Raw genomic sequence first — 72,089 nt, forward strand, 5'->3', positions numbered from 1 at the left:
AAGAGGGTTCACAGACACACTGGGAGAGGACACAGGGGACGTGTGAATGGTAGTGGGGGTGTGATTGCATGTGAGCAGTGTGTAGTGATGGGCATGCTGGTGATGGAGGTAGTGGCTGAGGATGTAGTGCATGCAGGTGTGAGTGGAGACAAGACTGGGAGGGAGGGGAAGGACGTGGAGGAGGGGGCACAGTGGAGGCAGTGGATGTTGGTGTGTCTGCATGGGTATGGTACTTGTTTGAGTGCTTGTGAGATGTGTGGTGCTTATGTTTTCCTGAGCCACTTTTGTGTGTTGATGTGTGTGCATGCTGGTCTGATGGTGTGTTTGGGATAGGCTGAGGAAGAGGAGATTGGGTCTGGGTAGTGGAAGTTGGAGGGGGGAGGCTGGACACAGGGACAATGGCTGCCATCAGTGCTGAGGCCCGAGTCTGAAATGATCTCTGTTGGGCCGCCACGCCAAAATGAATGCCCTCCAGGTATGCATTTGTTTTGGGACATGAATATCTCCACCTCTTGATTAATTTGTCAATTGGTTATCGAGGTAAGTTGCACTCTCATACAACTATATATGGAGACCTCGCCTTTGGACACTCATGGCCAGATTTACAAGGCCCTAGCGCCTCCTTGCGCCATAGTAGACTCGTTTTTTTTATGGTATTGTGGCTCAAGGAGGCAAATTTCACCAAGCCATATTTACAAAGTGGCACATTGCATGCATTGCAACACATTGAGACCCCTTGTGCCACATCATGCCTATGTCAGACATAGGCCCTCATTTCAACCCGGCGGTCGGTGATAAAGCGGTGGTAATACCGCTAACAGCCTGGCGGTCAAAGAAATTGAATTTCGACCATGGCAGAAACCGCCAACACAGTCAGCCACTTTAACACTCCGACCGCCGCGGCGGTAGCAACAAACACCGTGGCGGACACCGCCAACAGACAGGCTGAAGACAATGTACCGCCCACACTATTACAAGGCACCAATCTGCCAGCTTTTCTGGGGCGGTACCAACGCCATCAAAAGCACGATGGAAACAGTCTTTGGAAGGGAAACCACTCACCTCTCGACACTCAACTGAGAACCAGGACACCATGGAGCCCGAACTTCAGGTTCTGCCCATGTTGCTGTATCTATTAATACACCACAAAGTGGAAAGAAGGTGGCGGCGGTGACGACCACAGTGACCTAGCACGGAGGGGAGGAGGGAAAACAGAGTGACACACGCAAAACGCAACCCCCCAACCCCCCACCCACAACAACACACATATCCAATAACATCACAGATACACACTGTCAACCCCTGGAAGAACGCAAGGACCAAACAAAATGAGTGCAACTAGTGTAATATTCAAAGAATCAGATAGCCCAAGAGAACAGCAAATAAGCAGTATACACAAATATTTACAGCAAGTACACAAGTCCGTACACTGTCCCATGAAATGTCCGTGGACAAGTGGTCCCAAAAAGCATGGGCGAAGCCCACACATGACACCTGCCTCAAAACGGAGAGAACACTGCAGGGGCATCAGGTCGATAAAAAAAACAGGCACCTCAGGGGGAAGGGAAAGGGGGCACCTCAGCCGGATGATGGTCCGATGTCACTGCTCCTCGAGGGGGCTCCATGCCCACTGCTTGCTCCTGGGGAGTGCAAAGCCACAGTCTCTCAAGTGGGTGGTTTGCTAACTGCTTGGTCCTGGGGAGTGCAAAGCCACAGTCTCTCAAGTCGGTGACATGATCCACGGGTTCTGGAGTGGATTTTGTGCCCAGAGTCCTTCATCCTGCCAAGGACTGTGTTAGTGGATGCATTTAATTTCTCCACTGGTTCTAGAGGGGGCTTTGTGCCCAGAGTGCTTCATCCTGCCAAGGATTGTGTTAGTGGATGCTTTTCTCCATTGGTTCTGGAGGGGGCTTTGTGCCCAGAGTGCTTCATCCTGCCAAGGACTGTCTTAGTGGATGCATTCCTCGACTGGTTCTGGAAAGGGCTTTGTGCCCAGAGTGCTTCATCCTGCCAAGGACTGGGTTAGTGGATGCTTTTCTCCACTGGTTCTGGAGGGGGCTTTGTGCCCAGAGTGCTTCATCCTGCCAAGGACTGTGTTAGTGGATGCATTTCTCCACTGGTTCTGGATGGGGCTTTGTGCCCAGTGATGCTGCACCTGGGGTGTGGCATGTTGACTTCGTCTCACCTGGGTGTCACAGCCACGCAATGTACCCGGAACAGGTAGGATGATACTCCATGGAGAGCAGACCCACACTCCATCCTGCAGCAATTTAGGCTGCCAATTGCTGGTTCATGTCAGTGTTGGAGGTGGTGTCTCAAGTGGTGTGTCCAGGATGTCACCTGCAGACTCTGAGGGCTGCAGACTGGGGATGAGGCTGACGTCCGACAGAGTGGCATCAGCTGTGCACGTGGCGGTGCTGATGGTGGTGCAGGTGGCAGTGGCTGCTGCGGAGATGCTGCCAGTGCTGGCCGTGGTGCAAGTGACTGTTGGGGTGGATGAAGACACCATACCATCTCCGGCAGCCTCGGATGGCTGATCCTTGGGGAGGGTGCTGCAGACTGACATTGTGGCAGCGGAGGTGCAGGTGGCGGTGCAGGTGGTTGTTGAATCAGCGGTGGTGACTGTGGTGCATGTGGCTGCCATCCCTGATGATTTGGTGGCCACCAGCCCCTCACCAGGTGACATCGTGCCCAGAGGTGATGTGCCCTTTGGCTTGTGGCCCTTCCCCATCTTGACAGTCGCTGCAGGGACCTTGGCACTGTCCACTCTGTGTTTGTGTGAGGCCTTGCTGGGTGGGTGGTGTGACTGTCCCCTGCTGGAAGCAGGTCCCTTTTGAAGCTTTGCAGGTGGTGGAACAGTGTGGTCCTTCTTTTCTGTCGGTGGCACACTGGCAGCTCTGACGGGTGCCCCCTTTGACCGTAGCAGGGACCACAGCAGATGCAGATTTGGTGGCTGAGGTCCTGGGATCTAGACATCCTAGCCCTAGGAGAAGGACGGGGGGAGGTGTAGGGAAGAGGTTCAGGTTAGCTAGGTAAAGTTTTTTTGACACACTGGGACGGGAAGATGGAGGGGGTTTGGGAGTGGAAGAAGAAGTAGTGGTTGTAGGAGGTGTACATCTGCTGAGTTTGGGTGAAGGTACATGGGTTGGAGGCTGTTGTGAGGTGGATGGGTGTTGAGTGGGTGTGTGCCTGCATTTGTGTACTTTGGGAAGAGGGCTCACAGACACACTGGTAGAGGACACAGGGGACGTGTGAATGGTAGTGGGGGTGTGATTGCATGTGAGCAGTGTGTAGTGATGGGCATGCTGGTGATGGAGGTAGTGGCTGAGGATGTAGTGCATGCAGGTGTGAGTGGAGACAAGACTGGGAGGGAGGTGAAGGACATGGAGGAGGGGGCACAGTGGAGGCAGTGGATGTTGGTGTGTCTGCATGGGTATGGTACTTGTTTGAGTGCTTGTGAGATGTGTGGTGCTTATGTTTTCCTGAGCCACTTTTGTGTGTTGATGTGTGTGCATGCTGGTCTGATGGTGTGTTTGGGATTCAGAATGGTTGACTGCCTAACAGTGAGGGATTTCAGGAGGTCAATAGCCTCCTCACTGAGGGCAGCGGGGCTGACTTGGGCATGGCCTGAGGTGCCTGGGGCGAAGGAGATGCCCTGCCTCCTGGGGGAGCGGGCACGGGAAACATGCTGAGGGGCTGCTGGGAGGGGAGTGCTGGTAGGGGGGGTGGCGGCTGTACCTGTCATTGCGGTGGGCACAGAGGTGCCCGCCACCGCAAGGGAGCTCCCATCAGAGGAGGAGTCGCTGTCGCTGGTGTCCCCTCCTGTCCCCGTCGTGGAGCTCCGTTCGCCCTCCGTCCCACTGGTGCCTTCACCCTCTGTGGATTCACCCTCCTGGGCCATGTGGGAAGCAGCTCCCTCTGTTTCCAGTGCCTCTGCTCCTCCACCAGATGATGCTAATGCAGACAAGGACAGGGTGACAAAACAAGAAGGGGGGAGACAGAGGAGACACATGGTCAATGCCAGCAACACCACTTCCATTGGTGGACACAACACACTGAGCAGCCCTATGCCCTAGGCCATGCACTAGCAGTTAGTAGGAAAATCACCTGCCCGTGGGGGACTATGCCTAACACCATTTGCTGCACACCTGGAACCCACAGGAGCCTGACTAGTTGTAGATGCCCACTAACACTATTGAGGTTGGAGTGCCTCAGAGCCAGCCTAACAAGGGACCTACCCTACCAAGTTCGCCCTTGCCTAGGGGAACCCACAGCCCACATCCCGCACCCAGACACCTCGTAAAGCATGCAGAGTCAGCTGAATGAGACTGTACTCACCCCCTTGTAGCTGCTGTGATGCCCTCAAGCACCCATCCAACTCCGGATATGCCACCCCCAGGATCCGGAACATCAGGGGGGTCATGGTGCGACGGGCACCCCTTCCACGTTGGGAGGCCATCCCCAGCTGGGCCTCCCTGTCTTTTTGCTCCTGTGACGTAGCTCCTCCCATCTCTTGTGGCAGTGGGTGCTCCGTCTATGATAGACCCCCAGGGTCCGAACTTCCTTGGCGATGGCACACCAAATACCCTTCTTCTGGTGGGTGCTGACCTAGAGGAAAGGTACAGGATGAAAGGAAAGTACTCTCCCGTCTGGACCGTCATACTCATTGCCCACCATTTCCCACCCATGTCCTGATGCACATACACTCACCATCCTCACATGCAGGCTTCAGCCCCCGCACATGTATCTTCCATCCACACCACTCCATACATTCATGGCCCACGCATCATGCTCACAGTGTATTCACCTGTTTGTCTGGAGGACCGTAGAGTAGCGTGTATTGGTGGAGGACCCCATCCACCAGTTTGTCCAACTCCTCCACCATGAAGGCAGGGGCCCTTTCCCCAGACACATGAGCCATTGTTGCTTCCAGACTGAGGTCACAGCAGCACTTTCAATGTAGGTCCTCTCCTGTTGAAGGTCAGGTATCAAGTGAGTGAACAGATAGAAAACGGCGGTCACGTCTGCAGCAGTGCGTTCCGTCACCGCCAGCGTACATCGTCATTGGCTCCTGGAACCCCTGGGGCCCAATGATAACAATGCTAAATTGCGCGGCGGTCTTTGACTGCCTACCGCGACGCTGCACAACACCAGCGCAGTTACCTCATTTCCCCTTGTCCCTCCTTACAGGTCAGGCAGCCGCCATTTCAGGGGGGCACATGGCATGGCACCTAACTGTGTCACAGCACATTTTGGCAGAAATACGGACAAAGTACGCCACACACGGATTTACTCACATTACTGCAAAAACACTTGTGCAAACTATGTGATACATGACCCTCTGCTCACCATTCTCCTCCATAGGGCACATCTGCTGGGGCAGATGATGAGATGGTATCATCCTCTGGTGTACAGACCCCTGGTGGACCTGTCGACAATGGAAGACAGACACATCATTATCACCTACAGACTTGATCATGCCACAGTCCAAGAACTGTGTGCCCAGTTGGAGCCAGACCTGATGTCAGCTATCTGCCATCCCACAGGAATCCCCCCTCAAGTGCAGGTCCTGTCAGTGCTCCATTTCCTGGCAAGTGGCTCCTTTCAAACTACAGTGGCCATGGCATTAGGGATGTCTCAGCCAATGTTTTCTGACTTGTTGACCAGAGTGTTGTCAGCCCTGCTGAAACACATGCGCACCTACATCGTTTTCCCCCAGGTGGAGGATTTGCCCACAGTGAAAGCTGACTTCTATGCCCTGGGACATATCCCCAACATAATTGATGCCATTTATGGTTACACATGTGGCATTTGTCCCCCCGCAGAAATAAACAGGTGTACAGAAATCGAAAAAGCTACAATTCTATGAATGTGCAGATGGTGTGTTTGGCAGACCAGTACATCTCTCATGTGAGTGCTAAGTATCCTGGCTCTGTGCATGAAGCTTACATTTTGAGGAATAGCAGCATCCCTTATGTGATGGGCCAACTCCAGAGGCACCAGGTGTGGCTAATAGGTGAGCCCAAGGATCCACACAGTATGAATAGGTGTCTGGGTATGGGGTAGTCACTAAGGGTTAGTGTGTGTCTAACAAATTTCCCTCAACATTTGCAGGTGACTCTGGTTACCCCAGCCTCTCATGGCTACTGACCCCAGTGAGGAATCCCAGGACAAGGGCAGAGGAACGCTGCAATGAGGCACATGGGTGAACTAGGCGTATTATTGAGAGGACTTTCGGCCTCCTGAAGGAGAGATTCCGGTGCCTCCATCTAACAGGTGGCTCCTTATACTACTCACCGAAGAAGGTGTGCCAGATAATCGTGGCATGCTGCATGTTGCACAACCTGGCTTTGCGATGCCATGTGCCTTTTTTGCAGGAGGATGGGCCTGATGATGGTATTGTGATAGCTGTGGAGCCTGTGGACAGTGAGGAAGAGGAGGCTGAAGAAGAAGATATTGACAACCGAAACAACATCATCATGCAGTACTTCCAGTGACACACAGGTAAGAGACTGGCACTGCTCATCTCATATCTGACTACTGTAGGACATTGTATAAGTCACCCTCTTAACCTCTGTGTATGGACACTGACAGTTCACTTTGGCTTCCCATTTCACAGATCTGGTGTCAACACCAGAGCAGTACGCGCTCTATTGGCAACAAAAATGCAAAAACCCAGCACTCTCAAAACAAAGTCATTTATGCATTGTGCTGATATGTTATGGTTTAACCTTTTGCATTGCAGAGTCCAATCCTGAAAACTTATTTTTAATATGCATACAAATACTATTCCTTTGCAAAGGGTGTGGCCCCTTTCCAGGGCCTTCCAGAGACTTTCCCTGCAACAAGCCTGGGCGTAGTTCTGGGCTGGGCCAAGACTCTATAAAAGAGAGCCAGCCCAACTCCCAGTGCTCACTATTCAGAGGTCCCGGTGCAGAGCAGCAGCTTCTTCCTGAGCTCCTGTTCTGGCGGCCTATTTGGATTTTCCAGTCTTCTGCCCTTCATCCTTCATTGGTGATCATTGTTCCAGGCAGTAAGACGGTGGTTGGACTGTCCCGACACCGTTACTGAGAATTTTCATATTCTTGGTTTAATTCTTAAATGAGTAACAGATTACTTGCGCGCTACCATTTCTTGACATTCATATGGTAGTTTACAAATAGGCAAGACGCGCGATTGGTTTCATAAAGGTTTGACTTTGTTATTCATTGCGTGCTACCATTTCTTGACATTGGCATGGTGGCTTAAGAATCGGCAAGACGCGCGATTCGTTTTATGGTGTTTAAACATTGTTGTCCATTGCGCGCTACTATTTCTTGACATTTACATGATGTTTTACGAATTGACAAGACGCGCAACTCGTTTCATGAGGATTTAACTTTGTTGTTCATTGCGCGCTACCATTTCTTGACATTTACATGGTGGCTTAAGAATCGTCAAAAGAAGCGCGATTCGTTTCATTGTACTTTGATGTTGTTATTTATTGTGAGCTGTTATTTCTTGACATTTATATCGTGTTTTACGAATCGGCAAGACACGCGATTCGATTAATTATGATTTGACCTTGATATTCATTGCGTGTTACCATTTCTTTGTATTTTACATGGTGACACTCGAATCGGCAAGACGCACAATTCTCTCCTCGAGTTTATTTCATGTTGTTTATTGTATGCCACTATTCTAAGATATTTATTATGTAATATTCGAGTTGACAAGGTATGTGATTTGTTTCCTGAATCCATATTGTGTTATTCATGGTGCACAATCCTTTTATGGTGTTTACTATATATATATATATATATATATATATATATATATATATATATATATATCTACAATATGCGCAATTTGTGTTGAAACATTTTAAGAGTACACAGAAGACCAGAGTTTCTAGATGCAATATTGTATGGTCCTAGTATGCATTCTCAAAACAGGATTTATATGACTGGTTTAAAATTTTGTCAGAATGTTTTTCTGATTCTCATGTAAAGGAAAGTACTTGAATAAGAAAGTTTTCATTTAATTCATCTTGATTCCCCTACAGGTATCCGGCCATCTTGAAACTTAATCATTTTAAACTTAACTCTTAGATTGTTCATGTTTTCAGAGTAACTAGGCTTAGAATCATAGTCTAGTATTGATTTCAGGAGATATAATTTTCATATTGTGTGTTCTAACCTTTTTCTTACTACAGGTCTCCTTCCCAGCTGTTCCCTTCCTAATCCCCTCTTCCCCTCTTGAACTCTCTCAGTCTCTGTGATTTATCTATCAGAGTCTTGGAGCTGTTCAGTGGTGGACGTGTTGGGAACGTGCACAGACCCCAAGGATCTGGTGACTCTGACATCTGGGTACCTCATTCTGCCTTCTGCTATATTTACTGTTGCCCAACAACTGTCATACATTGGTATGTGCAAATGAACATTTACATTGATATTTGTGGATGAAGTTGTAATTATACATTTGTGAAAGTACAGACTGACTCCAGATTGGTTTGTGATTCAAGGGTGTTTATTTATGGGCTAATGTGTATAGGGGTATGTGGAAGGGGCTGGGGTGATGGTGGAGGAAGGTCCATTGTAGAGTCTAGTCTCTCGGTATCACAGGTGCCTTGTCCAATGGGGCATAGGAAAAGGAGCAATGTCAGTTCAAGGTGGACAAGGTGACAGAGTGGGACACAAGGGTGACAATCAGGAGAGTCTTATTTCCTGGCAGGAGTCTTGGCAATGTTCTCTGTCTTCTGCCTGGATCGCAGGGACCGTTTGCAGGGTGGTTCTCCTTCTGCAGGGGGTGGGGTGCTGGTGGCCTGTCGGTCCTGTGGCGGGACCTCCTGTCCACTAGCGCCAGCGGATGTGGAAGGCTGTTCATCGTTTGGGCTGGTGTCAGGGGCCCAGTGGTATACCACTGTCTCCCTCATGGTGTTGGACATGTCTGCCAGCACCCCTGCAATGGTGACCAGGGTGGTGTTAGTGGACTTCAAGTCCTCCCTGATCCCCAGGTACTGTCCCTCCTGCAGCCGTTGGGTTCTCCTGAAACTTGGCCAGTACGGTGCCATGGTCTCCTGGGAACGGTGGTATGCTCCATGATGTTTGATAGTGCCTCGTGGAGGGTCGGTTCCCTGTGCCTGTCCTCCCCCTGTCGCACAGCAGTCCTCCCAGCTTCCCTGTTATCCTGTGCCTCTGTCCCCTGAACCGTGTGCCCACTGCCACTGACCCCGGGTCCCTGATTTGCTTGGGTTAGTGGGTTTGCCTGGGATCCCTGTAGTGGTGGACACACTGCTGATTGACGTGTCCTGGGGACTGTGGCATGGGCCCGCTGGGTGGGTGCTGTGGTGGTGTTTCCTGAGGGGGGAGGTTCTGTGGTGGTTGGGACTGTGGCAGGGGAACCGACTGTCCAGAGGTCCCTGATGGGCCGGGCTGGTCATCTTGATCCAGGCGTGCAGAGCTGCTGTAGTCACTGTGGGCCTCTTCTATGGGGGGACTGGATATGGCTGGCACCTCCTGTCTGGTGACGTTGTGTAGGGGTCCTGTTGGGGTGTAAATGAATTGTTATTGTATCTGTGTGTGCCATCTTGTGCAATGGGTGTGTTTCCCTCTATTACTGTGCTTGCAATATCACCTTGGCCTTTGTGTGAGTGGTGATTGTGTGCTCTGAGTGAGTCTCTCCCTTGGACATGCTTTGGTGATGGGTGTCCATGCAGGCCTATGATAGGTGTCCATGCATTGGTGTAATAAGCAGGGTTTGGTATTGGGATGGGTGGGTTGTGATAGTGGGGTATATGTGAGGTGGTGGAGTGATGGGTGTGAGGGTAGGGGTAGGAGTTTGTGTGGCATGCAGGCAGGGTGGGGGATATAGTAGTAAAGATTTTTCCTTATCAGAGTCCAGTCCTCCTGCTACTCCTGCGAGGCCCTCAGGATGCATTATTGCCAAGACTTGCTCCTCCCATGTTGTTAGTTGTGGGGGAGGAGGTGGGGGTCCACCGCCAGTCCTCTGTACGGCTACCTGGTGTCTGGATACCACGGAACGTACCTTCCCCTGTAGGTCGTTCAACCTCTTCCTGATGTCATCCCATGTTCTTGGATGCTGTCCCACTGCGTTGACCCTGTTGACAATTCTCCACCATAGCTCCATCTTCCTAGCAATGGATGTCTGCTGCACATGTGATCCGAATAGCTGTGGCTCTACCTGGATGATTTCCTCCATCATGACCCTGAGCTCCTCCTCAGAAAACCTGGGGTGTCTTTGAGGTGCCATGATATGGTGTGAGTAATGTGTGAGGTGATGGGTGGGGTGATGTTTCAGGGTGTGTGGTGTTTTGTGTCTGGATGGTGTATGAGTGATGGTGTTATGTGCCTCTGGATGCTAGTGTGGTCTTTGCTTTTCTGTCTCTCAGATTCTTCAAAAAAAATTGTTGTAAGGGGTTGTGGGTAATGTGGGTGTGTGTTTTATATTGGATTGTGTGTGTGGGTGTGGTGTGTTTATGTGTGTCAGGTGTGTGTATTTTGAATTGTCCAATGTGGTTGTGTTTTGTGTGTGTGTATTTTGAGAGCGGCGGTGTGTACTGCCAATAGTTTACCGCGGTTGAATGACCGCCGCATTGATTCGTGGGTCGTGACAGTGTGGGCGTATTCCTGTTGGCGTAACGGTGTGGGTTTTGGTACTGCCAATTTATCATTGACCTTTGGTGTGGCGGACTTGTGTGGGTGTCTGTATTGTGGAGGATTTCTCAGTGCGGGCCATAATAACCGTACCGGATTTCCGCCGCTTACACAGTATGTTGGGAGCCATGGGCACGCAGTTAGCGGACTTTAGCTCCAGGGTTGTAATGAGGGCCATAATGTATGCAAGGGGGGCATTCCAGCGATATGAGGCCCACAAAAATGGCTCAGTGAAATCTACAAGATTTCACTGCGCCATTTTTGCCATCATTTTTAATGCCTGCTCAAAGCAGGTGTTAAAGTGATGCACCCATTTTAATCAATGGGTCTCCTTGCACTTTGCGGCACTAGCATCAACATTTTTTATGCTAGAGAGGCAAAGCACCACTATAGCATACACATTTTTTATGTTATTGGCCTAACATGCACCATGGTGCACCTTATTGTAAATACAGCGTACCCATGGTGCCGTTAGGTGGGGCAGGGGTGACGCCAGAAAACTTGGGCATCAGCACTGATGTGCCAGTTTCATGTAAATATGCCCCTTAGTTTCTAGAGTTTGATAAGTATAAGGGTCATCCTAATTAGACCTATAAACATTTACAACTGTTATAATTTCCTTGTTTCTGAAGTGTGACCACTGTTTATCAACCGTGACTAGTAGATGTGCTACCTGGGAATGAGGCTGATTACCAAACCATGATTTCTGCTCTGCTGTTTGTAGATTCTTGCTAGGTAGCAGTTGCAAAAAAAGTCAAAGATATTTCTAACAAGTTCATCTGGCTATAAGATATGACCGTCTCCTGAAGCATGAGTGTATTTGGGGCATTACCTGAAAGGACGTGGCCATTGCCATCAAAGCTGATGTTGAAGATGTTTGCTGCTGTTCCTTTCTTCATTTCTCTGACACAAGACCTTTTGATTTTTACCTGCCCTGCTTTCTAACTCACGGTGCCTCCTCACCACATCTATCCCCATGAAACCCTATGGAACACCTCTACTTCCAATGTGCTTCTACCCCTTCTACCTCCAAAACGTGGATACCCATAGTAAAGTGAAAAATATTGGGCCTTATTTACAGAGGTAAACTTACACATTTGGTAAGTTTACTATTTTTATTCACAATTAGTAGGTGTAGTTTTACATACAGTAAATTTACCACTGCAGAGAGTGTCTTATCTACAGTCTCTGTATTTTTAAAAGATACTATACTCATAGTTAAGGAATAACAAAAAAAAACTAAACTCACCCCAAATGTGTTAGCTTACCCTTGTGCATAAGGGTCATAGAAAAATAATGATATCAAATTGTATATATCTCCCCTATTTATTCTTTTGCATTTACTTTACTTTTGTTCCTCTCTCTGACTGCCACTTTTTCTCTTTTCCCTTTGAGACATACTGGTAGTGTTCAGCTAACCAATACAGTGAAGATGAATTTTTGGTTCTCAACAGTGAAAAAAACTTTAATTTAGATTGTTGCAGAAGAAACACATTACTTTCAAATGATTTTAATCTATAAAAACATTGGTGGTGTTTCCATTTTCTTCGATAAGTTCTTTTTAGTAAGTCAGGTCTATCAAGCATTGACCGATTCTTATACTTAAGACATTAAGGCAGGTTGTTTCATGATTCATAGGATGGTTCTTGATTCACCAATTGTTTTTCCTTCCTCAGATCAGTAGATGAGTCTGATCCTTTTACATTTTCATTAAGGCATTACATAAAATATGATTTTAATGAGAGATTTATCGTAGAAGCACCAGAGACAGGTTCTTCCTGAGAAAAATAGTCCAATTACTTGCTTTTAACTTTGAGACTTTAATTTCTTTTCTGTTTGATGTAACCTCTAATGATTTCTTGTTTGCTGTCTCTTGTAAAGGGTCTACACTATCTTCAATCTCATTCAGAATTTGAATTTAAGAATTGTTTTCACATCCCAGTCTTATGATCCAAGAAACACTAGAACTCCATATGAAGACAAGAGTACAAAAGATAAGAAAGACATCCAGATTTACATACCACAGATTATCTAAATTTTACCATGGACATCACAACATGGGATTTCAACTTTGACCGCCTAACCCACATCTATCAGGCTCAATCTTTATGCAAACTATAGCAATAAGGAAAGTGACTTACTAATTTGCACCTAAATGAAAAACAATTTAAATAATTATAACACCAGATGAAAAGAGACGGAGTGTCTAATGAACAATGAAAAGAAGACACTGGGGAATTTGCACCAAGACAAATTGTTATAAAAGTAGAAAGCAACCTAAAGATGTAATTTTTTATGGATGGCTACTTTAAAGAATAAGATCAACAAACGGATGATCAAAAATAGTACACTAAAATGGAAACCCACGCAAAAAATTAAATAACGCCTTTTACCTCAGACAAATATGGGTTTATTGGAAAAGGAGGCTTCATACCTAAAAGTACCACACCCCATAACACCAACCTTCTTCGTACTGCCAAAGAGTCACAAATTCAGACATTCAATTCTTCTGACCCAGGAAGCATCTCTAATTGTTGAAAATTACTTGGTCATCGATAAGGTCTTCAAATATGTGGGCCTGTATATACAGACTTTTATACATTCACTATCTGTATAGAATATCAATTAGTTTTCTTTGTTAGTTTTCTTTAATATACATCTTAAGTAAGCATATTACTTGACAGCATTAAAATACATTTTAAAACTCACACAGCTCATGACACAGCGTCCAAACAAATCCTTATATTTTACCTTTGAGAGCAATGTCTTCAAAAGACCACTGGAGCCCTGATTGGTATAATTCTCACACATTCTTATGCAACTCAACCTACCTGGTATGGTTACGGTATCGGGAAGGATATTTCACAACACCTATGTCACACATGCAGTTATTAATACCAAAAGCTAGAGCAATATCACATTTCTCGACATAGAATTCTATATAAAAAACGGAATGGTCCAAAGTATGCCACAAAGGAACAGATGAACGGAGAAGTTAGCCCTCCCAATTGCTAGATAAACATCTTTCCATATGGTCAAATTCTCAGAATTTGTAGAAACTGCTCAGATGATTGTACATTTAACCTGAAAGCTAAGGAAGAACTCAACACACTTAAAGGGACAGGTTACAGAGAAACAACTCTTTGATATGCTCTTATGATCAGTGACAAAATTGAGAGAATTACACCATTAATAAAACATACCAGAGCCTCGGCAACTGCCATGAAAGAAAAAAATATATATTACCACTTTCACAAATGCTCACTTTAACCTTGAACATTTTCTGACATATTCTGAAAGCATACAACACCCTCAAGCACATCCTACCTGTGAAGACCATCAACAGTATGAAGAAACTTTCCTACATTAAAAGCATATGTTTACCTTTCATGTTTCAGATGGTAAAAGGAAACAAGAACATACGCTTTGTCTGCTTATCTACACTGTAAGTCAGGTAAGTGGAGATTATACTGTAAATATGATTATTGCTTCTCAAACTGTTGCAGCCATGTTTTCTTGCTCATGCTAACTATGCCTAAATGAAGTGCTTATTAAACCTCTATTTCCCATCTTGGGGCCTGAGCCCAGAGGATAAGTTTGCTCTGGCAAAAAGGTTTTCATTCTTGTCACAACTGAAAATACATGTTCTTCCTTTCTCAAGATCTTTGCCTCTGGCACCTGTTTATTCCCTTTGTTTAACAAAGTGATTTGATCTCCATAGCTTCAGTGCTTTACCTAAGCATATTGAGTTTGTTCCAATTGAAGGCTGCTGTCGACCAATGATTTGAATTCAAAGATAATTGATTTTTCATTTGTTGTTAAACACTTTTAGACTTTGCTTGATTGGTGTGCAAATTTTATTTGACTCTATAAAAGTAAACGTTTTAAAAGCACTACTTGTCTTAAATCTGAAATATAAAAAAAACTTTCTCTCAAGAACATTATAAAATATATGATTATTTGGATGGTTTAATCTGAATCAAAAACATTAACCTATGTGGTAATATCCAATTCTTTCAAGGCAAAAGCTGGTCAGTTTTTTTTACTACCACATGCTCTAGGGCTGCATGATCTGATGACACCTAGTTGCAGCACAGTAATGTACAGCGAGTACAGGACTGCAACCAGCTGAATTATGTCATGATTTTGTGTTGTAGATGCTGTGAATTAGACTGTGATTTGACACACGCCCCACTCTTGACCCCTACTACAGTATGATCATCTATAAGGCTTCCGTTAGATACAAGTTCCATCCCTCTCAGGCCTTACTTCATGATATGGTGGACATTAATAACCTGACTAATTACTGAAGTCGCCAGATGACTGGCACTGGTATTATCGTAGGTTTATTTTAGAGCCTTGCTTGGGCACACATATTTTAGCTTAGGCCTGCGGCCCATGCCCTTTTACCTAGTCATATGATTCATTTAATGTATTCATTTTAATTCAATTTAGCATAGCTGGCTTTTAGTGGGGATGTTTTTTTTAATCAACTGTTCTTTTGCAAAAGTGTTTTTATTGCCTTCATTGCACGACATTTCATTTTGTACCTCTGCCCAAACCTGCTCGAGGACTGTACATGACAATCTCTCTAGGATTGCTGCCACAAGAGAGTGTAGCCAGCCTTCACACTTAGACACATGATAACATCAGGTCTTTTTCTCAGAACACAAAATTTGTTATTGTAAAAGATCATACGGCCAAAGATTAGAGAGATCATGCCAGCCAGGAGATCCATCCTATGCAGTACGCCATTGCATTGCCACGTTGCTAACCTCAGCCCTGCTTCTACAGCCAACCCAGGATAATATGGACAGACTCCTGCTTTTCAGGTTTGGGGTCTGGTGTTCCTTCCATGGACTAAGTACAAGAAAAGAAAAGTGGCTAACACTGCCATGCTCTTACATAGAAGATAGAAGTGTGGGTAGGAATTCTTAGTCACATGTTAATTCCAATATACTGGAGTTCTTTATTTGCTTTTCATTTTTGATAACAATCCTGATTGTTCTATGTTTCATCTTCCTAATAATCGCAGCTCATGCATTTTACCATAGATTGTAGTATTTTCAATAAATGTATTGAAAACTATTCTGCATCCTTTTGTCTGCTGGTGTGTGTGTGAGACCTGTGCTAATTAGAGTATAGGGTATGATATGCCAACCATGACTTCCCTGATGAGTCACAGAGTCATGTTTCAGGCTGCCACAAATCACCTTTATGGCTACGGTTTGGTGAAGAGATAGCCAAGAGTGTTAGGCCCACAGCTACCAGACAGGCAAGCATTAACTCAATCCCCTACACGGAGTGGTGCTGCCACCCAAAACCAGCAGTCTTTTCCCAAGAATGAAAGTTCTACAACAGTAAAAATGTACATCCTAAGGTATTGTAGCATATTCAGATCACCCATACGCAGGAATAGGAGTATACAAATCATGTGTACAATGTTATGCAAATAATTTGCCTACAAACATATTGAAATGTTTAATTGTATCTGGAGAACATTTGTCTTAGACCAAAGAAGTGCAACCCAAAGCATGACTCTATGGGCCTGCTGAAATCCTTGCTGTCTGGTGATAACACACAAAAGACATGGTATGATGTGACACAGAATTCATTTAGTTAGCCAATATGTAGTCAATTGTCATCTCAGGACTACTCCTTTACTCAGCACTCTCAGGGTACGCTCTGCTTTAGCCTCCCTATCCCCCTTTGTTCTGTGTTAGGATGTTTACAAAATTTGCCATATTTTCTCAGCTCAGAAATGTACCTGCTGGACCTGGCCCTTTTTCTATCTCCAAACTTTTTGCCTTCCTCCTCCTGTATTTCTGCCCTCTTTTTGTTGGTTCTTGGACTCTGGGGCCCATATTTATACTTCCTGGAGCAAAACTGCACCGACGCAGTTTTGCGTCACACATTTTAACGTCGGCTAATGCAATTTCCTTGCGCCGCTCAGACGTCAAATTTATACTTTGACGCTCAGCGGCGCAAACCACTGGTTAGAGTCATTTTTTTTTACCCAAACCAATGCGCCACGTCGTAAAGAAAAACGTTAATGAGGTGAAAATGACTTCTATCCGGTTTACAACGTTGCAAACTGGATATGCACCTTTTTTCCGCAATTGCATCAAAAAGCGGCGCAAACACAGCAAAATGTGCAAAGGAGAGCCAAAATGGATCCCAGCAGCTATAAGAGACCCCAGGAAGATAACAACCGACCAGGAACCAGCCATGAGGACCCACACAAGACCGAGGAGAGGCAGAAGAAGAAAAGGAGGTGTTGGTTCAGTGCAGAGGAGCAGGAAATACTGGTGAAAGAGGTGACGGAACACCAGCACCAACTTTTTGTCACCTCTAAATTGCCAATTAGTAGGAGAGAGGCAATTTTGCAACAAATTGTTGACAAGATAAACAGTGTGGCAGAAGTACGGAGAACAGTCATCGAGTGCAAGAAACGCTGGCATCACTGCAAGTACAGGACCAAGGAAAAGATGGCCAGGAACAGGAAGGCAGCACTGCAGACTGGAGGTGAGAGTCCAGCACCGCAGGAGGCCCTGGACCACATGGAGGAGAGGATGCCAGCCGTCATCCCTGAGGAGATCGTCACAGGGATTCAAGGACAGGACAGTGCAGACTACCAGGAGACAACACAGATGCAGGGTAAGTGGCAAGGGGAACTAAAATGCCTAATTGTTAACTGCAACCAGGGGGGAGACATACCTACTACACAATGCATGTAAGTAATGATAATCAGGGAGTGGAAAGGGCAAAGGGGCATGGTACCGGGGCATGGGCTATGCAGGGCAAACCTGGGGCACAGTACAACACTACACCAACAACATTTGCATTGGGGTATGCTGCCCTGCCAAGGATGTTGGAAAGGCAAAGCCAGTCCAGGAGGGTAGGGTACAATGTAAAACTGGAACTGCTCTCACATGACAGCTGGTATTCTAACAACATGAACTAGGGCTCAATTAACAGTCTCAGGCCATATCCACAAGTGGAATTTAACATTCCGCATTCCACATTCTGTTGCCACTACCACCTCTGCTGTGTGTGCAGGTCAAGTAGCTAATGACAGTCACATGCCCATGGATCAAACACACCCAAATTAGAGGGTTCAGGATGACAACGTTATCAATCCCCTGTAATCAATAAACATGTGCTAATCCTGTCAAATGCTAATGTCCATAGTCGCTACAAACATCAGCCATTGTCATAAACATTATGAGGTACACAGCAGTAATGTCATACCCATGCTGCACATATCAGGGTCCACCCTGTGCCTGGGTCACAATACGTGCAATGACATTATGCAACATCCCAACTGTTATACTGCTCAGACAACAGCATTGAGGGGGGCGACATATGTTTCCGGCTAGTGAAACACACCCGCACAGTCAGAAGAGGAAATGGAACACTGCTAGGACCATCAGTGAAATCCTATGTAGCACACATTCTCCAACATCAACATTACACACTACCAATGCTGACATCTGTATTGTGCCATGCTAATGCTAACCATAGTATATGATAGGTCTCAGCAACATATCGCTGGATGTGAAATATCTGAGACTGGGGCAGTTCAAGATTGTTAAGTGTGGTGCAAGTGTCATCAGAACACCAACAGCCAGTGCAAGGCCACAACATGAGAATGGAAGTAGACGGAGGGTTTAGTTGTACAATAAGGTGGCAACATACAATTTGGGCAGAACCTACAACTAGAGGATGTGACGCAGACAATTCCCGAAACTGCCCACACTACACGTGACATGCAGGTGGGGCATAGGCCTGGAAGAATGCTAATCTTAATTACAGGAACAATTAACAGGAACCAAGATCACAATGTGCAACTAATAGGAAGTCAGGCACGTCATATTACTGTGAGAAAACAGGGCTGATTGCAGAGGCCCCATAACTTTTTGCCCCCATTTTCCTCTTTTTGCTGGTGTTTTCCTGACTTTGATGGTGCCCTGGGTACTGCTAACCAGTCCCAGGGCCTGTGCTCTGAGTAAAATGGATATGCAAATTAGGCTAATTATAATTGGCTAAGTTAACCTACCTATAAGTCCCTAGTATATGGTAGGGCATGTAGGTTTAGGGACCACAGCATAGGTGGTGCACACCTAGGTGCACTGCTGAGGTGCCCAGTGTCATTTTAAAGGCAGGCCTGCTTTGCTGGCTGCTTTTAAATTAAAGTTATATGCAAATTCGACTTTGGAATTAAAGGTACTTCCAAAGTCTTAAACTACCTTATTTTTACATATAAGTCACCCCTAAGGTGTGCCCTATGTGCCCCTAGGGCTGGGTGCCATGTAACTATAAGCAGGGACTTTATAAAAATAGATTTATAAGCCCTGGTGAGGTAAAAACAGCCAAATTCGTTTTTCCCTCATTGAAGTAAATGGCCTTCATAGGCTAGAATGGGCAGACTTTATTTTAAATTTTAAAGTCTCCTTAAATGTTACATACCAAGAATTTGGTATCAAATTGATTGTTTTAATAAATCCCACAACTTCCAGTTGTGGGATTTAATATAACTTGTCCAGGTAAAAAGTTCAGACTTTACCTAAAAAGTTGCCAATTTCAGCCCTGATTGTTTTTGCTGCTGTGCTCTGATTGGCCAGCCTGCAGCAGCTTCTGCCAGGCTGCCTTGATTAGGTGTGAAGTGGCCAGGCTTCACACAAAGGAATGTGCTTGGGGGAGAGAATCTCCCCTCAGCAGATGGTGAGGCAGGAAGGGGGAGGGCTGCCAAACTGGTCTTCAAAGGCAGAGAAGGACATTTGCAGCACACAGCAACACCCCCACATCCTGCAACCCCAGACAATTAGGTGCCCCCTTGATTAGATTAGGAGAGGGCAGGAGAGGGGTGTGTTTATGATTTTTAGCCACACCAGTGGGTGGGCTCAGCCAGATGTAACCTCCAAAAATCAGATTCATCCATGTTGGATTTTTAGAGACTGTTGCCTTCTGGGATAGATTTTTGCCACACTTCCCAGGAAGTGGTCATCACAGGGGGACGACCCTGTCCCTGATTGGAGAACCAGGGCCCCCCTGCTTTTCACCCAGGAGCAAGGATAAAACTGGCAGACCTGCCCCCACACCTCAGATCCCCTCCAGAACTCAACAAGAAAGGAACTAAAGAAGAAGAAGGACTGCCCTGCTGGACCCCTGGCCTGCACCTGGACCCTGCACTCAGAAGGACTGCACCAGCTGCACACTTGGGCTTCACCACAAGAAGGACTTTGCCTGGCTTCAACTGGTTCAAGGAGGGACTACCTGTTTGCTACAGGTGAAAAATTGCTAAACCAGAGTCCCCTGCACCAACTCCTGAAGAAAGCGACCAGCTGACCACTGTCCAGTGGCCAAAAAGGAGTTTGCGCCAGGTTCATTCTGGGAGTTGAAGTCCGCACCCCCCAAGGACCATCACAGAACTTCTGGACCCTTGGGGTGAGCTGTGGACCCCAAAAGAACCTTAAAAGAACATCTGGGTGAAGCCCCAGAAGTTTGGAAAAGATTTGAGAATTTTTGGAAAAAGGCTCCAGAGAGGGACCGACCCGCCGCGGAAATTCTAGCCGGCTTGCCTCAACCGCGACCCGGCCTGACTTCGTGGTTCGTCCCGGTAAAGAAAAACATCCAAAAAAGAGACTAAGTCCGAACGTAAAAAGTTGACCGGGATCTCCCAGCCATCGTATCCGAGAAGGGCTCCATGGATGTCGGATCAAGATCCAGGTTTACCCCGGTCGAAGGATTTTCATCTCGAAAAAACGACTAAGTCCGAAGGTAAAAGTCTCCACCGAGGAAACCCACATCGCGTATCCGGACAAGGGCTCCAGGAGGTCGGATTCAACTGGCAGGTTCGTCCCGGTGAAGAAAAACTTCAAAATAAAGACTAAGTCAGAAGGTAACTTTTTAACCGAGGCCTCCCGCGACCTGTAGCCGAGCAGGGCTCCATCGCGGTCGGCCTGAAAGTTTGACTTTGCCCCGGTCGAGGTGCAACCAGATGACCCGATTGGCGCTTTTTGTTTCTAAGCACTAGAAAAGTAATAATTCTTTATAAATTCATATCTCCGGTTCCCCTGAACCGATTTTAATCGTTTTTGTGTCATTTTAAAGATAAAAATATAAACTATTTTTATAAATTGGTTTTGGATTTTTAAACTGTTTCCTGTGTTTTATTTAATTACTGTTTTGTGATATTTGAATGCTTTACACTTTGTCTCCTAAGTTAAGCCTTGACGCTCGTTGCCAAGCTACCAAGGGTTGAGCTGGGATTAATTTACCGAGACCTAACTGTACCTATGTGGAGGTTAGTGGCTTGTTGCTAGGTGTAGGTACCTACCTGCCCTACCAATAACCCATTTTCCAACATAATTGGAAGCAGCGACGGGATCCTGTACTTGTGTTCAATATCACGTTACAGTTTTAGGTAAAGCAAATTAAAAATCCTTTAAATTGTCCTAGTGCAAAAATTGTTTTTAATTTTTAATTTGGATTAATTTCAATTATTGAATTTTTGTAATTTTTCTAAATTCTTGTTTCCAATTTTTGCATAAAGTTTTTGTTGACACAAAACTAGGGAACCATGGAGCTTGATCTGGCTAGCCTACCCACACTAACAGTAGTCCAGCTTAGGGGGTTGTGTATTGAAAGAGGGTTGCCTGCAATCACTGATCTCAGGAAGCAAATCCTGATCACATCCCTGACAGCATGGGCTGAGGCCCAAGAGGTAGAGTCAGAAGAAGCTCCAGTGGAGGGAGAAAGAAGGGTGGATGCAAGCTCTAACCACTCAGGGGAGGGAAGGCTTCTGAGCCCAAGTGAGGATGAGGAAGAACGGTCCTCAGTAAACACAGTCACTAGGGGCAGATCCAAAGCTAGTGGTGGGAAGGGGGTCCTTTCAGGAGGAGAGAACCCATCCATCAGAGAAAGAGAGCTGGAGGCCCAGCTAGCATACATAGCTTTGGAAGCAGAGAAGCTGGCCCTAGAAAAGAAAAAGTGGCATACAAAGAGAAAAGAGATGGAAGCAGCGATAAAGAAGCTGAGGTGTCCATGGGTGGGGGAGTTTGCCCCAGATTACCCAAGGGGGTGGTTCCTGCTTATGTAGAGGGGGATGACATAGATAAGTGGCTGGGGGCCATTGAGAGGGCACTCCAAATGAGAAGGGTTAGGCCTCAATACAGGGGTTCCCTTTTGTGGGAGTTGGTCCCCAACTCAGGGAGGGATAGGCTTCTGACCTTAAGGGGGGAGGAGGCAGATTCATACCCTAGTATGAAGAGGTGCTTGGCCAAGAAGTTTGGTCTGACCCCAGAGCAATATAGAATGAAGTTCAGGGACACCCAGAAGGTCAGCACCCAGTCTTGGGTTGACTTTGTGGACATTTCACTAAAGGCACTAGAGGGCTGGATTATTGGTAACAAATTAGATTCTTATGAGGGGTTATACAATCTGATCATGAGAGAGCACATCTTGACCAATTGTACCCAAGAAAGGTTACGCCAGCATCTAGTGGACTCTAAGCAGACCAACCCTAGAGAGCTAGGGGAGGCAGCTGATGAGTGGTTGAGAACCAGGGTGGTTGTCAAGTCCCAGGGGGGAGACTCCAAGAAGGGGGGGACAGGTCCCCAAAAACCTAAGGAGGGAGGTGGTAAGCCCACCACAGAGACTCCCTCTGTACCCCAGAACCCTGAGAAGGAGGAGAGTAAATCCCACTCCCACTCTGACAAGCAGAGACAGGGAGACCCAGGGTTAAAAACACTCTTGGACAGTAGGGCTTGCTTTGACTGTCAGCAGACAGGTCACTTCAGAGGAGATGCAGCCTGTCCAAGGAAGGTGGTTAGCACTGGGCTGTCCAGAGGATTCCTCAGATGATGACGTCCTCCTAGCATTGTGCTGGGAGACAGGACCAGATGGTAAGCTGGTGATCCCTGAGGGTGGGAGTAGGCACTTCCACCACATTCAAGTGAATGGGATCCCTACCACTGGCCTGAGGGACACCTGTGCCAGTCACACTATAGTGAGTGACCGGTTAGTGACGCCAGACATGTATGTCCCAGGAAAGACAAAGAAAGTCAGGATAGCCACAGGGGAGGTCACCTCCAAACCTGTAGCCATAGTGCCCCTAGAGAGGGAGGGTATCCTTGACTGGATTAGGGTGGTAGTCAGTGCTGACCTCCCCCTAGATTGTATCCTGGGCAATGACCTCCCAGAGGTGAGTCTGGTCACAGATGGGGTGGTCGCCCAGGGCGCCCCCCCAACCCAAAGTCCTGGGGAGTCAGTCCCTACAGTTAGGAGACAGGGGTCCCCAAGAAAAGGAAAGAAGAAAAGGAAGGGTAGGCCACTCTTAAAGAGAGTTCCAGGGAGCCAAGGGCCTTCTGCCCCAGTAGGGGGGGAGCCCAGAGTTGGCACTGGTGAGGCCTCACCTGACCCCAAGGAAGTCCTGAGTAGTCAGGCAGCTGTCCAGATGCAAGGTGTTGCCCCTGCACTGACAGAAGGGAGAGTGGAAGGAGGGTGTCTGCCACAGGAGGTGGTAGCCCCCCACTCTAGACAGCAAGAGGGGTGCCAGGACCCCAAAGATGCCCCTAAAGCAGCTCAGCCACCTGTCAGTGGAGAGCTTAGGGTGTGGTTCTGGGTACTGACAGCTGTCAGTAGCCTCTGCTGGGTGCTAGCCTTCCTGGCAGCACTGTACTTGGCCTGGGAGGCAGACCCCAGGGCCAATAGCAAAGTAGGCCCCCTGACCCTATTGGTCATGGTGGGGTTGCTCAAGTGTTGGGTGACCTCTTTGGGTAAGCTAGGTGTTGCCCTAGCAAAGTTTGGAGTAGGGGAGGTGGGCACCTCACTACCCAAGTTGGCAGAGAGAAAGGAGGAAGACCCCCCTAGAGGAAAGTTTCAGTTTGAGTTGGGTCCTTTTACTGTTGGGATGGCTTCACTACCCATAGGGAGTGACCCTGACAGGAGGATATAAGGCAGAGTAGGCCCTGCAAAGGGACAGCCAGTTTTCTTCACTGTCTTCCTCGCCTAACAAGCCAGGAAGACTCTCCCAGGGTTGGGCTGAGTCTCCTGGGCGTGTGGGCTGGGGGGGGTTGTGTGAGAAAACAGGGCTGATTGCAGAGGCCCCATAACTTTTTGCCCCCATTTTCCTCTTTTTGCTGGTGTTTTCCTGACTTTGATGGTGCCCTGGGTACTGCTAACCAGTCCCAGGGCCTGTGCTCTGAGTAAAATGGATATGCAAATTAGGCTAATTATAATTGGCTAAGTTAACCTACCTATAAGTCCCTAGTATATGGTAGGGCATGTAGGTTTAGGGACCACAGCATAGGTGGTGCACACCTAGGTGCACTGCTGAGGTGCCCAGTGTCATTTTAAAGGCAGGCCTGCTTTGCTGGCTGCTTTTAAATTAAAGTTATATGCAAATTCGACTTTGGAATTAAAGGTACTTCCAAAGTCTTAAACTACCTTATTTTTACATATAAGTCACCCCTAAGGTGTGCCCTATGTGCCCCTAGGGCTGGGTGCCATGTAACTATAAGCAGGGACTTTATAAAAATAGATTTATAAGCCCTGGTGAGGTAAAAACAGCCAAATTCGTTTTTCCCTCATTGAAGTAAATGGCCTTCATAGGCTAGAATGGGCAGACTTTATTTTAAATTTTAAAGTCTCCTTAAATGTTACATACCAAGAATTTGGTATCAAATTGATTGTTGTAATAAATCCCACAACTTCCAGTTGTGGAATTTAATATAACTTGTCCAGGTAAAAAGTTTAGACTTTACCTAAAAAGTTGCCAATTTCAGCTCTGCATTGTTTTTGATGCTGTGCTCTGATTGGCCAGCCTGCAGCAGCTTCTGCCAGGCTGCCTTGATTAGGTGTGAAGTGGCCAGGCTTCACACAAAGGAATGTGCTTGGGGGAGAGAATCTCCCCTCAGCAGATGGTGAGGCAGGAAGGGGGAGGGCTGCCAAACTGGTCTTCAAAGGCAGAGAAGGACATTTGCAGCACCCAGCAACACCCCCACATCCTGCAACCCCAGACAATTAGGTGCCCCCTTGATTAGATTAGGAGAGGGCAGGAGAGGGGTGTGTTTATGATTTTTAGCCACACCAGTGGGTGGGCTCAGACAGATGTAACCTCCAAAAATCAGATTCATCCATGTTGGATTTTTAGAGACTGTTGCCTTCTGGGATGTATTTTTGCCACACTTCCCAGGAAGTGGTCATCACAGGGGGACGACCCTGTCCCTGATTGGAGAACCAGGGCCCCCCTGCTTTTCACCCAGGAGCAAGGATAAAACTGGCAGACCTGCCCCCACACCTCAGATCCCCTCCAGAATTCAACAAGAAAGGAACTAAAGAAGAAGAAGGACTGCCCTGCTGGACCCCTGGCCTGCACCTGGACCCTGCACTCAGAAGGACTGCACCAGCTGCACACTTGGGCTTCACCACAAGAAGGACTTTGCCTGGCTTCAACTGGTTCAAGGAGGCACTCCCTGTTTGCTACAGGTGAAAAATTGCTAAACCAGAGTCCCCTGCACCAACTCCTGAAGAAAGCGACCAGCTGACCACTGTCCAGTGGCCAAAAAGGAGTTTGCGCCAGGTGCATTCTGGGAGTTGAAGTCCGCACCCCCCAAGGACCATCACAGAACTTCTGGACCCTTGGGGTGAGCTGTGGACCCCAAAAGAACCTTAAAAGAACATCTGGGTGAAGCCCCAGAAGTTTGGAAAAGATTTGAGAATTTTTGGAAAAAAGCTCCAGAGAGGGACCAACCCGCCGCGGAAATTCTAGCCGGCTTGCCTCAACCGCGACCCGGCCTGACTTCGTGGTTCGTCCCGGTAAAGAAAAACATCCAAAAAAGAGACTAAGGCCCTCATTCTGACCCTGGCGGTCGGTGATAAAGCGGCGGCCAAGCCACCAACAGGCCGGCGGTCTAAAATATGCAATTCTGACCCTGGCGGGAACCGCCAACACAGCCCGCCAACTTAACACTCCGACCGCCACAGCGGTACAAACAAACAGCGCGGCGGTTCCCGCCAACAGCCCGGCGGCAGACAAAGTACCGCCCACCCTATTACGACCCACCAATCTGCCACCTTTTCCGGGGCGGGAGCACCGCCGATAAGAACACGGCGGAAACAGACTACGAACGGGAAAACGCTCACCTCGACGCACTCCACGCGAGATTCAGGCAGTATGGAGCCAGAGTTACAGGTCATCCCCGCACTCCTATTCCTCCTCATATACCAGGAGCACGCCCGGCGGCGCGGAAGACATCGGTGAGTACTGCACCTACGACACAGGGGAGGGAAAAGATTACCGGCACACACCCACCCACCCACACCCACTACAACACACACATCAATGCATTCCCACAGATCACTGTCACAACCCACAAACCACCCCCCTCCGAAATAATGCAAAGACCAAAAGAAGAGATCATAAACGGGCAGATATATTGAAATATGTACGCCATTAATCCCAATAAATAAATAAACTATGTACAAAATATATACAGCTACTAAATGTAGTCCAACCACTGTCCGTGGATCACAGGGGTCCTGTGCAAAGGGGCAAGGCCCAGTCCCACGACAAGAACTCCACGGAGAGAACACTGCAGGGGCATCAGAAAGAAAATAGGACAGGCACCTCAGGGGGAAGGGAAGGGGGGGCACCTCAGCCACTTGAGTACACGACGCCAGATCCACGAGGGGACTCCATGACCACTGGGCCATCCTGGGGAGAGCAAAGCCACAGTCCATACAGTCCATACAGTGGGTGGCCTGCCCACTGGGCCATCCTGGGGAGAGCAAAGCCACAGTCCATACAGTCCATACAGTGGGTGGCCTGCCCACTGGGCCATCCTGGGGAGAGCAAAGCCACAGTCCAAACAGTCCATACAGTGGGTGGCCTGCCCACTGGGCCATCCTGGGGAGAGCAAAGCCACAGTCCATACAGTCCATACAGTGGGTGGCCTGCCCACTGGGCCATCCTGGGGAGAGCAAAGCCACAGTCCAAACAGTCCATACAGTGGGTGGCCTGCCCACTGGGCCATCCTGGGGAGAGCAAAGCCACAGTCCAAACAGTCCATACAGTGGGTGACCTGCCCACTGGCCCATCCTGGGGAGAGCAAAGCCACAGTCCATACAGTCCATACAGTGGGTGGCCTGCCCACTGGGCCATCCTGGGGAGAGCAAAGCCACAGTCCATACAGTCCATAACAGACCCCACTGCCACTGGAGAAGGCAAGTTGGCCAGAGGACATCCTGCAGCCCTGCCCGAGATAGATCCTGCCCTGCCACGTCTGCCAAAGGGCCAGCGGTTCTTGCCCTGAAGGGCCCAGTTCAGCGGTTCATGAGACGGCGGGGCCCAGTTCAGCGGTTCTTGAGACGGCGGGGCCCAGTTCAGCGGTTCTTGAGACGGCGGGGCCCAGTTCAGCGGTTCTTGCCTTGAAGGGCCCAGTTCAGCGGTTCTTGAGACGGCGGGGCCCAGTTCAGCGGTTCTTGAGACGGCGGGGCCCAGTTCAGCGGTTCTTGAGACGGCGGGGCCCAGTTCAGCGGTTCTTGCCTTGAAGGGCCCAGTTCAGCGGTTCTTGCCTTGAAGGGCCCAGTTCAGCGGTTCTTGCCTTGAAGGGCCCAGTTCAGCGGTTCTTGAGACGGCGGGGCCCAGTTCAGCGGTTCTTGCCTTGAAGGGCCCAGTTCAGCGGTTCTTGCCTTGAAGGGCCCAGTTCAGCGGTTCTTGAGACGGCGGGGCCCAGTTCAGCGGTTCTTGCCTTGAAGGGCCCAGTTCAGCGGTTCTTGCCTTGAAGGGCCCAGTTCAGCGGTTCTTGAGACGGCGGACGGTCTATGGCCAACTGCTAAATGCCTGGTGGTGCCCTCCTGGGCAGCGGGGATGGTGCTCCTTCACTGCCCACTGGGCCATCCTGGGGAGAGCAAAGCCACAGTCCAAACAGTCCATACAGTGGGTGGCCTGCCCACTGGGCCATCCTGGGGAGAGCAAAGCCACAGTCCAAACAGTCCATACAGTGGGTGGCCTGCCCACTGGGCCATCCTGGGGAGAGCAAAGCCACAGTCCATACAGTCCATAACAGACCCCACTGCCACTGGAGGAGGCAAGTTGGCCAGAGGACATCCTGCAGCCCTGCCCGAGATAGATCCTGCCCTGCCACGTCTGCCAAAGGGCCAGCGGTTCTTGCCCTGAAGGGCCCAGTTCAGCGGTTCATGAGACGGCGGGGCCCAGTTCAGCGGTTCTTGAGACGGCGGGGCCCAGTTCAGCGGTTCTTGAGACGGCGGGGCCCAGTTCAGCGGTTCTTGAGACGGCGGGGCCCAGTTCAGCGGTTCTTGAGACGGCGGGGCCCAGTTCAGCGGTTCTTGAGACGGCGGGGCCCAGTTCAGCGGTTCTTGAGACGGCGGGGCCCAGTTCAGCGGTTCTTGCCTTGAAGGGCCCAGTTCAGCGGTTCTTGCCTTGAAGGGCCCAGTTCAGCGGTTCTTGAGACGGCGGGGCCCAGTTCAGCGGTTCTTGCCTTGAAGGGCCCAGTTCAGCGGTTCTTGCCTTGAAGGGCCCAGTTCAGCGGTTCTTGAGACGGCGGGGCCCAGTTCAGCGGTTCTTGCCTTGAAGGGCCCAGTTCAGCGGTTCTTGCCTTGAAGGGCCCAGTTCAGCGGTTCTTGAGATGGCGGACGGTCTATGGCCAACTGCTAAATGCCTGGTGGTGCCCTCCTGGGCAGCGGGGATGGTGCTCCTTCACTGCCCACCTGGGCTGTGGGTGGTGGGGCCCTCCTGGCCAGCTGGGCTGGGTCCTCCCTGGGCAGCGGCTATGGGGCTGGTGGGCTCTCCCGGGGCAGCTGTGCCGGTTCCTCCCGGGGCAGCGGCTATGGGGGTTGTGGGCTCCTCCTGGGCAGCAGGCCTGCTGCCTGACCTCTCCAACTTGCTGCCCTTGCCCTCCTTAGTCGTCGGCCTGTGGCCCTTTCCTCCCTTTGGAGCTGTGGCTGGTGACTGTCTCTGGGTGGTGTCCGGGGGGGATGTAGAAGGCGGGCTCCTGCGGCGCCCCTTCCGCCTTCTGCTCCTCTTCCCAGGGGGTGGGCTGGCTGTCCCCTTGCTGCTGGGCGAAGATCCAGACATGCGGGCTGGCGGGCTCCAATACCCCTGCACCCTTGTCAAGGGGGCTGCAGGGCTGGTGGTGGCTGAGGTGCTCTTCTTACCCCGACGAGAAGGAGGGGGGGGCTCAGGGTCAGGAAAGAAGTTAGTAGTGGCGAGGAAGAGCTTCTTGGGACAATGGAGAGTGGTAGGTACAGTGGGAATGGGAGTGGAGGGAGAGGATGTGGTTGTAGGTGAGTCACGTTTGCTGTCTTTGGGTGCAGGTGCAGGAGGGATAGGCTGTCGTGAGGTGGATGGCTGTTGGGTGGGTGGGTGGCTGCGTTTGTGTGGTGTGGAAGAGGGGGTGACAGACACAGTGGGAGAGGACACAGGGGACGTGTAAATGGCAGTGGGGGTGGTGACTGCACGTGTGCGGACTGGAGTGGAGGGTGTGCTGGTGATGGAAACACTGGCTGATGGTGAGGTGAATGGAGGTGTGAGTGTAGACGTCACAGGGAGGGAGGAGGGAGACGAGGAGGTGGGGGTCACAGAGGTGGTAGTGACTGTTGGCATGTCTGCATCGGAATGTTGCGTGTGTGAATGTCTGCGTGATCTGTGGTGCTTATGTTTGGATGAGCTTCTCTTGGGTGTTGAGGTGTGTGCAGGCTGGTCTGATGGTGTGGGTGGGACAGGCAGAGGAACAGGAGACTGGGAGGAGGGAGTTAGTAGAGGCAGGCAGGAGACAGGGACAATGGCTGCCGTCAGTGCTGAGGCCAGAGCCTGGAACGATCGCTGATGGGCAGCCTGACCCGAATGAATGCCCTCCAGGTACGCATTGCTGCGATGAACCTCCCTCTCCACCCCCTGGATGGCATTCAAAAGGGTAGTCTGCCCAACAATGAGCGTTCGGAGGAGGTCAATGACCTCCTCACTGAGGGCAGCGGGGGTAACAGGGGCAGGGCCTGAGGTGCCTGGGGCGAAGGAGATGCCCGGCTTCCTGGCAGAGCGGGCACGGGGCGAACGCGGAGGGGCTGCTGGGAGGGCGGAGATGGTGTGCTGGGTGGCGGCTGTACCTGTAATGGCGGGGGGCACGGATGGTGCCACCCCCGCAAGGGAGCCCCCTTCCGAGGACGTGTCCGTGTCGCTGCAGGCTCCAGTCGTCCCCGTCGTGGAGCTCCCCTCGCCCTCCGTCTCACTGGTCCAGTCTGACTCTGTGGCATGGCCCTCCTGGGCCATGTGAGATGCAGCTCCCTCCTGCCCCGATGCCACTTCTCCTCTGCCTGATGATGCTGATGCACACAAGCACAGAAAGACAAACAAAAAGGGGGGGGGAGCGAGAAATAAAGGGATATTGAGTACATGGATCTCCGGTACAGTTAGCGGACATGACAGACACAGATGCCCCCTGCACTAAGTTGCGCACTTGGGGTACGCTACGCATTCCGTGGAACATGCCCTACACGCCTAGAGTTGACAACTGCACCCATGGATGACACGGCCCAGGGATGGCTGTACTGACAAACTACTGAGGGTGGTGGCTGGGGACACAGGGGCTTACGGGGGTGCCCAGCCTACAGATATCGCCCTGGCCTAGGGGGACCCCCAGCCCTCCTCCCCCACCCAGACACCTCCACTGCGCGACAACAGAGTAGATAATGCTTGTACTCACCCCCTTGTGTCTGCTGTGCTGCCCTCACGCGCCCATCCAAATCAGGGTAGGCCACCGCCAGGATCCGGAACATCAGGGGGCTCAGTTGACGGCAGGCACCCCGCCTACGTTGGGAGGCCATCCCCAGCAGAGACTCGGTGGTCTTCTTGGTCCCGCGGCGGATGTCCTCCCACCTCTTGCGGCAGTGGGTGCCCCGTCGATGGTGGACCCCCAGGGCCCGGACTTCCTTGGCGATGGCACGCCAAATCCCGATCTTCTCATGGGCGCGGACCTATGTGACACGTACAGGGAGGGAGAAATACCACGTTCAAGTTACTCAGCATTTTCCTTTCCAGTGGCCCAACGCCCCCCATCCCCGCCAGGCCCCCCGCCATGCCCAACATGCCCCCCATCCCCGCCAGGCCCCCCGCCATGCCCCCCGCCATGCCCAACATGCCCCCCATCCCCGCCAGGCCCCCCGCCATGCCCAACATGCCCCCCATCCCCGCCAGGCCCCCCGCCAGGCCCAACATGCCCCCCATCCCCGCCAGGCCCCCCGCCAGGCCCAACATGCCCCCCATCCCCGCCAGGCCCCCCGCCATGCCCCCCGCCATGCCCAACATGCCCCCCATCCCCGCCAGGCCCCCCGCCAGGCCCAACATGCCCCCCATCCCCGCCAGGCCCCCCGCCAGGCCCAACATGCCCCCCATCCCCGCCAGGCCCCCGCCAGCCCCAACATGCCCCCCATCCCCGCCAGGCCCCCAAGCCAGCCAGTGGCCCCAAATCCATATTGAATTAAACTCACTTGTTGGTCTGGAGGACCGTAGAGTAGCGCATACTGGGGGAGGACCCCATCCACAAGTTTCTCCAACTCCTCTCCAGTGAAGGCAGGGGCCCTTTCCCCAGTCGCAGCAGCCATTGTCCCTTCCAGACCGAGGTCACAGCAACACTTGCAGTATAGGTCCTCTCCTGTGAAAGTTCAAGTCGCAAGTGGATAAGTAGATAGAAAATGGCGGTCACGTCCGCGGCGGTGCGTACCGCGGCGGTGTGTCCCGCCACCGCCGGCGCCCTTCGCCATTGGCTCCTGAAACCCATAGGCTTCAATGTTAACCAATGCGGCTTCGCGCCGCGGTCTTGGCCCGCCGCCCGCCGCGGTGTGCCACGCCAGCGCATTGACCTCACATCCCATTGTCACACTTCACAGGTCAGGCAGCCGCCATTTCCAGGGCCCACATGGCTCAATTTCAACTGCGTCACACAGGCCTAGGACTTGCATAGCCACTCAGACACGCCATTCACTGCATAGAGAATCGTATACTGTGCTAGCTGTGAGTACGTACCTGTGGGTTGCTTGACTGTGTGCTCCATGTTGTCCTTCCTAGGCACCGTCCGCTGGGTTGGGCGAGGAGACGGATGAATCCTCCCGTGTACCGACCGCTGGTGGACCTGTCGACAATGGAAGAACGCCACATTATCCTGACCTACCGTCTTAACCGTGCCACTATCCATGAACTGTGTGCCCGGCTGGAGCCCGACCTGATGTCCCCCATCCGCCAACCCACAGGGATTCCCCCTCTGGTGCAGGTCATGTCAGTACTACATTTCTTGGCAAGTGGGTCATTTCAGACAACCGTGGGAATTGCTTCTGGGATGTCTCAGCCCATGTTTTCGAAGGTGTTATCCAGAGTGTTGTCTGCCCTGATGAAATCCGTGAGGAACTACATCATTTTCCCTGAGGTGGGCGAATTGGCTACAGTGAAGGGTGATTTCTACGCCCTTGGACATATTCCCAACGTAATTGGTGCCATTGATGGGACCCATGTGGCTTTGGTTCCCCCAAGAGACAGGGAGCAGGTGTACAGGAACAGAAAAAATTACCATTCAATGAACATCCAGGTGGTGTGTTTGGCTGACCAGTACATCTCGCATGTAAATGCCAAATTCCCAGGGTCAGTGCATGACGCCTACATCCTCAGGAATAGCAGCATCCCTTACGTGATGGAACAGCTACAGAGACACCGTGTCTGGCTAGTGGGGGACTCTGGGTACCCCAACCTGTCGTGGCTACTGACCCCAGTAAGGAATCCCCGGACCAGGGCAGAGGAACGGTACAATGAGGCCCATGGGCGTACTAGGAGGGTGATCGAACACACCTTTGGCCTCCTGAAGGCCAGGTTTAGGTGCCTGCATATGACAGGTGGATCCCTAATGTACTCACCTAAGAAGGTGTGTCACATCATCGTGGCCTGCTGCATGCTTCACAACCTGGCTTTGCGCCGCCAGGTGCCTTTCCTGCAGGAGGATGGTCGAGACGGTGGTGTTGTGGCAGCGGTGGAACCTGAGGAGAGTGACGAGGAGGAAGACGACGGGGCTGAAACAGACAACAGGGACAGAATCATTGAACAGTACTTCCAATAGGACACAGGTAACATTTCAAAGATAATTTAGTAAATGTTAACTACTCTGCTGCATCTCTGCTGCCTGTCTATTTGCCCCAGTGTATGATGACTGAGTTTTGGCTTTTCCCTCCCTATTTCAGATCTGGGGTCCCCACTACGAGTCCTGTGCTTCGTTTCCCCATGGACTACAGCTTTGTGGCAGCTGTTTGTTGACTTCACCATGTACAAGGACATATTTGCACTGTCATGTCAATTACAATCTATTGAAATCACAGCCAGACTCCTGATATTTTGGTGCAAAATAGGTGTTTATTGAAGTGCTCAAAATGGGATGGGTGGTTTCAAGTGGGTGGGGGCTATGGTGAAGGAATGTCCATGGCAGAGTCCAGAGTAACAGTCACACAGGTGCATTGTCCAGAGGCCTGTGGAGAGATGGAGCATGGGCAGTTCAAGGATGGACAGGGTGACAATGTGGGACAGTGGGATGACATCAGGTGGTATCCATTGCTGGCGGGGGTCTTGACATCCTACTCTGTCTTCTTGCGAGATCTCAGGGCCCTCTTGCGGGGTGGTTCTTCTCCTGCAGGAGGTGGGGGTCTGGTGGGCTGCTGCTGTGCGGGGGCCTCCTGTCCACTAGCGCCGGCGGAGGTGGATGGCTGTTCTTGGTCCAGGCTAGTGGCAGGGGCCCTTGGGTGTTTTTCAGTGTCCGCCCTGCTGTTTACGAGGTCCTGCAGCAGCCCTACCATGGTAACCAGGGTGGTGTTGATGGCTCTGATGTCCTCCCTGTACCCCCGATAGTGTTCCTCCTGAAGCACCTGGATCTCCTGGAACCGGGCCAGTACCGTCGCCATCGTCTCCTGGGAGCGGTTGTATGCTCCCATGATGGTGGTGAGGACCTCGTGGAGAGTGGGTTCCCTGGGCCTCTCCTCCCCCCCCTGTCGCACAGCTGCCCGCCGAGTTGCCCTGTTTCCCTGGGCCTCTGCCCCCTGGCCGGTGTGCCCACTACCACTGCCCCCAGGTCCCTGTTGTTGTTGGGGTGGTGGGTTATCCTGGGTGCCCTGTAGTGGTAGACACACCGCAGATTGACGCGCCCTGGAGACAGAGGCATGGGCCCGCTGGGTGGGAGCTGTGCTGGTGTTCCCAGAGGGGTTAGGGTCTGTAGTGGCCTGGGCCTGTGTGAGGGGAACCGACTGTCCAGAGGTCCCCGATGGTCCGGGCTGGTCATCGGTGTCCAGGTCGACAGAGCTGCTGTCATCGCTGACGGCCTCTTGGGTGGGGGGTGTGGAGAATTCTGGCCCCTCCGCCGCGGTGTGTTGACGGTCGGGTCCTGCAGGGGTATAGAGGTATGGTTATAGTTTCAATGTGTGGCATATGGGTGTATCTGTGGGTTCTCGTGTCCCCAAGTGCTGGCATTCGTGTGTGGGGGCTTTGGTGAGGGTGGCTTGTGAGGGGGATGTGTATATGCATTGGGCATGCTTTGGTGATGGGTGTCCATGCTTAGTGGACGCATGCAGGCCTAGGTTTTGGGATGTGTGGGTTGTGATGGTGAGACATTGGCGGGGAATAGGTGTGCTGGGGGTGGGGGTGAGGATGGTGGTGGGGGTGAGGATGGTGGTGGGGGTGAGGGTGGGGGTGAGGATGGGGTGGGGGTGAGGGTGGGGTTCGAGGATGGGGGTGAGGGTTGGGGTCTGATTTGGCATGCAGGTGGGGGGGAAGCAGTATTGAAGCTTCAACTTACCAGTATCCATTCCTCCGCCGACTCCTGCGAGGCCGTCAGGATGCAGGATGTTCAAGACTTCCTCCTCCCATGATGTGAATTGTGGGGGTTGAGGTGGGGGTCCTCCGCCAGTCTTCTGCACGGCGATGTTGTGCCTGGATACCATGGGACGCACCTTCCCCCGTAGGTCGTTCCATCGCTTCCTGATGTCTTCCCGATTTCTGGGGTGCTGTCCCACTGCATTCACCCTGTCGACAATCCTCTGCCATAGCTCCGTCCTCCGGGCAATGCTGGTGTATTGTATCTGTGTGCCGAACAGCTGGGGCTCTACCCGAACGATTTCCTCCACCATGACCCTGAGTTCTTCGTCTGTGAAGCGGGGTTGTCTTTGGGGTGCCATGGGGTGGTGTGTATGATGTGTGGGGTGGAGTATGTGTATTTAAGTGAGTTGAGTGTGGTGGTGTGTGTTGTTTTGTGTGTGGATAGTGTGTGGGTGATGGTGTTGAGTGGCTGTGGCTGTTATGTTTTGGATGCTGGTGTCTCGCTCTTGTCTTCTTTACGAATTTTTAAGCGTAGGGGTTTGTGGGTGATGTGGGTGGGTGTTTTATATTGTATTGTGTGTGTGGGAGTGGTGTGTGTATGTGTATCAGGTGTGTGGGATTCAAATCGTCCAATGTGGGTGAGTTTTGTTCGTTTGTGTATATTCTGACCGCGCCGGTGTGTCCCGCCAATGGAATACCGCGTTTGAATGACCGCCGCGTGGATTCGTGGGTCGTAATGGCATGGGCGTATTTCTGTTGGCGTGGCGGTGGAGGTTTGGTCACCTCCACCTTTCCGCCGACCGCTGGTCTGGCGGTCTGTTGTGGCGGTCGGATTTTCGGAGGTTTGCCTTCTGCGGGTCAGAATGACCGTGGCGGGTTTCCGCGACCGCGGCGGGATTATGGAGGATTTCTGACCGGCGGTAGGCGCCTTTTACCGCCGAGGTCAGAATGACCACCTAAGTCCGAACGTAAAAAGTTGACCAGGACCTCCCAGCCATCGTATCCGAGAAGGGCTCCATGGACGTGGGATCAAGATCCAGGTTTACCCCGGTCGAAGGATTTTCATCTCGAAAAAACGACTAAGTCCGAAGGTAAAAGTCTCCACCGAGGAAACCCACATCGCGTATCCGGACAAAGGCTCCAGGAGGTCGGATTCAACTGGCAGGTTCGTCCCGGTGAAGAAAAACTTCAAAATAAAGACTAAGTCAGAAGGTAACTTTTTAACCGAGGCCTCCCGCGACCTGTAGCCGAGCAGGGCTCCATCGCGGTCGGCCTGAAAGTTTGACTTTGCCCCGGTCGAGGTGCAACCAGATGACCCAATTGGCGCTTTTTGTTTCTAAGCGCTAGAAAAGTAATAATTCTTTAAAAATTCATATCTCCGGTTCCCCTGAACCGATTTTAATCGTTTTTGTGTCATTTTAAACATAAAAATATAAACTATTTTATAAATTGGTTTTGGATTTTTAAACTGTTTCCTGTGTTTTATTTAATTACTGTTTTGTGATATTTGAATGCTTTACACTTTGTCTCCTAAGTTAAGCCTTGACGCTCGTTGCCAAGCTACCAAGGGTTGAGCTGGGATTAATTTACTGAGACCTAACTGTACCTATGTGGAGGTTAGGGGCTTGTTGCTAGGTGTAGGTACCTACCTGCCCTACCAATAACCCATTTTCCAACAATTACAAATTCTACAACACAGACACACTAATTGTACAATATCTCATTGCAGAGGACGATGGCTCTCCTGGGGATATGCCTGTCCTGGACTTCCCTGATGACATGGATGACGAGCTGACAAACATCATCCAGCAGACGCTCCAAGATGTCCTTGGAACCCTCCAGACCCCACCTTCAGTCGCAAGGAGGAGCACAGAAGTAGCAGCCGTCACAGAGGGCCCACCCACCACCTCAATAGTACGACCTGCCAGCTACAACCCAGCTGAGGACTCTGACGACACTGGCACCAGCTTTGAGAGGACTGTAGTTGGAGTACAGTGGGAGCTGGCCAAGGAGGTGCGGGTGGGGATGCAAAATATGGCAGCCAGCCTAGAGGGGGTGCGTTCGTGAATGATGTAATCTGCAGAACAGGCAGCAGCCATGCAAGGGCGAACATCTATCTTGCAAGAACTTCAACAAAGTCTGGGGGAAATCAGCACAGCAGTAAGAGAGTTGACACAACACCTCCAACACCAAACCTTTCAAAGCGTGCACAAATGCAATATTGACCCCCTCAGCGCCGACCTGGCTGCCTACCACAGTGATGTAACTGCTATACTTAAGAACCAGCAGCTCCTCCTTGCTGCAGTACTGCCCTTAATAGCCCCACAGTTGGCAGCTACCGGGATTTCTGACTCCACATCTTCAAACACTGAAGTGTGTGTTGCCCCTTCAAACCCACCACCACCAAGGGCAGAGGAGACGACACACACATCAGAAGATGAAAACGTGGAACAGATCACATTCACCCATAAGAGTACTCGGTAGCACTTGTCCATGCCACATGGGCACTTATAACCAAGGTCCTGTGCTTTGTAACATGCTAGTCTTGCAACAGCTGCTCGCAAGCACTGTTCTCCAGCCCACTGTTTACCTTGACACTATGCTCTGTGATTGTCTCTCACTACCTCATTGGCAATTCATGTCCCTCTGCACTCTATGACACTTCACCCCAGCCTGTCCAATGACATGTCCTTTTGCACTTGTGTAGTATCACAATAGAAGGCGTCACACTAATGGACTCACAATCATGGATTATGTAAATATAGCACTACAACACTTTAAAATAAATAGCACTTACACAACCACTTTGTCTCTGTGTAATGTGACACATCAACCGTAAGGGACATTAGTGATGTTTGCCTCATGTCAATGCCCATAGAATGTCAATACAACTTGCATGAAAGATTGTGGGCTAATAACTATGCACTGGGTTCTGGATCGTACCATCATCTGCCCTTCATGAGGGTTAATTCTGAAGTAAATAGAAAAATTACAGTATAATGCTGTGTTGGACAGAATAAGTCTGCTTTAAGGGATGTCTAAGCAGAAATTCTTTGTCTTCAAAGTTTTCTTCCAGACATTCTTTAGGTATGATACATTTGACTCAAAAATGTCATCACACACACCATACAGCAGGAATGGATGTGTACGAGTGTACGTACAAATAAGTAACCTGGCTGTGCAATGTAAGAAATGATAGGTGTGAGATATGTATACTATACTATATGAGATTATACCATCACTCACCTTATCAGGGTTCACATGAACATCCGACTGCAGGCAGACGTACTACAGTGTCCTCGATACAAAATCTGGTCTCAAAGTATGACAGATTGAAAACATACATCCAAACTTAACATCACATTGGGAACCATTGTAACCTTGAGTGGTGGGTGCGATGGATGGCAGATTCCCAGCAAAGTAGATTTGATGTAGCAGCCAATGTGACAGCTCAATTGGGATTTGGATGCAGGATGGAACACAAATGCAAATACTAAATTGACACTGTTCACCCATGCCAAGGCCCTGATCCCCAAGTATATGACACATACTGTAAAGGAGTACCTAAATATTTATTTACCTGTAAAAATTGGATGCTAAAACTAGGGGAAACACTTTAACTAACCTAACCCATCCTAACTACACATTACCTACAATTGGCCCTAACTACCCTAAGCTAAACTTACTTATCACATTTAACTAAACACTCTAAACATGAACCCCCCCTATCCCCCTTATATGATGGGACACATGCACATGATGGACAACATTTACTAACCTAAACACATACTATCTTATCCTAAACAATTATATATATATATATATATATATACATATATATTTCTTTTTAAAAAATGGGGATCAAGGTGAATTGAAACCGCACCTTCTTCCTTTATTATATATATGCAATTTATGGCACTTTTCGGTGCACAGGTCGTGAGGGCCCCCCCCCCTAGACCTCAAATAGCCATGGGCTCATAACATTGAAAAGGAGACCTAGCACATCGAAGTGTCCATTGATATCCACAAAATTATCACATTCCTTCAAAAATCACATAATTCAATAGAGTTCTTATGAAAACATTTTGTTCTTTATTTATCCACAATGACAATATCTAATCCATCATAGCCAATGCGTTTCATCCAAACGGACTTCTTCAGGGCTATAAAAAATATACAAATACATAAAATATCAATCAATATAATATTCTATAAACATCCTCCACCCATATTAAATATAAAATGCAGTGAAAAAATTAAAATAATCAATAATCACCATCATGGTCATTTTTTATTTTATTAAAGAAATTAAACTAATGACTTAACTTATAGAAAAATATAAATAGAGGGAAAAAGGCTAACATATTTTTTTACATTTTTTTTATTAATTGCAATAATTTCCAACATTGTCAGTTTTTTATTTATTTCTTCATTTCCTTCACTTCCTCCAAAACTACCTATGTCATCTTACTATGTATTTTATTTTATACTCTTCATTTTTATATACATTTTTTGTATTTAAAAAAAAAATATCAAATGTAGTAAAAGAAAATTGTAAAAAATTTGTTTCTTAATATAGTAATTGCATATATGTTACTTCCTACCAAGTGATAAAGTTTATCCTCCACATTTAACTTAATTTTGGTTATCAATTAGTTTGGAGTTGTTTGTAATTAAAACTAATTGATAACCAAAATTAAGTTAAATGTGGAGGATAAAGTTTAACACTTGGTAGAAAGTAACATATATGCAATTACTATATTAAGAAACACATTTTAAAAAAAAAAAATTTTACAACATTTGATATATTTTTTTTAATAATAAAAAAAAATATAAAACTGAAGAGTTTAAAATAAAATAAAATACATAATAAGATGACATAGGTAGTTTTGGAGGAAGTGAAGGAAATGAAGAAATAAATAAAGAACTGACAATGTTGGAAATTATTGCAATGAATTAAAAAAAAAAAAAAAAAAATATATATATATATATATATATATATATATATATATATATATATTTTAGCCTTTTTCCATCTATTTATATTTTTCTATAAGTTAAGTCATTAGTTTAATTTCTTTAATAAAACAAAAAATTAACATGATGGTGATTATTGATGATTTTAATTTTTTCACAGCATTTTATATTTAATATGGGTGGAGGATGTATATAGAATATTATATTGATTGATATTTTATGTATTTGTATATTTTTATAGCCCTGAAGAAGTCCGTTTGGACGAAACGCATTGGCTATGATGGATTAGATATTGTCATTGTGGATAAATAAAGAACAAAACGTTTTCATAAGAACTCTATTGAATTATGTGATTTTTGAAGAAATGTGATAATTTTGTGGATATCAATGGACACTTCGATGTGCTGGGTCTCCTTTTCAATATATATATATATATTTATTTTTTTTGTATTTTTTTAAATACACAACAACCCCAACATCATCCCCCACCCACCCATCCACAAAAAGACACATGTAAAAATATTATACCCTCCACCCCCCAACACACTTATACTAACTAAACTAACAGCCTATTCTAACCTAACACTAAGCCCCCTAAACCCACCAAATATAAGAACCAGGAAAGAGAAGATAGGGGAAGGAATCATGGCTGAGGGTCTCCAAGTCACAAGTTTGCCCTCAGCAGGATCTTCTTTATCCCACACACTCTCCTGTTGATCTGGTACACCTCCTGCTGCAGCCTGTCCAATCTGTGCAACAACCGTTGCATGTCAAGTTGCATGTTATGAAATTCCACATTGTCAATGACTGCAGCGGGGGTGGTCTGTGAACCAGTTGTTGAGGGTTGTGCAGTTGCCGGTGCCATGCTTGGAGGGGGAGGTGCAGGGGCTGCTGTCAATGGTCCAGGAGTGGAGGATGTTGACGGACCTGCAGTGGTGGCTGTCATCCTTACTGCCTCTTGGGTAGTAGTGGTGGTGCTTGTGGTGGCGGCTGTTGTGGACATAGATGGGCCCCCTTGGGCAAATGCCCTCCACACCCCTGTGGCTCTCTCATGGCGATAACACCAAGTCATGTGGCAGAACCCAGACTCAACATCCAGAATGTGGCGGTAATGCATGGCCCTCCTCTGGAATTCGCGGATCTGGTTGGCATCCATATTGGCTGCTATTAACCTGTTCTGTGCCGAGGACGTAGTGGTTATGTCCTTCGGCACAGTGCTGCTGTGCCGAGGACGTAACCATTACGTCCTCGGCACACAGCCCAGAGGGAGCGCTCTTGCTCCCTCTGTGTGCTTCCCCCCATCCCCCCAAAGGCAAGGATGGAAGGGGAAGCCCTTCCCCTTCCACCCCCGACCCCTCCCCACCCCCCCTGTGACATCAGCGCGCGAGCGCGCGCTGTTTGTCACAGAGCCTCCCCCATGCGATCAAAGAGAAATGCTTTGCATTTCTCTTTCGATCACGTGGGGGAGGCCTGGAGAGGCTTCAAAGGGAAGGAAATGTATTTCCTTCCCTTTGAAGTCTCTCCAAGCGTTTCAAAAGCCAGATTGCTTGCAATCCGGCTTTTAATACGCCCACTAGACACCAGGGATTTTTTTTTGTTTTTGTAAATTGTCATGAGGGAGCGACCCCTTGGGCAAGGGTCGCTCCCAGGGGGGGTATTTTTTGGGAAGTCCTTTTCTGCCCCCCCTGGGGGCAGATCGGCCTATTATTAGGCCGATCTGCCCCCAGGAGGGGCAGAAAGGGGGGCCGCCAGAGGGGCACCAGGGATATATATTTTTTTCATTTTGTTTTTGTTTATGTTTTTGTTTTAGGTGTGGGGGGCGACCCCTTAGGCAAGGGTCACTCCCCTAGGGGGCAAATTATATTTAGGCCATTTCTGCCCCCCCAGATTGGCCTATTTTGATGAGGCGAATCTGCCCCCAAGGGGGACAGACCACCACTAGACACCAGGGAGTTGTTTTTTTTTACGTGAATTTCACGCAAGGGGAGCGACCCTTAGGCAAGGGTCGCTCCCCTGGGGGGGGGAATTATTTTAGGCCATTTCTGCCCCCCTGGGGGGTAGATCATCCTATTTTGATTAGGCTGATCTGCCCCCCCAGGGGGGCAGAAACCACTAGGCACCAGGGATTTTTTGTTTTTTTTGTTTTACAGATGGGGAGCGACCCCTTGGACAAGGGTCGCTCCCCTGAAGGGGAAAATTGTATTTAGGCCATTTCAGATCGGACGATTTTTGCTATGCCAATCTGCCCCCAAGGGGGGCAGAAACCACTAGGCACCGGGGATTTTATTTTTGGCGCCAATGTCACACAGGGGGAGCGACCCCGTAGGCAAGGGTCACTCCCAGGGGGGGGTTGGGGGGGCAAATTTATTTTAGGCCATTTCTGCCCCCCCTGGGGCAGATCGGCCTATTGTTATTAGGCCGATCTGCCCCCAGGGGGGCAGAAACCTATAGGCGCCAGGGCCAATTTTTTTTTTGTGTTTTTGTGTGTTTGTTTGTTTGTTTTTTTAGAGATGGGGAGCGACCCATTAGGCAAGGGTCGCTCCCCTGGGGGGCAAATTGTATTCAGACCATTTCTGCCCCCCTTGGGGGCAGATTGGCCGATGTTAGGTCAATCTGTCCCCAAGGGGGCAGAAACCACTAGGCACCGGGGATTTTTTTTTTTGGCGCCAATGTCACGCAGGGGGAGCGACCCCGTAGGCAAGGGTCGCTCCCGGGTGAAGGTTGGGGCGGGGGTGGGGGGCCAAATTTATTTTAGGCCATTTCTGCCCCCCCGGGGGCAGGTCGGCCTATTGTTATTAGGCCGATCCTCTAGGGGCCAGGGCAAATTTTTTTTGTGTGTTTTTTTTTTGTTTGTTTGTTTTTTTAGAGATGGGGAGCGACCCATTAGGCAAGGGTCGCTCCACTGGGGGGCAAATTGTATTTAGACCATTTCTGCCCCCCTTGGGGGCAGATTGGCCGATTTTAGGTCAATCTGTCCCCAAGGGGGCAGAAACCACTAGGCACCGGGGATTTCTTTTTTTGGCGCCAATGTCACGCAGGGGGAGCGACCCCGTAGGCAAGGGTCGCTCCCTGGGGGGGGGGGGGGGGGGGGAATTCTTTTTAGGCCATTTCTGCCCCCCGGGGGCAGATCGGCCTATTGTTATTAGGCCGATCTGCCCCCGCCAGGGCAAATAGTTTTTTTGTGTTATTTTTTTTGTTTGTTTTTTTTTTTTAGAGATGGGGAGCGACCCATTAGGCAAGGGTCGCTCCCTTGGGGGGCAAATTGTATTTAGACCATTTCTGCCCCCCTTGGGGGCAGATTGGCTGATTTTAGGTCAATCTGCCCCTAAGGGGGCAGAAACCACTAGGCACCGGGGATTTTGTTTTTGGCGCCAATGTCACGCAGGGGGAGCGACCCCGTACGCAAGGGTTGCTCCTGGGGGGGGTTGGGGGGCATATTTATTTTAGGCAATTTCTGCCCCCCAGGGGCAGATCCTCCTATTGTTATTAGGCCGATCTGACCCCAGGGGGGGCAGAAACCTCTAGGCGCCATGGCAAATTGTTTTTTTGTGTTGTTTTTTTTGTTTGTTTGTTTTTTTAGAGATGGGGAGCGACCCATTAGGCAAGGGGGTCGGGGGTGGGGGACAAATTTATTTTAGGCCATTTCTGCCCCCCCTGGGGCCGGCTGAGCTAGAGGCCAAAATCCACTGGTAGGCACTGTTTTCTATGAAAAAATTTGATGTGTCCACATTGTGTTTTGGGCCATTTCCTGTCGCGGGCGCTAGGCCTACCCACACAAGTGAGGTATCATTTTTATCGGGAGACTTCGGGGAACATTGGGTGGAAGGAAATTTGTGGCTCCTCTCAGATTCCAGAACTTTCTGTCACCGAAATGTGAGGAAAACGTGTTTTTTTAGCCAAATTTTGAGGTTTGCAAAGGATTCTGGGTAACAGAACCTGGTCAGAGCCCCACAAGTCACCCCATCTTGGATTCCCCTGGGTTTCTAGTTATCAAAAAGGCGCTGGTTTGCTAGGTTTCCCTAGGTGCCGGCTGAGCTAGAGGCCAAAATCTACAGGTAGGACTTTGCAAAAAACACCTCTTGTTTTCTTTAAAAAAATGTGATGTGTCCACGTTGTGTTTTGGGGCATTTCCTGTCACGGGCACTAGGCCTACCCACACAAGTGAGGTATCATTTTTATCGGGAGACTTGGGGGAATGCTGGGTGGAAGGAAATTTGTGGCTCTTCTCAGATTCCAGAACTTTCTGTCACCGAAATGTGAGGAAAACGTGTTTTTTTAGCCAAATTTTGAGGTTTGCAAAGGATTCTGGGTAACAGAACCTGGTCAGAGCCCCACAAGTCACCCCATCTTGGATTCCCCTAGGTCTCTAGTTTTCAAAAATGCACAGGTTTGGTAGTTTTCAATAGGTGCCGGCTGAGCTAGAGGCCAAAATCTACAGGTAGGCAATTTGCAAAAAACACCTCTGTTTTCTTTCAAAAAATGTGATGTGTCCAAGTTGTGTTTTGGGGCGTTTCCTGTCACGGGCGCTAGGCCTACCCACACAAGTGAGATATAATTTTTATCGGGAGACTTGGGGGAACGCTGGGTGGAAGGAAATTTGTGGCTCCTCTCAGATTCCAGAACTTTCTGTCACCGAAATGTGAGGAAAACGTGATTTTTTTAAGCCAAATTTTGAGGTTTGCAAAGGATTCTGGGTAACAGAACCTGGTCAGAGCCCCACAAGTCACCCCATCTTGGATTCCCCTAGGTCTCTAGTTGTCAAAAATTCACAGGTTTGGTAGGTTTCCCTAGGTGCCGGCTGAGCTAGAGGCCAAAATCTACAGGTAGGCACTATGCAAAAAACACCTCTGTTTTCTTTCAAAAAATGTGATGTGTCCACGTTGTGTTTTGGGGCGTTTCCTGTCACGGGCGCTAGGCCTACCCACACAAGTGAGGTATCATTTTTATCGGGAGACTTGGGGGAACGCTGGGTGGAAGGAAATTTGTGGCTCCTCTCAGATTCCAGAACTTTTTGTCACCGAAATGTGAGGAAAACTTGTTGTTTTTAGCCAAATTTTTAGGTTTGCAAAGGATTCTGGGTAACAGAACCTGCTCAGAGCCCCACAAGTCACCCCATCTTGGATTTCCCTAGGTCTCTAGTTTTAAAAAATGCACAGGTTTGGTAGGTTTCCCTAGGTGCCGGCTGAGCTAGAGGCCAAAATCTACAGGTAGGCACTTTGCAAAAAACACCTCTGTTTTCTTTCAAAAAATGTGATGTGTCCGCGTTGCGTTTTGGGGCATTTCCTGTCGCGGGCGCTAGGCCTACCCACACAAGTGAGGTATCATTTTTATCGGGAGACTTGGGGGAACGCTGGGTGGAAGGAAATTTGTGGCTCCTCTCTGATTCCAGAACTTTCTTTCAGCAAAATGTGAGGAAAATGTGTTTTTTTAGCCAAATTTTGAGGTTTGCAAAGGATTCTGGGTAAGAGAACCTGGTCAGAGCCCCACAAGTCACCCCATCTTGGATTCCCCTAGGTCTCTAGTTTTCAAAAATGCACAGGTATGGTAGGTTTCCCTAGGTGCCGGCTGGCATAGAGGCCAAAATCTACAGGTAGGCACTTTGCAAAAAACACCTCTGTTTTCTTTAAAAAAATGTGATGTGTCCACGTTGCGTTTTGGGGCATTTCCTGTCGCGGGCGCTAGGCCTACCCACACAAGTGAGGTATCATTTTTATCAGGAGACTTGGGGGAACGCTGGGTAGAAGGAAATTTGTGGCTCCTCTATGATTCCAGAACTTTCTGTCACCAAAATGTGAGGAAAACCTGTTTTTGTAGCCAAATTTTGATGTTTGCAAAGGATTCTGGGTAAGAGAACCTGGTCAGAGCCCCACAAGTCAACCCATCTTGGATTCCCCTAGGTCTCTAGTTTTCAAAAATGCACAAGTTTGGTAGGTTTCCCTAGGTGCCGGCTGAGCTAGAGGCCAAAATCTACAGGTAGGCACTTTGCAAAAAACACCTCTGTTTTCTTTAAAAAAATGTGATGTGTCCACGTTGTGTTTTGGGGCATTTCCCGTCGCGGGCGCTAGGCCTACCCACACAAGTGAGGTATAATCTTTATCAGGAGACTTGGGGGAATGCTGGGTGGAAGGAAATTTGTGGCTCCTCTCTGATTCCAGAACTTTCTGTCACCAAAATGTGAGGAAAGCATGTTTTTTTAGCCAAATTTTGAGGTTTGCAAAGGATTCTGGGTAACAGAACCTGGTCAGAGCCCCACAAGTCACCCCATCTTGGATTCCCCAAGGTCTCTAGTTTTTAAAAATGCACAGGTTTGGTAGGTTTCCTTAGGTGCCGGCTGAGCTAGAGGCCAAAATCTACAGGTAGGCACTTTGCAAAAAACACCCATGTTTTCTTTAAAAAAATGTGATGTGTCCACGTTGCGTTTTGGGGCATTTCCTGTCGCGGGCGCTCGGCCTACCCACACAAGTGAGGTATCATTTTTATCGGGAGACTTGGGGGAACATAGATTAGCAAAACAAGTGTTATTGCCTCTTGTCTTTCTCTACATTATTTCATTCCAAATATAAGCGAGTGTGTAAAAAAGACATCTATTTGAGAAATGCCCTGTAATTCACATGCTAGTATGGTCACCCCGGAATTCAGAGATGTGCAAATAACCACTGCTCCTCAACACCTTATCTTGTGCCCTTTTTGGAAATACAAAGGTTTTCTTGATAGCTATTTTTCACTCTATATATTTCAGCAAATGAATTGCTGTATACCCGGTATAGAATGAAAACGCACTGCAGGGTGCAGCTCGTTTATTGGCTCTGCGTACCTAGGGTTCTTGATGAACCTACAAGCCCTATATATCCCCGCAACCAGAGGAGTCCAGCAGACGTAACGGTATATTGCTTTTGAAAATCTGACATTGCAGGAAAAAGTTACAGAGTAAAACGTAGAGACAAATTGATGTTTTTTTACCTCAATTTCAATATTTTTCTTTTTCAGTTATTTTCTGTAGGAAACCCTTGTAGGATCTACACAAATGACCCCTTGCTGAATTCAGAATTTTGTCTACTTTTCAGAAATGTTTAGGTTTCTGGGATCCAGCATTGGTTTCACGCCCATTTTTGTCACTGACTGGAAGGAGGCTGAAAGCACAAAAAATTGTAAAAATGGGGTATGTCCCAGTAAAATGACAAATATGTGTTGGAAAATTGAGTTTTCTGATTCATGTCTGCCTGTTCCCGAAAGCTGGGAAGCTGGTGATTTTAGCACCGCAAACCCTTTGTTGATGCTATTTTCAGGGAAACAACCACACGCCTTCTTCTGCAGCCACTTTTTCCCATTTATTTTTTTAAAAAACAAATTTTTCACTGTATTTTGGCTAATTTCTTGGCCTCCTTCAAAAGAAACCCACAAAGTCAGGGTACCACTAGATTCCCTAGGATGTTGGAAAAAAAGGACGCAAATTTTGCTGGGTTAGCTTATGTGGACAAAAAGTTATGAGGGCCTAAGCGCGAACTGCCCCAAATAACCAAAAAAAAGGCTTGTCACAGGAGGGGGAAAAGGCCTGGCAGCGAAGGGGTTAAAAAAGATAAAGCCAAACATTAGTTACATCATTGTGTGATACAGCTACTGATGATATTCAAAAAATTCATCTAATTTAGCTTAAACAGGCCAAATCACAGTACAGATCACAGATTCTCTCTGAGGAAGTACATGCCAACGCAGCCTACACATGTCCTTTCTAACAGCACAGCAATGCTCAAAAAGATGTGTACCAACTTAAATGCTCTAAGTATCATTGTTCTGCCATTAGTCACATAAAAAATGCTGCAAGTCCTCCACATGTGACAGGCCAACTAATGACTATCTTCTGGATGACAATCAAGGGCCACAAGATCTGTGATTTGTAAATGGAATTGCCAGGAGGGTATGCAGTTGCTATTTGAGTTGGTAGCCTAGGTTGGAACAAATGAATTTCAGAATTAAATGTCCACACTACACTTGGATCCTCACACCTAGGTACACATATTTCATAACCCTAAGCCTGTGCCTCGGGGGGATGGACAAGCAACACATGCTTTCAAACATCAAGGACAGCCAGGAAGCTTTGGACAGCTGTTCATGGGTTTAGTCAGTCCACCACAGGTAAGGATGGTGTCCAACTAGAATGGACACAAACATTGTACAATCCCATCCACATTTATGTTCCTAATTGCGGACAATTGTCAACATCATTTGATACCACCAATACCTGTCCTACAACAAGCACATAGATGCAAGCACCCATCTGGGCATGAGCTGCATGCACACCTATGACATTGTACTCAAGTGCCACATAAACATAGCACAACATGTGGAGATAGATGCTGCTAGGAAGTCAAACATACAGTCTAACATGTTCATTAGTGAACAGGGAGGCTCAAGTCTGTGGGTAATACTTCGGCATTCCTACTCTGTGTGATTCAGGGTATGACTTGCTGACTAAATCATGAAAATGGCTTTCTCCAAATTTTTCATACCAGAAATGTAACAACAAATGTCACCCTATTCACATGGCCATGCCTACAGGGCTGCATTACAATCCGAAAATATGACTCTACGCCACTGATTGTCCAACTCAAATATGGAAAAACAAGTCAAACTCCAGTTAAGTCACATATCAGATCATGTGCCAGCACATCATACCTTACTATGTGTCCAACACACAGGAGCCAATCACACAACAGCTGCAAACACAACACAGAACTGAAATATCAACACTTATTGGTTATGTCTGGGTCCGCAAATCGAACCACTTCTCCAATTGTGTAAGAGGCAGGTCCACCTGTAAAGCATGGAAGAGTGAAATGTGCTCAATGTCTGTGCACTGTACAACACTTTAAAGTAAAAGTACTGCGTGTGAGACATTATATCTGAAAGTCCAGCCCCTCAGGCATGATGACACTGTGGAAGAGACACCACTGCAAACATGTATAGACCCTTTCACTCCAGTGAGTGATACACACACATATGCACACATGCAGTGTCCCTAACTATCATGTCGTGACAAACATGATTCCTCAGTTGGTTGCAAACTCATTTATAGAGTGTACTCTATTTCATCATTTGTTGTTATGAGAGACATGCAAAGCCACATTCCTAGTGCACTGCAATACCATTCACTCAGGTATTGTGGTTTGTACATCAAGGGACAATCAGTTACTGTGTGATGCTCATGTGGGTTGGGTTAAGTTCATGAATTCTTATGCTTTCTATGGTCCCTTACATGTGGGCCTGTGTCGTGTGTAGTTTACATATGCTACATTTATAGTGTACCCTGAGCCACATGTGTCCCCTATGGCACCATAATGGCAGGGATCCTGTGTGTTACTTGATGACAATCTGACGCTAAACATGGATTAGCCATGTATCGAAAATAATACAACAAAGAAATATATGCTGACAGTGAATATTTTGGCCATCCATGACAGAATGCATGGGCACAGGTGTAGTCATTGCACCTGAAATGTGTCACTCATTGTCCTGTGTACCCATATTGGGTATTGGAATTCACAGTTAGCCACATTCATCATCTTACATTAGCCAAGTTGGGAGATCAGCGGGTATACAGCAAACTGACACTGTCCCATTATTGAAACATAGTTTAGCAAATGTCCTACTGTATCAATCATGATGATGTAGGTTTCAATTTGTATGCACCTTGGCAGCAGTCACAGGAATACTGGTCTTCTGATCTTAGTATACACCCATGTCTGTCATAGCCTTCATACTGGGAAGTTAGCTGTTGTACATATGCTGCACTAGATCAGCAGGGGTGTACCAAACATAAAGTAGCAAAGTATTTGGGGACTTTATATGTATGATGGAATTGGTCAGGGGTCCCTTGCAGAACATCATGCAAGTAATACATTGTGACCATGCATTCACCAACTTCAGGTATCCCATAATGACCCAATAACTTATGAGAAGTGCATGGCTATAAAGTAACACAGATGGCAAATGCATCAGCTCTGTACCAGCTATTGTACTCAAGGCAATTTAAAACACACAGGAACGATGAACAGCGGGCCAGGGATATTTTTTATTCCTCAATATGTAGCATTTGCTTCATGTTTTATGCTACAGCAATGGAAAGTAGCACCAAACATTTAGATACGAACCCATGTGCATTACTTTGGCATCCATTCCTAAGTTAATTGCGGCACAAACCAAGTCAAACTATCAGCCTAAGATATTACCTGAGGTTAGGAAGAACTTTCTACGTATGGCCCGGAATACAGTTCAGACATGTATTCCAAATAATTGGGGACCACATTAATTTCTTGCTTTAGCTTGAGAAATACATCTCTTTTCTGGTACGCTCACAGACCATGGATAAATCATATGTTTGAGCCGCATTTCCATCATCTATTGACGTGAAAGAAGCACTAATTTACAAGATCAGGTTGTGTTTTGTAAGTTTGTGCAGCTGTTGCATCAACAAATGATGGTAATGCGTAGCAAGTATTGTATAACTCAGGGCCACTGTATGTTTAACCTGCATTCCACATGTCCAAAAACATTGCCTGCCGCATATCAACAAATCTTCTACTGTCACTACAGAGCATTTAAATGTGCACATTACTCTGAATTGTACTGACCAACAGGGCCACCAATCACAACTCCCAGGTGGTCCAGCAGGTCTTGATCTCTGGCAACAAGGTCAGCCCAGCAGTGCTTGAATTGATGGTCGTTGCGCGGTGTGTTGAAAATTCTCCGCAGATGGTACATCCTCGCCTCCATGTGATACCCCTGTATCACCCGGCCACCTGCCTCAATCATCAGGGGGAGGAAGTGTCACACCAGCCAAATGAATGCCCCCAGCTCCCCCTTACCCATTCTCCCCAGACGTGGCCTACCCAACATGACCAAAATAATAGTAATAGTAAAGGGTACAGAGGAAAATAAAGGGAAAGGATGGAGGAAAATGAAAGTAAAGTAACCCACAAACAGCCCAACTATCCCCAAACTAACAATACCCACTGCACACTCCCAACAGTACAAAGACAAAATTAGACACTAAGGGGGTTATTACAACTTTGGAGGAGGTGGTAATCCGTCCCAAATGTGACAGATATGCCACCAGCCGTATTACGAGTTCCATAGGATATAATTGACTCGTAATACGGCTGGTGGTATATCCGTCACTTTACCATCACTTTTGGGACGGATTAACACCTCCTCCAAAGTTGTAATAACCCCCTAAATATGACAAATACACACTTACAATGAACAACTGAGACAATTACAAATAAAACAGATGACAAATAGGATGGCACAAAGGAGACAAAAGCACAATTTGGACAGACAAAACTCAGCACAGCCACACAGTCTAGAAAAATCACAGACTGCAGAGTGAAAGTGAAAGTACACCCACTGTACCATTTCTATAAACAGGATACCCTACTACATCACTACCTGCCTCAAAAGCGGTGCCTTTTTATTATGATGTGTCAACATTTTATGACTCTTACGGTCTGTGCATCAAATGTTTTTGACACAAATGCTTAAAAATTCCCCTGCATTCATAGTTCCAAATATTTTTCATTGGTAACCAATTTCATGGGGTACAGTGTAGGAATTATAGCTCTGGGCCAATGGATGGATAATGGCTGTGAGCGTCATTTTTCAACGCCTAGGCAGCGGTTTTTGATGCATATGCGTCTTTTTTGACGCGTTTGCGTTAAAATATATGTCTTTTACTGTGTTTGTTTAATTTCTCTCATTTTTAAAGTACATGAAAGCTGTAACTGTACAGATATAGGCTGTTTGTACCTGCATTGTGGGCCATATTTATACTCTGGTTGCGCCGAATTTGCGTCGTTTTTTTCGACGCAAATTCGACGCAGAACTAACGCCAACTAACGCCATATTTATACTCTGGCGTTAGACGCTTCGGGCGCCAAAGTGCCCGGAGTGTGCGTAATTTTTTAGCGTGAACCCCTTCCTTGCGTTAATGATATGCAAGGGAGGCGTTCCCGTCTTAAAAAATGACTCCCAGGCCTTTACGTGGTATTTATACTCCCGGGCAAAAGAGACGCCCGGGAGTGGGCGTGGCCAAAAACGGCGCATTTGCGCCGCTTTTTAACGCCTGGGTCAGGGATGGCGTTAAGGGACAAGTGGGCTCAAAATGAGCCCGGAGTGCCCTCCCCTGCCCCCAGGGACCCCCCCTGCCACCCTTGCCCACCCCAGGAGGACACCCAAGGACGGAGGGACCCATCCCATGGACATTAAGGTAAGTTCAGGTAAGTATTTTATTTTTTATTTTTTGTGGCATAGGGGGGCCTGATTTGTGCCCCCCTACATGCCACTATGCCCAATGACCATGCCCAGGGGACATAAGTCCCCTGGGCATGGCCATTGGGCAAGGGGGCATGACTCCTATCTTTACAATGATAGGAGTCATGTTGATGGGGGATGGGCGTCGAAAAAAAATGGCGCAAGTCGGGTTACGACGATTTTTTAGCGTCAACCTGACTTGCGCCATTTTAAGACGCCCTAACGTCATTTTTTCCCAACGCCGGAGCTGCCTGGTCTACGTGGTTTTTTTCCACGCACACCAGGCAGCGCCGGTCTGATTGCGCCGTCTAACGCCATTCCATAAATACGGCGCCCGCATGGCGCTTCAGAATGGCGTTAGACGGCGCAAAATTTTTTGACGCTAAACTGCGTTAGCGCAGTTTAGCGTCAAAAAGTATAAATATGGGCCTGTATGTTCCAGTGTTTGGGCATATGTGGCAGACCATACTACTGCGTACCATAATACTCATGTTCTTGTACCGGATGAGCACTCTTCACTGACGCAATAGATACCCAAACTTTTTAAATAAAAATTAATATTACCCAGTTTGAGCAGGTTGTGCGTCAATAAAGGATAGCAAGGCTACGCAACTTAATACATGAACTCATTGCCTGTGTGTTAATGTCTGTTAATTGGCTATTTCAATTTTTGTTGGGCCTCTGTGTGAACGTCACAAGACGTGCTTTCATTAACGTGCTTGTATGCATGTGTTGTAAATGTGGATAACCATCAGAAACTATTCAGTGTAGAAATGAGTCAGTATATGTGTTTGTCATACATGTAGCATCTAATGCTGTGTGAACTGCACTGACTTTTGGGACAATACATCTCCCATGACAAACTATACACAGGATAGATAGAGGACGGTTGATAATGGCAATGAGTAAGTCATCACATGTACAGGAATGTTGGATACCACATCCTGGTCACTTGTTTGTATACTACCCATGAGTCAGTTATTTGAAAATGCTATGTAGGTACAGGGATTGTGACAAAGAGTCAGAAAAACAATCCAAAAACGTAAATGTCACTCCACAATTTAAGTCATATATATGACCCATGTTTCTCGTGTGGCAGCATAGGACCAGCAGACCAAGCTGCATGTGTTCACATTTTTCAGTGGTTAATTGCACAAAGGTGTCCAGTTCAAGTGTGTGGCCATGTGTACCCTGTGTCATTATTGTCCTCCATGTTGTCACTGTTACGTGCATGTCTACTCATGAGTCTGTGGATCCATTCCCTGCATTAACAGAGTATACTTCAAAGCAGAACTGAACAAAAGCCAAAGGGGAATCGACAACACACATAGGGATAGTCCAGCTATGGCACTGCAGACGTTTTATGAGGCTGACAACAGGGTAACCTTTGTGTGCTCACAAATGTAATGGATCAGTAAATAGAACCTGACAGCTTTCATCACAACATTTGTACTCAGGGTGGCGTCTAAAATTCCCACTGCAACAGGGAACATCAGTGCCTCTGTGCTGATTAATTTCACAGCTAATCAACACGCAAGCACCACCATTGGGTTGCAGCCAATGTGAATCTGTGTGTTGTCTGTCAGGGCACAAACATGTTTTGTCCTTTCATGCACATTAGCAAACGTTGTTTGTTGTGCTGGACGCACCATACCCAATCCATGCATACAGCCATAGTACACTGTCACTGTTTGTCACTCATGCATACATGAAACCCAGGCAAGGGATAGGGCCAGGATCAGGCCATTTGAGTACATGTCCCAGACCTTGATACCATATGTAAACTGATTAAACTATACAATATGTTTGTGGATTCATTGTGGACCTACCAGACACAATACCCCAGGAGGAAAGTGAGGGCATGGAAAGCAACTATGAGAGAAATGTAGCCACAGGGAACCTCTATGGTAACACAAAGATAGGAATCAATCAGGCTAACAGGATGCACACTCTCTCAGGAACTAACATGAACAAGGCAAATGCACAGTGGGCAAACTCAGACTGAGAAAAGCTGGAACAACACTGTGGAAAATGAAAACTGGATTTGTGCTGTGGGCTGCAATGTTACACAATAACCCAAGGGCTGTGTTACACAAGTGGTTTATACGGCAATGCACAACAAGGAAATTCAGAAAATGGCAGCTTCTAAGCAGTTCCAGGCAGCAGCAGTGCAGGTTCAAATGGCTGGTCTGCATGTAAGTGCTAACAGGTGTGTGCAACTTTAGTCTCTCACAAGTCCTGTAGGTGTGAATCCAATTCAAAGGGCCAACAGTACCTTTCACATGGGAAGCAATGGACAGCTGATTACAGGTCTACCGACTACCAGGCAGTGCATTTTCAGACCTGAAGTCCATGCAGACAGATGAACTAGGACTATGGCATGCCATACTAAAGAGGGAAGCATGCTGGAGTCAGAATGTGAGTCTGGGTGTGTGTAGATGAAGGATTATCAGGGTACAAATAATCCAGTTACAGGGCCACCTAGAGAAGGGTGGGGAGAGACTGAATACATGCCTGTGGCAGAACTTATAACCTGGGATGGCATGCACAGGGCATGTCTTGTGAGCAATGCTTGTCATATCTGGGGCACTCATGCTATCCATTTGCAGCTTCTATGGACTTCTTGTCACACATGCTCCTTGCAGAAATAGCTGATGTCACACTTACTGCTGTCAAAGGTGTGGTCATAAATTCCTGTTAACAATGCAATTGCACATCCACTGCCTCATGTATGAAGCAGGTTTTTTACTTGTGATAGATGGTGTCTTAGTTGTGTGCGATATGCTGCGATGAACCATGTTGCCAACATAGATGTGTGCCATAGGTGTGATACTCTGATATTGCCCTTCAAATTTAAAATGAATATATATGTCATTTACACTGTGTGTGAAGTTGGGTGTACATTCATACACCCTTCAAATGTGTTGTGGCTTTTTCAGTATCCTAATCTGTATTACTGCACTGCTCCATGAGCCTAAACTTTGATTGTGATTCCTACGGATCATGTGATGCATAAATAAATAACCAGACCATGATTTAGTGATTAAATTAGTTGTTTAATGACAGATGATAAGAAAGTGGTGATGGTGACTATGTACAAAACTTCTTTTAACCAATGTGTTGTCTCCGATGCAATCCTGCTGCAGTGTTTGGATGGTCCCCCTCATGTTGATGGACAGCATCCTCCTCTTCCTCCTCTTCAGGCATTTGTGGGTCTTGTTCATAGAGGGGAATGTTCCTCCTAACAAATATATTGTGCAGGATGGCACAGGTCAAAATGATCTTGCAGACCATTTCTGGTGAATATAAGAGGCTGTCTCCAATGATGTCGAGGCACCTGAATCTAGACTTCAGGATGCCAAATGTCCTCTCTCCTATGGTGCGTATCCTCCGATGTGCCTCATTATATGCCCCTGGGTACTTTATCACTGCTAATCAGTGCTACAGTGCATGTGCTCTTCCTTCTAAACTTGGTATGATTGCCTTGCACCTGACTGGCTTATTTAATTTACCTGTAATTCCCTTGTAAAGTGGTATACCATATACCCAGTGCCGGTAAATAAATGCTACTAGTGGGCCTGCAGCATAGATTGTACCACCCACAGAAGTAGCCTTACAAACATGTCTCTGGCCTGCCGCTGCAGGCCCTGCATGGGCCGTTTACTGCCACACTGACTTCACAAGTCAAACTAATTGCCAAGGCATAAATTGCTACACCTAAGTCACCCCTAAGGTAGGCCGTAGATAGCCCTATGGTGCAGTGTATGTAAAAGGTAGGACATATGCCCTTATGTACTACACGACCTAGTAGTGGAAAACAGCCTTTTCAGTTTCTCATTACTGTGAGTGCCGCTCCTCTCATTAGATTGCAATGGAAATGCCCTGACATACGTCTAAGTAGTATCTTCTGGTCTATGAGGAATAGCATGGGCATATTTAGTATGTTTGAAATGGTAGTGAGAAATCCTGCTTATTGGTGTAGGTGGATTTTTTATTACCATGGTAGAAATGTCACAATTAGAAAGTGGATATTTCTCTGTGCTTATAACTCTAGTGATTTTGCAGCCTGACTCCAATCCATGGCTGATAGTCTTCCTGAGCTGGGGAGAGGGAGTGCCGTTCTCACCTTGCATGTGAATGGGCTGTGTCCTGTCTTGATACAATGGACTGATTACCCCCTACTTAAGTCTAGAGACAGGGCTGGGTTGAAAGAGTGTTATGATTGACTTGAAATGGATCCTTTGAAGTTACCCCCTGAACAAATGTATTTTTGAGTGCAGGTAGAGGGCTCTTGCCTCCTGATAAGGAGATCACTTTTGGAACTGGGACTGAACCTATGCCAGAGGGACTGCTAGACTGCACAAAATACTTATCTGGACTGCTCTCCCTGTGTTGCCCTGTTGCCTGGTGTATACTGGGTGGCCCAAAGGACTCATCTAAATTGCGTTTCTGCTTATTGCCCTGCTGCCGGCCTGTTCCCTGACTTGGTCCCAGTTGAGACACTTAGGGACACTGCATGGACTGGACAGTGGATGCTGCTGGAAGGACTCACCAGGAACTTCATTGGGACTGCCCTGCTGGTGTGCTGACCTATGACCTGTTAGGTCCTTAGAAGGACTGCCACTGCTTCCTTCTGGCCCCCTGTGCTAATCTCCTTTCCTGGCCCTGCAGCCCTGTGCCGCCACAACTGTCTCCAAGGGTTGGGAAGTATACCTCCTTCCCCCCTGCTTTTATGTTCTTGAGTGCCATTTCCCCTTAGGGGGCAGAGCAGGGCACAAGTGGCGTGCTCCTGGCTTCACTGTCCCAGAGTGTGAAGCATGCTTTACTTTGACAACAACTCGTTTCAGAGTGCTTCATTTTGTTTCGTCTGCTCCAAGCACAGGGAACCGCCCCTGAGTCACCAAAGTAGTGCCCCCCCCTCCAATGCAGAAGAGGTCGAGAGGAGCCCTTTGCTGTAGCACGGATGAGCATGCTTCCTGAAGTGCCTCCAGGGCAAAAGCAGGCACTTACTTTTGAGGAATCCCCATCGTGATCTGGGCAGGAACGGAGGAGGAGCCGGACCACTGCTCACAAACATTGGAGAAGCCCCCCAAAAGCTGGTCAGGAGCCCCAGGAGTATGGTGTCCATTCATTAGGGCCTGGAGTGTTCTGGATGTGCTTCCTGGGACATGAATAGGGCGGTGAACCACCAGTGCAGAGCAGCCACACCACATGGTCAAGGGCGGCTGCACCAGAGCATTGACTATGAGGGGAGACTGGGAGAGGTCTCCCCGGCTGCAAAAGGAGGGGTGTGCTGCCTTCCTTGCCTTGTTGCCTTCCCCCTTCTCCCTGACCGGAGGCTGTGTTTGCCGATGGTAAGCCCTTCTTTGTATCTTTGTGTCAGCAGTATGATGTGGCTGTCAGGACGGGAAGGAAACCTGTGACAAATCTCCTGTGCCTGCCCAACATTCCTGGAAACTACTTCAAACCTTATAGAAGAAGTGCCAAGACACTGCAGCCTTCCTGTAGGGGGTGATTTTTGGTGATATCTGCCGTCCTTTTGATACAGTTGATTCTCTCACACTAGGACCTGATAGTAGTTACATGTCATGCTAACCAGGTTGGGGGAACACACATATTCCTAGGGTTGATTGGGTGTGCATTACAGAATGTATTTACGACATATGTAATAAGGGAATGTTTCATTCTATGTGCATTCATGGTGACAACAATGGCCTGACAACTGCTTGTTTAGCAGAGTACTATTAACCTAGTTGATGATCTGACAACTGCTAGTTTAGCAGAGTACTAGTAACCTATATGATGATTTGACAACTGCTTTTGTAGCTGAGTACTACTGATTTATGTCATTTTTTGTCTAATGATGTTTTGTGTAGTACAGTATATTTTGATATAACTTGTTGTGGAGTTTTGTTTGTGGTGTATTTATTGTGTCACTAGTGTTGTGTGTGTGTTTTGCAAACTCTTTGCACATTGCCTCTGGGATACGTCTGACTGTTCATGCCAAGCTAAATAAAATGGGTGAGCAGGGACTGTCTTTGATGTGTAGCTCTCTTGCCCTGACAAGAGAGGCGGTCCCTGCCTGGCTAAGGTGCCTACCCTAGCCAACCAGGAACCCCATTTCCAACAGTACCCCTTCATGAAAGCTTTTCTGTGGAATAATTCTATTCTTATGTCATAGTTTGTTTGTGGGGTCATTTATTTCATATACTCTAATTGTTTTCCAAAAAAATCCTTCTTTTTTACTGAAAAGTGTATGATATTTTGCTACAGGTGGAATCACCAGAAAGAGGAGATGTCTTCATCATGTTTGTAAGTATTTGGTATGTGTCCCAGAGGCTGATCTGGATGTACATTAAGGCCCTCACTACACCCCTGGCGGTAAATCACGCTTACCGCCGTGCCGATGGCCGCCAAGATACCGTGCCCGCGGTGTTAATCTGCCACAGGTATTATGACCCACACAGAGAATACTGCCACAATACAGACACCCACACAAGTCTGCCACACCACATTTTTGTGATAAACTGGCGGTACCAAAACCCACACCATCACGCCAACAGGAATACGCCCACAGTATCACAACCCACGGTCTTTTAACCGCGGTAAACCATTGGCTGTACACACCGCCCGCTCAAAATACACACATATTTACAAAACAACACCACATTGGACAATTCAAAATACACACACCTGACACACATACACACACCCACACCCTCACACCACTATAAAACACACACCCACACTACCCACAACACCTTACAACCAAACAAAAGAGACCAAGCACAGAGAGACAGCTATTCAGATCACAGGTGCAGCAGACGTCCATTGCAAGGAAGATGGAGCTATGGCGGAGAATCGTCGACAGGGTCAACGCTGTGGGACAGCATCCAAGAACCAGGGATGACATCAGGAAGAGGTGGAACGACCAACAGGGGAAGGTGCGTTCCGTGGTTTCAATGCACCAGATTGCTGTACAGAGGACTGGCGGTGGACCCCCACCTCCTTCCCCACATCTAACAACATGGGAGGAGCAAGTCTTGGCGATCATGCATCCTGAGGGCCTGGCAGGAGTAGCAGGAGGACTGGACTCTGATAAGTCAAACTTTTTACTACTTTATCTGCCCCTACCTGCATGGCATCACATACCCCCACCTGTACCCTCACTCTCGTCACTCCATCACCTCACATCTACCCCACCATCACAACCCACACATCCCAATACCAAGCCGTGCATGCAACCACAAAGCATGGACACCCATCATCACAGCATGGCCGGTAGAGAGACTCACCCAGCCCACACAATCAGCAATCACACAAGGCCAATGCGACAGGGAAACCACAATTAGATAAGGGAAACACACCCATTGCACAAGATGGCACACACAGATACAATAACAATGCATTTGCATCCCAAGAGGACCCTACACAACGTCACCGTAGAGGAGGTGCCAGCTACATCCAGTCCCCCTACAGAAGAGGCCCACAGTGATGACAGCAGCTCTGCATGCCTGGATTACGGTGACCAACCTGGCTCATCAGGGACTTCTGGACAGTCGGTTCCCCTGCCACAGTCCTAACCCACCACAGAGCCTCCCCCCTCAGGAAACACCACTACAGCACACACCCAGCGGGCCCATGCCACTGTCCCCAGGACACGTCAATCAGCAGTTTGTCCACCACTACAGGGACCACAGGCAACCCCACAAACCCAGGACGATCAAGGACCTGGGGTCAGTGGCAGTGGGCACACGGTTCAGGGGACAGAGACACAGGACAACAGGGAAGCTGGGAGGACTGCTCTGTGACAGGAAGAGGACAGGCCCAGGGAACCGACCCTCCACGAGGCGCTCTCAAACATCATGGGAGCATACCACCATTCCCAGGAGACCATGGGCACGGTAGTGGCCAAGTTACAGGAGACCCAGTGGCTGCAGGAGAGACAGTACCTGGGGATCTGGGAGGACCTCCCAAAAATCGACACCATCCTGTTCACCATAGCAGGGGCGCTGGCTGACATGGGCAAGACCATGAGGGAGGCAGTGGCACAACAAAGGGCCCCTGACACTAGCCAAACCGATGAACAGCCTCCCACCTCCGCCGGCGCTAGTGGACATGAGGCCCTGCCACAGGACCAACAGGCCACCAGCACCCCACCCCCTGCAGAAGGAGAACCACCCCACAAACGGTCCCTGCAATCCAGGCAGAAGACAGAGAACATTGCCAAGACCCCCGCCAGGAAATAAGACTCTCCTAATTGTTACCCTTCTGTCCCACTCTGTCACATTGTCCACCTTGAACTTCCATTGCTCCCCTTCCTAAGCCCAATTGGACAATGCACCTGTGATACCAAGAGACTAGACTCTACCATGGACCTTCCTCCACCATCAGCCCAGCCCCTTGCACGTACCCCCATACTATTTAGCACAAAAAATAAACACCATTGAACTATAAACCATACTGGAGTCAGTGTAATAATTGAAAAGATGTATTGTTCCTACATTCCCAAAGCATTGCAACGTCTATATTCATTGAATTATACCAATGTATGACAGTTGGTGGGCAGCAGTACACATAGCAGAAGAAAGAATGGGGTACACAGATCTGAAAAAAGGAAACCCAAAGGGAACAGTCAGTGGCCATACACAGAGGGTAAGAGGCTGCCATGTACAATGTCCTAAAGTATACTGAAATGTGAAGAGGAGTTACAGTCTCTTACCTGTGTGTCACTGGAAGTACTGCTGTATAATGTTTGTTCTGTTGTCCACATCTTCTTCATCTGCCTCTTCTTCCTCACTGTCCACAGGCTCCACCGCTGCCACAAGACCATCACCAGGCTCCTCCTCCAGCAGAAAAGGCACCTGGCGTCTCAATGCCAAGTTGTGCAACATACAGCATGCCACGATGATCTGGCACACCTTCTTGGGTGAGTAGTACAGGGATCCACCTGTCAGATGGAGGCACCGGAACCTGGCCTTCAGGAGGCCGAAGGTCCTCTCAATAATCCTCCTTGTTTGCCCATGTGCTTCATTATAACGATACTCTGCCCTTGTCCTGGGATTCCTCACTGAGGTCAGTAGCCATGAGAGGTTGGGGTAACCAGAGTCACCTGTAAATATCGAGGAACAATTGTGAGACACACACTAACCCTTAGGTTCAGCCCCATACCCAGACACCTACATATACTGTGTGGGGACCTTGGGCTCACCTATTAGCCACAACCAGTGCCTCTGGAGTTGGCCCATCACATAAGGAATGCTGCTATTGCTCATGATATAGGCGTCATGCACAGAGCCAGTATACTTGGCATTCACATGGGAGATGTACTTGTCCACCAAACACACCATTTGCACATTCATCGAATGATAGCTTTTTCTATTCTTGTAGACCTGTTCGTTTCTGCAGAGGGGGGACAAATGCCACATGTGTACTATCAATGGCACCAATGATGTTGGGGATATGTCCCAGGGCATGGAAGTCAGCTTTCACTGTGGCCAAATCCCCCACCTGGGGGAAAACGATGTGGCTGTGCATGTGTTTCAGCAGGGCGGACAACACTCTGGTCAACACGTTGGAGAACATTGGCTGAGACATCCCTGATGCCATGGCCACTGTAGTTTGGAAGGAGCCACATGCCAGGAAATGGAGCACTGACAGAACCTGCACTAGAGGGGGTATTCCTGTGGGCTGGCGGATAGCTGACATCAGGTCTGGTTCCAATTGGGCACACAGTTCTTGGATTGTGGCACGATCAAGTCTGTGTGTGATAATAATGTGTCTGTCCTCCATTGTCGACAGGTCCACCAGGGGTCTGTACACCGGAGGATGTCGCCATCTCATATGCTGCCTCAGCGGTTGTAGCCTATGGAGGAGAATGGTGAGCAAAAGTTAATTTACCACATAGACAGCACAACTGTGCTTGAATTAATGTCACAGAAGCAGTGTGTGAAATCGAGAGTCAATATATGTGCCAAAATGTGCTGTGAAGCAGTGAGGTGCCATGCCATGTGCCCCCCTGACATGGCGTCTGCCTGACCTGTGAGGAGGGACAAGGGGAAATTAGGTAACTGTGCTGGCATTGTGCAGCGTCGCGGTAGGTGGTCGAAGACCGCCACGCAATTTAGCATAGGTTATCATTGGGCCCTATGGGTTCCAGGAGCCAATGGCGATGTACGCCGGCGGTGACGGTATGCACCGCCGCGGACATCACCGCCATTTTCTACCTATTCACTCACTTGCTACCTGACCATCAACAGGAGAGGACCTACACTGCAAGTGCTGCTGTGACCTGAGTCTGGAAGCAACAATGGCTAGAGTGTCTGGGGAAAGGGCCCCTACCTTCACTGTGAAGGAGCTGGAGAAACTGGTGTATGGGGTCCTCTCCCAGTACACGTTACTCTACGGTCCTCCAGACAAACAGGTGAGTACACTGTGAGTATGATGCGTGGGCAATGCCTGTTTGGAGTGGTGTGGATGTAAGCCACATGTTGGAGGGTGCTAAGGCGTCTTGCCTGAATGTTGCATGAGAGGTGGTCAGTATATGTGGGTAAGGGCATAGATGGGAACTGGTGGGCAATGAGTATGATGGTCCGGATGGCTGAGTAATTACATTTTCCACTGTCATTTCCTTCTAGGTCAGCGCCCACCAGAAGAAGGGTATTTGTCATGCCATCACCAAGGAGGAGTAGACCCGGGGGGTCTATCACAGGCGGAGCACCCACTACCGCAAGAGATGGGAGGCCCTGCTCCACTGGACCAAGAAGACGGCGGAGGACCAGCTGGGGCTGGCCTCCCAACGTGGAGGGGTGCCCGTCGCACCATGACCCCCCTGATGTTCCGCATCCTGGCAGTGGCCTATCTGGAGTTGGATGGGCGCTTGAGGGCATCACAGCAGCCACAAAAGGGTGAGTACAGTTTCAGAAAGCTGACTTTCCACGCTGTAGGAACTAGCTGTGGGGGGGATGTGGGCTATGGGTGCCCCTAGGCCAGGGCGATCATGCCAGGGTAGGTCTGTTGTTTGCAGGCTCTGAAGCACCCCTACCCCAATGGTACAAGTGACCAACTACTACTGGGCAGGGTCCTGTGGGTGTCAGGCGTGCCAACCCCATGGGCTGGTGACTACCTTAGTGAGTGGTTGGGCATTGGCCTAGTGCATAGGGAAGCTCAGTGTGTTGTGCACCCCAACGGTAATGGTGTTGCTGGCATTGACCATGTGTATCCTCTGTCTATCCCCCCTTCTTGTTTTGTCACCCTGTCCTTGTGTGCATTAGTATCATCTGGCGGAGGAGCAGAGGCACCGGCGACGGAGGGAGCTGCATCCCACATGGCTCATGAGGGTGAATCCATGGAGGGTGAAGCCACCAGTGGGACGGAGGGCGAGGGAAGCTCCATGACAGGGACAGGAGGGAATACCAATGACAGCGACTCCTCCTCTGATGGAAGCTCCCTGGCAGTGGCAGACACCTCTGTGCCCACCCCAACAACAGGTACAGCCACCACCCCCCTACCAGCACAACCCTCCCAGCACCGCTCAGCATGTTAACCGTGCCCGCTCACCCAGGAGGGTGGGCATCACCTTTGCCCCAGGCACCTCAGGCCCTTCCTCAGTCAGCCCTGCTGCCCTCAGTGAGGAGGCTATTGACCTCCTGAGATCCCTCACTTTTGGGCAGTCAACCATTCTGAATGCCATCCAGGGTGTCAAGAGGCATTTGCAACAAACAAATGCATACCTGGAGGGTATTCATTCTGGCGTGGCGGCCCAACAGAGAGCATTTCAGGCTCTGGCCTCAGCACTGATGGCAACTATTGTCCCTGTGTCCAGCCTCCCCCCTCCAACTTCCACTACCCAGACCCACTCCCCTCTACCTCACCCTATCCCAAGCACACCTTCAGACCAGCATGCACACACATCAACACACAAAAATGGCTCAGGAAAACATAAGCACCACACATCATCACACAGGCACTCACACAAGCACCATCTCCATGCACACCTACCAACATCCACTGCCTCCACTGTGTCCCCCTCCTCCTCTTCCTCCACTTCCCCCCCAGTATCATCTGCATTCACACCTGCATGCACTACATCATCAGCCACTGCCTCCATCACCAGCAGGCCCATCACAACACACCCCTCACGAGCAATCACCACCCCCACAACCATTCACACGAGTCAGTGAGCACTCCTCCCAAAGTACACAAACGCACACTCACTCAACAGCCATCCACCTCACAACAGCATCCAGCCCATGCACCTTCACCCAAACTCAGCAGATGTACACCTCCTACAACCACTACCTCTTCCTCCACTCCCACACCCCCTCCATTTTCACATCCCAGTGTGTCCCAAAAACTTTTCCTACCTAACGTTGACCTCTTCCCTGTACCCCCCGTCCTTCCCCGAGGGTCAGGATGTCTAGATCCCAGGCCAGCACCTCAGCCACCAAATCGGCATCTGCTGTGGTCCCTGCAAGTCCAGCAGGATCGAAGGGGGCACATGTCAGGGCTGCCAGTGTGCCACCTACAGATGGTAAGGACCACCCAATTCCGCCACGAAGGGGCCGCCATGCAGCAGGGAAAAGTCGCATCACCCTCCCAGCAAGGCCTCATCCAAACACAAAGAGGACAGTGCCAAGGTCCAGCAGTGACTACCAAGGTAGGGAAGGGCCACAAAAGCAAGGGCAAGTCACCTCAGAGCACGAAGCCTCCTGGTAATGGGCTGGCGACCACCATTTCCCCAGACAAGCCAGCAACCTGTACCACGGTCAGAACCGCTGCACCCACCACCACCTGCAACGCCACCTGCACCGCCACCTGCCCCTCCATCTGCACAACCCCCTGCACCGCCGCTGCCACAACATCAGTCGCCAGCATCCTCCACAGTGATCAGCCGTCCGAGGCTGTCAGAGACGGTCTGGTGTCTCACTTCACTACTACAGATACCTGCACCACAGGCAGCACCAGCAGCATCTCCACTGCAGCCACCGCCGCAGCCACCACCGCAGCCACCGCCACCTGTACCGCCATCTGCACCGCCATGTGCCCAGCCAGTGCCACTACATCGGACATCAGCAGCATCCACAGTGGGCAGCCGTCCGAGGCTGCAGGTGACATCCTGGACCCTGCACACACCACATGAGGCACCACCATCAGCACTGGCACTACCAGCAGTTTGCAGCCTAAGTCGCAGCAGGATGAAGTGTGGCTCTGCCTCCATGGAGTATCATGCTACCTGTTCCCTGCACATCTCGTAGCTCAGACACCCAGGTGAGGGTATGGGAAATGCCACACCCCATGTGCAGCATCACTGGGCACAAGGCCCCCTCCAGAACCAGTGGAGATGCATCCACTCAACCCTTCCTTGGCAGGATGAAGCACACTGGGCACAAAGCCCCCTCCAGAACAAGTGAAGAAAGGCATCCACTCAACCTATCCTTGGCAGGATGAAGCACACTGGGCACAAAGCCCCATCCAGAACCAGTGGAAGAAGCCACCCACTTGAGAGACTGTGGCTTTGCATTCCCCAGGAGCAAGCAGTGGGCAAACCACCCACTAGAGAGACTGTGGCTTTGCACTCCCCAGGAGCAAGCAGTGGGCAAACCACCCACTAGAGAGACTGTGGCTTTGCACTCCCTAGGAGCAAGCAGTGGGCAAACCACCGACTTGAGAGACTGCAGCTTTGCACTCCCCAGGACCAAGCAGTGGGCAAACCACTGACTTGAGAGACTGTGGCTTTGCACTCCCCAGGACCAGGCAGTGGCATGGAGCCCCCTCGAGGAGCAGTGGCGTATTACTATCTTCCTGCTGAGGTGCCCCCCCCTCTCGTTCCCCCTGAGGTGCCTGTGTTTTTTTTACCTGATGCCCCTGCAGTGTTCTCTCCGTTTTGAGGCAGGTTTCATGTGTGGGCTTAGCCCATGCTTTTTGGGACTACTGGTCCATGGACATTTACAAGGGACAGTGTACGGCCTTCTGTACATAATGTAAATATTTGTATATACTGATTTATTTTTATTCGATTGCTATATCTGAATGTTCCAAAATATCACTGGTTAAACTCATTTCCTTTTGTCCTTGTGTTCTTCCAGGGGGTGACAGGGTGTATCTGTCATGTTGTTAGATATGTTAGTGTGTATGGTGTTGTGGGTGAGGGTGGGAGGTGGGGGCGTTGCGTGCCACCTGTGTGTGTAAGTCTCTTTTACCTCCATCCCTCCCCTGTTTGCTAGGTGCAGAACTCTCCATCGTCATCGCTGCCGCCTTCTTTCTACTTTCTGGTATATTAGTAGGTACACCAACATGGGGTGGACCTGCAGTTTGGGCTCCATGGCGCCCTGGTTCTTCGTGGAGTGTCGGAATGTGTGTTTCCCCTTCAGTGTAGTGTTTCCGCCGTACTTTTGATGTCATTGGTACCACCCCGGAAAAGCTGTCAGATTGGCCTCTCATAATAGTGTGGGCGGTACATTGTCTTCTGCCTGTCTGTTGGCGGTGACCGTGGCAGTGTTGCTACCGCCCTGGCAGTCGGGGTGTTAAAGTGGCTGTCTATGTTGGCGGTTTCCGCCGTGGTCATGGACCACATTTTTTTACTGCCGGCCTGTTGGTGGTATTATCGCCACTTTAACACCGACCACCAGGGTTGTAATGAGGGCCTCTGTCACTACAAAGGGCTGGACTGCCACAAGGGACTGCCAGTAGACCAGATGCTGGACTGGCCTCCTACACCATGACTACTGTGCTGCCAGGAGGAACTACACTCTGCTTCTGTTTTGACGTGCTGGCCTGCTGCACTGGTGCTGCCAAGTGGGACTGCCACTGAACTGCTGTTTTGCTGAGGTGGCCTTCTTGCACTCTGACAGTGTACCAGGAGTGACTTCCCTGGTGATGTGTGTCCTGTGTGTTGGCATGTTGTCCTTCTCTCCCCAGGTACAGACGGCGATTTAAATCAACAAAAGTTCTGTCACACTAAACCAAAAAGAATCACCCCTGCTCCCCATGACTGCTGCCTCCGAAAAATAAACTCTGGAAGCACTGTTGTGATGCATCCAGGACTCATCGCCACACCCAGCTTCCACTGCCACCCGGGCCGCTGAGAGCCATCTGCCTGAAATCATCACCAGTGCCGTAGCTCTACTTAAGGAAATGACTACTGCACCATGTGACCCCTGCCTCTTGGGCCGCTGGGTGTCATCAACTGGAAATCACCACCAGAGCTGCAGCACTGACCCTTGCACTAAGGCAGCAGGACGCTGTACGCCCTTATGCACAAAGGTGCTGAGGCGCTATCTGAGTGCCTCCCTCAAAGCCCATGACCTGCCTTTGTGCAGTCCACTCTCGCCTCTACACACCTCTGAGTCCAGCAGCTACTCTTACTTGATTCTGGCCCGCCTGGCAACAGGTTGAGAGCCCCACCAATGTCCCCATGCATAGATGAGGCACGGCACTTCCAACTACGACCATGTCCTCACCGGACCCCTTACGGGACTGCTGCTTGCACCCCGGCACAACCAGAGGACCCGCAGCTGCACCCAGTGAGTCACCTGGGGGCTGGGCCGCATTCCACCTAGTTCCACCCACCAAACTTGCCTGACCTTACTGCTTCAAACAGCCGTGCTACCTAGGGCATCACAAGGCCCCAAAAGTTACCAGGACATCCTGTGTTCCACTTCCCTCAAGGGGGGAACTTAAGAGAGAGCCACAAGTATCTAGGCTTGCCACTGAAGGGATCAGGCTTGCACTACATCCTTTCAAACATGATTGAAGTACTGACCATGCCGAAGCAAGGAGCCATTTCTAAACCTTCTGCAAGAGGCACCCCCTACTTCTTCCCCATGCACTGTGGCACCGTATTCCCTGTAGTGGGGGTACCCTCAGTTTCTCTCGTGGAACACCGCTCACCATCTCCCTGCCTTTGACAACCTCACTATACCAGGACAGACAGGATCCATAGGGAGAATTACCAGGGACTCCTCCAACATCTCTGTTCCCTCTTGGGGAGGTGGATAGGGGTATAACAACTACCAGACCCCTGTATTTATTAGCATAACTACCGTGATAAGAGATTGTCATTTTTATGCCATATTTAAAACAGATAGTAGTTCTCTATTTTTTTATATAACATTCAGTGGAGTCCTCTTTTGAGTGCTGTCCATTACTGAGCTCATGTGACTGAGCGCGGCGCAAATACTTCACACATTGACTTCTAAGTTAAGCCTCCCTGCTCTCTGCCAAAGCTACCATGTGGTGAGCACAGGTTGTTTTGGGCTGTGTATCTAGCTCCCCTGACTAGACTTGGGGTCCCTACTTGGACCAGGCACAAACCCTGTGTTAGACCTGGCAGCCTTATTGTGGTCATCCCTCAACTTTTTCTGCCTCCATTTTTCTGACCCGGTTTTTGCTGCTTTTAGTAATAAAGTGCCTATGCTCTCTCCACTACACATGGTAACATTGGTGCCTACCCAATTGGCATATTTAATTTACCTGTAAGTCCCTAGTGAAGTACAAAACATGTGCAGAGGGCCTGTAAATTCAATGCTACTAGTGACTCTGCAGCACTAATTAGTAGTCCCTTAACCATGGCTCAGGCCTGCCATTGCAAGGCATGTGTGTGCTGTTTCACTGCCACTTCGACTTAGCATTTAAAGCTACTTGCTAAGCCTTGAACCCCTCTTTTTCTACATATAAGTCACCCCTAAGGTAGGCCCTAGGTAACCCATAGGGCAGGGTGTGATGTAGGTAAAAGACGGGACATGTACTTGTGTGTTTTACATGTCCCTGTAGTGAGAAACTCATAAATTAATTTTCCACCACTGTGAGGCCTGTTCCTGTCATAGACTAGCATTAGAATTGCCCTCATATACTTTGGAATGGTAGATTCTGATCTGGAAGGTGCACCCCTGTCGTGTTTAGTATGTCCAGAATGGTATTAAACAATTCTGCTTACTGGTGATGTTGGATTTAATATTACTATTTTAGAATTGCCACTTTTAGAAAGTGGGAATTTCTATGCACTTACTGCCATCTGTGCCTTACAGCCTGCCTCCAATCCATGCCTGGCCTGCGCTGGTTCACAGCTCCCCTTGTGCATTCCACCCAGAGAACCATAAACACAAGACACTCTGTCACATCTGCATTCATCTGCATACCGAATGGGTCTCCCTGGGCAGGAAGGGTGGAGGGTCTCTCTATTACTTTTCATAGGCCAGTGGCCTGCCCTCATACAAAAGACTGATAACCCCCCACAGGAATCCTGGCAGACAGGACTGGGCTGAAAGGGGAACTTGTGCACGTCAAAACCACTCTTTGAAGTTTTCAACAATTCATAGGCATTTTGGGGTATATAAACTGGGTATCTGACCCAACCAAATCACACACTTCTTGATCTACACCTGAACTCTGTCAGAGGAACTGCCTGGCTGCCCAAAGAACTCAACTGGACTGCTTTGCTGAGAAGGACTGCTGCCTTGCTTGTTGTCCTGGTGCCTCCTGTCTTGTGCTTGTTCTGGAAGGACTCTACCTTTCCCAAAAGTGCTCTCCAAGGGCTTTAATTAATTTTGACTCTGGTTCTGAAGTCTCAGGGACAGCAAAGACATAGGCCCATATTTATACTCTGCTTGCGCTGGATTTGAGTAATTTGTTTACGCAAATTCGGCGCAAAACTAAGACCATGTTCATACTTTGATGCTAGACCCCGCTAACGTCAAAATATCTCAGTGTGCATCATTTTCTGTATGCCTGAAACTGCTTTGCATTAATGACATGCAAAGTAGGCGTTCCCGTCTAAAAAATGACCTAAACACTTGTGCGTCATATATATCCAACCACGCCAAAATCGGGCATTGCTGGGAGGTGGAGTCGGAAAATGGCGCACATCCCGATTTGTGTAAAAAATGAATGCCTGGGTCAGGACATGCGTTATAATGGGGCAAACCCACCAGCACTAAAGGAAAACCCACAGAAGCTCCAAAAGGAATATTTGGAGGTGCTATTCATCCAGTGTGCATGAAGATGCAGAGCACAGGAGCAACAGCAGCAGCTTCCACCACACCAACAGGGACGCCAAAGGCAAAGCAGAAGGCAGGAGAGGATATTCCGGACCAGGACAACCCTTCAGGGCCTCAGGGAACATGACATCATCCAGAGGCACAGACTAAACTGGCAAGCCATACAGAAGCTGCTGCACCACATTGACCCACAGTTGCCACCCAGCTTGCAGACACCCCACATCTTTCCACCAAAGACCAAGTTGCTAGCTGTCCTGCACATGTTGGCAAGTGGCTCTTTTCAACCCACTGGTGCCCTGGTTGCCAGGATCTCACAGCCCTCATTCTCTGCCTTCCTACCCAAGGTACTGGATGCCATTATCTCCCTCACACCCTGCCACATCAGCTTCCCCAACACACAGCAGAAGAGACCAAACAGGGCTTCTATCAAATCAATGGCTTCCCACACGTGCTTAGTGCCATTGACTGCACACATGTACGGATTGTGCCACCTGCTGCAACTGAGCACCTCTACCACAACAGAAAGCACACACGCTCCATCAATGTGCAGGCCATTGTGGCTCACCGGGGATTGATCACCAACATCGTGACAAAGTATCCTGGCAGTGTACATGATTCAGTCATCTTTCGCCACAACACCATCAATCAACACTTCCAGGATGGACGATATGGAAATGACCTACTTGTTGGTAAGTACAGAAACCTAGTTATATTCACACTGCACAGCAACCCTGTAGGACACACAACACATATACCACTATATTGACATGTGCCCAGGAAGACACTGAGGTTGTGACACTGCTAGTCATGTTTGTTATCCTGACTCAATGGGATACACACCTATGGACAAATGACAGATGCAAATAACAACAGATGCCAAGCCAGAGCCACAAGGGACCAATTTAAAACCACACAGTGACAATGACATGGCCTTAACTGGCAGTACAACTTGGAAGATGAATCTTCCCATATCACACCTATAACACTCAATCACACACCCTTCCAAGCAATACGTACTTTGTAAGGGGTGTGAAATGTGTTTTGCTGCAGGTCAAACACCATGAGACATATAGCATGATGATGCTGACTCTAATGAAGGTGACATGGAATCATTGAGGCAGTACCAACATCTCACATCACTCCTGGGGTGACATTGCCCGCTACCAATAAGGACGTGGACTGTGCTAAGAACACATATTGATGGGACAATATTGCAAAGTGCACACTGCTACACATACGGATTGAGACAATTACTCATATACAGAACAGATGAACAAGCACATGGACCATCTGACACTTAAACCTGCTCCCCCACAACCAAGTTAGCCAGCTTACCTGGAGCAGGTTCAGTAGTGTAGGTACACGTTTGCAGATGAGCCAACTCAGTGAGGGCACAAAAATAGGTTTGCATAGAACTTGTCTCACATGTGATATTTGTGCATTGTCAATTGTGAACACTTCAGTGCTACCAACTTATGGAGATGTGTTGTACATTGTCACCTAGCCAAATCAAATGGCCTCACTGTTGTTCTTCACATGCTATTACATATTTTGAATTGGATAGGATGTGCAGGCCAAATAGTGCAACCGTGTTACCACGACAGTGGAATCAATTGTGTGTGTGTAAGTATCATGTCACCACCAGTGATGGCACATGGACACTTCTTTCACATTACATAATGAATGGGAGATACACAATGAGCTGCAAGTTTACAAATATACCGCGGATATCAGGTCAATCAGCCAAACACCAGTTTTGATAATTAAACAACCCAATGCTGAAGAACATCCTAGAAGCCTAGGATTCCACACAATAACACAAACATAGATGAGTCACAGACAACACAAGATAACAACTGTCATGCAAAGTGATAATCAAGGTGCAACCGACATCCAAATATTTTCACTCATTTTCTCTTTCAGCTGATCAGGGTTATGGGATCCAGCCATGGATCATGACCCCATTTGCCAACCCAAGCACAGCATCAGAGTGTGCCTATAATGAGGCACATCGGAGGACACGCACCATAGTAGAGAGGACTTTTGGCATCCTGAAGTCCAGATTCCGGTGCCTCAACATCACCAGAGGCAGCCTCCTATATTCACCTGAAATGGTCTGCAAGATCATTTTGACCTGTGCCATCCTGCACAACATTTGTATGAAGAGGAACATTCCCCTCTATGAACCAGACCCACAAATGCCTGAAGTGGCGGAAGAGGAGGATGCTGTTCGTGAACATGAGGGAGACCATCCAAACACTGCAGCAGGATTGCGTCGGAGACAACACATTGTAC

The sequence above is a fragment of the Pleurodeles waltl genome, chromosome 4_2 (assembly GCF_031143425.1).
Source record: "Pleurodeles waltl isolate 20211129_DDA chromosome 4_2, aPleWal1.hap1.20221129, whole genome shotgun sequence".
NCBI classification, from domain to species: Eukaryota; Metazoa; Chordata; class Amphibia; order Caudata; family Salamandridae; genus Pleurodeles; species Pleurodeles waltl.